The 72089-nt window shown below is 46.7% G+C and overlaps 2 protein-coding genes across 4 annotated transcripts in view; one reads left to right on the top strand and one right to left on the bottom strand.

The window, feature by feature from the left end:
• Positions 1 to 20703: 20703 nt before the first annotated feature.
• LOC142218821 (uncharacterized) lies at positions 20704 to 38389 on the top strand. 2 transcript variants are annotated; one of them, XM_075287760.1, is made up of 4 exons: positions 20704 to 20784; positions 34581 to 34665; positions 36895 to 38138; positions 38226 to 38389. In XM_075287760.1, exons 2-4 carry the CDS (start codon positions 34659 to 34661, stop codon positions 38232 to 38234), a joined length of 1260 nt encoding a protein of 419 aa, XP_075143861.1. In that variant the 5' UTR covers positions 20704 to 20784; positions 34581 to 34658; the 3' UTR covers positions 38235 to 38389. The 2 variants fall into 2 exon arrangements, with proteins under 2 accessions (XP_075143861.1, XP_075143860.1); XM_075287759.1 differs by lacking the exon at positions 38226 to 38389 and having other exon boundaries at positions 36895 to 38201.
• A 22798-nt stretch (positions 38390 to 61187) lies between these two features.
• The window catches only part of BEST4 (bestrophin 4), a 28897-nt gene continuing 17995 nt past the window's right edge, over positions 61188 to 72089 (bottom strand). The window contains exons 4-9 of one of the 2 annotated variants that reach the window (XM_075287469.1): positions 71721 to 71798; positions 71385 to 71537; positions 69396 to 69476; positions 69163 to 69317; positions 61325 to 61619; positions 61188 to 61276 (exon numbers count right to left, since the gene is read on the bottom strand). In XM_075287469.1, coding sequence (XP_075143570.1) covers positions 61190 to 61276; positions 61325 to 61619; positions 69163 to 69317; positions 69396 to 69476; positions 71385 to 71537; positions 71721 to 71798 — 849 coding nt within the window. In that variant the 3' untranslated portion in view covers positions 61188 to 61189. Of the gene's footprint in view, positions 61620 to 69162; positions 69318 to 69395; positions 69477 to 71384; positions 71538 to 71720; positions 71799 to 72089 lie in introns of both variants that reach the window. The other variant, XM_075287468.1, reaches the window with a different exon arrangement.

Here is a 72089-nt window from a genome sequence, read left to right as displayed (position 1 = left end):
AAGTAATGTAATGTATGTACACAGTGACTGCACCAGCAGAATAGTGAGCGCAGCTCTGGAGTATAATACAGGATAAGTAATGTAATGTATGTACACAGTGACTGTACCAGCAGAATAGTGAGTGCAGCTCTGGAGTATAATACAGGATAAGTAATGTAATGTATGTACACAGTGACTGCACCAGCAGAATAGTGAGCGCAGCTCTGGAGTATAATACAGGATAAGTAATGTAATGTATATACACAGTGACTGCACCAGCAGAATAGTGAGTGCAGCTCTGGAGTATAATACAGGATAAGTAATGTAATGTATGTACTCAGTGACTGTACCAGCAGAATAGTGAGCGCAGCTCTGGAGTATAATACAGGATAAGTAATGTAATGTATGTACACAGTGACTGTACCAGCAGAATAGTGAGCGCAGCTCTGGAGTATAATACAGGATAAGTAATGTAATGTATGTACACAGTGACTGTACCAGCAGAATAGTGAGCGCAGCTCTGGAGTATAATACAAGAAAAGTAATGTAATGTATGTACACAGTGACTGTACCAGCAGAATAGTGTGTGCAGCTCTGGAGTATAATACAGGATAAGTAATGTAATGTATGTACACAGTGACTGTACCAGCAGAATAGTGAGCACAGCTCTGGAGTATAATACAGGGTAAGTAATGTAATGTATGTACACAGTGACTGCACCAGCAGAATAGTGAGCACAGCTCTGGAGTATAATACAGGATAAGTAATGTATGTACACAGTGACTGTACCAGCAGAATAGTGAGCGCAGCTCTGGAGTATAATACAGGATAAGTAATGTAATGTATGTACACAGTGACTGTACCAGCAGAATAGTGAGCGCAGCTCTGGAGTATAATACAGGATAAGTAATGTAATGTATGTACACAGTGACTGCACCAGCAGAATAGTGAGCGCAGCTCTGGAATATAATACAGGATAAGTAATGTAATGTATGTACACAGTGACTGCACCAGCAGAATAGTGAGCACAGCTCTGGAGTATAATACAGGATAAGTAATGTAATGTATGTACACAGTGACTGTGCCAGCAGAATAGTGAGTGCAGCTCTGGAGTATAATACAGGATAAGTAATGTAATGTATGTACACAGTGACTGTACCAGCAGAATAGTGAGCGCAGCTCTGGGGTATAATACAGGATAAGTAATGTAATGTATGTACACAGTGACTGCACCAGCAGAATAGTGAGCGCAGCTCTGGAGTATAATACAGGATAAGTAATGTAATGTATGTACACAATGACTGTACCAGCAGAATAGTGAGCGCAGCTCTGGAGTATAATACAGGATAAGTAATGTATGTATGTACACAGTGACTGCACCAGCAGAATAGTGAGCGCAGCTCTGGAGTATAATACAGGATAAGTAATGTCATGTATGTGCACAGTGACTGTACCAGCAGAATAGTGAGCGCAGCTCTGGAGTATAATACAGGATAAGTAATGTAATGTATGTGCACAGTGACTGCACCAGCAGAATAGTGAGTGCAGCTCTGGAGTATAATACAGGATAAGTAATGTAATGTATGTACACAGTGACTGTACCAGCAGAATAGTGAGCACAGCTCTGGAGTATAATACAGGATAAGTAATGTATGTATGTACACAGTGACTGCACCAGCAGAATAGTGAGCGCAGCTCTGGAGTATAATACAGGATAAGTAATGTCATGTATGTACACAGTGACTGTACCAGCAGAATAGTGAGCGCAGCTCTGGAGTATAATACAGGATAAGTAATGTAATGTATGTGCACAGTGACTGCACCAGCAGAATAGTGAGTGCAGCTCTGGAGTATAATACAGGATAAGTAATGTAATGTATGTACACAGTGACTGTACCAGCAGAATAGTGAGCACAGCTCTGGAGTATAATACAGGATAAGTAATGTATGTATGTACACAGTGACTGCACCAGCAGAATAGTGAGCGCAGCTCTGGAGTATAATACAGGATAAGTAATGTCATGTATGTACACAGTGACTGTACCAGCAGAATAGTGAGCGCAGCTCTGGAGTATAATACAGGATAAGTAATGTAATGTATGTACACAGTGACTGTACCAGCAGAATAGTGAGCGCAGCTCTGGAGTATAATACAGGATAAGTAATGTATTGTATGTACACAGTGACTGCACCAGCAGAATAGTGAGCGCAGCTCTGGGGTATAATACAGGATAAATAATGTAATGTATGTACACAGTGACTGTACCAGCAGAATAGTGAGCGCAGCTCTGGGGTATAATACAGGATAAATAATGTAATGTATGTACACAGTGACTGTACCAGCAGAATAGTGAGCGCAGCTCTGGAGTATAATACAGGATAAGTAATGTAATGTATGTACACAGTGACTGTACCAGCAGAATAGTGAGTGCAGCTCTGGGGTATAATACAGGTGTCACGGGATGGTTAGAGTCTATACTATAGGCAATGTGTAATATATATTTCATGTGGAATGTATTCTCTAACCTGTTGTATACATCAATGTGTAGTTGGCTGATTGGGGTCTAGTGTGTTAGCACATTGTATGCAAATACCTCTAACTAGTGAGGACCAGTGAGGACAATGGGTGGAGATAATCTGATCAGTGTCTCCAAGAAGATGTTGGACGGTGCATTGTCCACAGTAGACAGGGAGTCTGCTCTCCTTGGTATAGGTGAGGGGGGAAGGATCTGTGACTCAGCCCTTCCCACCCACAGATATAGGTGTAACAGTCTTAGTATATAGTTGTAGCTGGAGTTAGTATGTGTTAGCCGGCCTGTGCACAGCTCTGCAGAGAGCCAGGATATAGTTACAGGACCAAGGAACCAAAGTTATCATTGGATTGTGACTTCTGTGGACTTATTGTTATTACGGTTGATGTGACCGCTGCCGGCTACTAACTTTGTGGATTACAATAAATTGCTGTTGTCTCCCGACCTCTTGCGTCCCTGTTGATTCAAGATATTTTCCGGAGGAAGGACGTATACTTTTGCTCCGTTACAACTGGTTGGCAGCGGTGGGATCAACAGCGGACAGCGAGATGGACTACAGCAGCCCAGCGATTAATGGAGCCACAACCTCAGAATACAGGAACTGGACTATGGCAAGTCTACAAGTAAGGGCCCGGGAACTAAACCTGAGTTATCAGGGAAGAACGAAAGAGCAACTGATCGAGGCACTGGAGGAGATGACCCTGCAAAGCGACCATGAGGAGGGCTGCCCCCAGGAGACTGGAGAGATACGGGAGTGGCAGGTACAGACCCAAAAGAGCAGATGGGTTGTTTTGTATGAGGAGGAATTGGCAGTGCTGGGGCTAGAAGCAACTGCAGAGCAAAGGAGTAGAGCGTTACAGAGGGCTCAGGAAACGGAGAAGGAGGAACAGAGAATGGCGCATGAAAAGGAAAGAATGGCGCATGAAATGCGAATGGCTGAGATAACTACGAGGAATTATAATCAAACGTCGACCCCCAGCCCAACAGTGAGAGAACCACCATATGTCTCCCATAAACACTTCAAGACCTTTGATGAAGCGGCTGGGGATGTTGATGGATATTTTCAGGACTTCGAACACCAGTGCCGCCTGATGGAAGTCCCAGAGAAGGATTGGGTCCGGTATCTGGTGGGGCACCTACGAGATGGGGCTGCGGAAGCTCTCAGAGCCATGGACCCTAGTGATCAGCGGGACTATGAGGCCATTAAAAGAGCGGTGCAGAAGTATTATGCAGTCACTCCAGAGACCTACCGAGTTCAGTTCCGCTCTTTGTCTTACAATGGGGGAAGCTCCTTCCACATGTTCGCCCACAAGTTGAAGCAAGCATGCAAGCGCTGGCTAGAAGGAGAGGAGGCTGTCACAGTCGATAAGATCCTCCAAGTCATACTTAAGGAACAGTTCTTTTCCCAGTGCCCCGCTGAGATCCGTGAGTGGGTGCTGGAACGGAACCCAGCCACAGTGGAGCAAGCTGCTTCTCTTGCAGATGAGGGCCTGACCATCAAGCCGCAGTGGAAGAGGTTGTTTGCAGAGGAGCGGAAAACTACCACAGTCCGCCAGACACCCTTCATCCAGCCACCCACCTTTTGTGCCCGGCCTCAGGATTACAATTCCCCCTCTACCCCTGCCCCAGCCCATCGGCCTCCAGCTATGAACAACCCTGTCCCTAGACAACGACCTACTGGAAGAATGCTAGAGCGCAGATGTTTTGGGTGCGGGAGGCCTGGACATTTGCAAGCTAGTTGCCCTGTTAACATGGGGGCACGGGCCACCGTGGCATCCCGGCCTATTCACTACCTGGGAACCACCCCTAGGACTGAAAGTTTGGCCCCATTTCCAGATGACTCCATGAATGACCCATCTGTTCCACCTCCAGGGGTCTATGGGATTCAGCCTTCCGCCACACATCCCGCAAACCTTCAGCGGAAGCACTTGCAGGAGGTCCTACTGGATGGCCGAACAGTTGTTGGATTCCGGGACTCGGGAGCTTTCCTAACGGTAGCGGACCCCCGAGTGGTTCGACCCGAGGCCCTAGAGGAGGGCCCTGGCCTTTCTATCGAGTTGGCAGGAGGTACTCGGAAACGTATTTCTAAAGCTACCGTGGAACTCGACTATGGTTATGGACCAAAACGATGCACAATTGGTGTGATGAGCGGGCTGCCGGCCGATGTTCTGTTAGGCAACGATGTTGGAAATCTACAGTGCCACTTTGTGGGAGCAGTGACCCGAAGCCAAGCTCAGAGAGACGCCAACATGGATTGACCGGATTTTCTGCCAGATGCCAGCCCTTCAACCCTACAACTTTACCATTCAGTACCGCCGAGGGAACCAACACCAGAACACAGATGGGTTATCCCGGCAGGAGGACATATGACCTATAGAGACTGATGTGCATTCCCCAATTTACCTGTGTAGGCCAATTGTGTCATGCACATGTTTTGAGAGGGGGAGGGGTTGTCACGGGATGGTTAGAGTCTATACTATAGGCAATGTGTAATATATATTTCATGTGGAATGTATTCTCTAACCTGTTATATACATCAGTGTGTAGTTGGCTGATTCGGGTCTAGTGTGTTAGCACATTGTATGCAAATCCCTCTAACTAGTGAGGACCAGTGAGGACAATGGGTGGAGATAATCTGATCAGTGTCTCCAAGAAGATGTTGGACGGTGCATTGTCCACAGTAGACAGGGAGTCTGCTCTCCTTGGTATAGGTGAGGGGGGAAGGATCTGTGACTCAGCCCTTCCCACCCACAGATAGAGGAAGTAACAGTCTTAGTATATAGTTGTAGCTGGAGTTAGTATGTGTTAGCCGGCCTGTGCACAGCTCTGCAGAGAGCCAGGACTTAGTTACAGGACCAAGGAACCAAAGCTATCATTGGATTGTGACTTCTGTGGACTTATTGTTATTACGGTTGATGTGACCGCCGCCGGCTACTAACTTTGTGGATTACAATAAATTGCTGTTGTCTCCCGACCTCTTGCGTCCCTGTTGATTCAAGATATTTTCCGGAGGAAGGACGTATACTTTTGCTCCGTTACAACAGGATAAGTAATGTATGTACACAGTGACTGCACCAGCAGAATAGTGAGCGCAGCTCTGGAGTATAATACAGGATAAGTAATGTAATGTATGTACACAGTGACTGCACCAGCAGAATAGTGAGCGCAGCTCTGGAGTATAATACAGGATAAGTAATGTAATGTATGTACACAGTGACTGTACCAGCAGAATAGTGAGCGCAGCTCTGGAGTATAATACAGGATAAGTAATGTAATGTATGTACACAGTGACTGCACCAGCAGAATAGTGAGCGCAGCTCTGGGGTATAATACAGGATAAATAATGTAATGTATGTACACAGTGACTGCACCAGCAGAATAGTGAGCGCAGCTCTGGAGTATAATACAGGATAAGTAATGTAATGTATGTACACAGTGACTGTACCAGCAGAATAGTGAGCGCAGCTCTGGAGTATAATACAGGATAAGTAATGTAATGTATGTACACAGTGACTGCACCAGCAGAATAGTGAGCGCAGCTCTGGAGTATAATACAGGATAAGTAATGTAATGTATGTACACAGTGACTGCACCAGCAGAATAGTGAGCGCAGCTCTGGAGTATAATACAGGATAAGTAATGTAATGTATGTACACAGTGACTGCACCAGCAGAATAGTGAGTGCAGCTCTGGAGTATAATACAGGATAAGTAATGTAATGTATGTACACAGTGACTGTACCAGCAGAATAGTGAGCGCAGCTCTGGAGTATAATACAGGATAAGTAATGTAATGTATGTACACAGTGACTGCACCAGCAGAATAGTGAGCGCAGCTCTGGAGTATAATACAGGATAAGTAATGTAATGTATGTACACAGTGACTGTACCAGCAGAATAGTGAGCGCAGCTCTGGAGTATAATACAGGATAAGTAATGTAATGTATGTACACAGTGACTGTACCAGCAGAATAGTGAGCTCAGCTCTGGGGTATAATACAGGATAAGTAATGTAATGTATGTACACAGTGACTGTACCAGCAGAATAGTGAGCGCAGCTCTGGAGTATAATACAGGATAAGTAATGTAATGTATGTACACAGTGACTGTACCAGCAGAATAGTGAGCTCAGCTCTGGGGTATAATACAGGATAAGTAATGTAATGTATGTACACAGTGACTGTACCAGCAGAATAGTGAGCGCAGCTCTGGAGTATAATACAGGATAAGTAATGTAATGTATGTACACAGTGACTGTACCAGCAGAATAGTGAGCTCAGCTCTGGGGTATAATACAGGATAAGTAATGTAATGTATGTACACAGTGACTGTACCAGCAGAATAGTGAGCTCAGCTCTGGGGTATAATACAGGATAAGTAATGTAATGTATGTACACAGTGACTGTACCAGCAGAATAGTGAGCGCAGCTCTGGAGTATAATACAGGATAAGTAATGTAATGTATGTACACAGTGACTGCACCAGCAGAATAGTGAGCGCAGCTCTGGAGTATAATACAGGATAAGTAATGTATGTACACAGTGACTGCACCAGCAGAATAGTGAGCGCAGCTCTGGAGTATAATACAGGATAAGTAATGTAATGTATGTACACAGTGACTGTACCAGCAGAATAGTGAGCGCAGCTCTGGAGTATAATACAGGATAAGTAATGTAATGTATGTACACAGTGACTGTACCAGCAGAATAGTGAGCGCAGCTCTGGAGTATATTACAGGATAAGTAATGTAATGTATGTATACAGTGACTGTACCAGCAGAATAGTGAGCGCAGCTCTGGAGTATAATACAGGATAAGTAATGTAATGTATGTACACAGTGACTGCAGAATAGTGAGCGCAGCTCTGGAGTATAATACAGGATAAGTAATGTATGTACACAGTGACTGTACCAGCAGAATAGTGAGCGCAGCTCTGGAGTATAATACAGGATAAGTAATGTAATGTATGTACACAGTGACTGTACCAGCAGAATAGTGAGCTCAGCTCTGGGGTATAATACAGGATAAGTAATGTAATGTATGTACACAGTGACTGTACCAGCAGAATAGTGAGCGCAGCTCTGGAGTATAATACAGGATAAGTAATGTAATGTATGTACACAGTGACTGTACCAACAGAATAGTGAGTGCAGCTCTGGAGTATAATACAGGATAAGTAATGTAATGTATGTACACAGTGACTGCACCAGCAGAATAGTGAGCGCAGCTCTGGGGTATAATACAGGATAAGTAATGTAATGTATGTACACAGTGACTGTACCAGCAGAATAGTGAGCGCAGCTCTGGAGTATAATACAGGATAAGTAATGTAATGTATGTACACAGTGACTGTACCAGCAGAATAGTGAGCGCAGCTCTGGAGTATAATACAGGATAAGTAATGTAATGTATGTACACAGTGACTGCACCAGCAGAATAGTGAGCGCAGCTCTGGGGTATAATACAGGATAAGTAATGTAATGTATGTACACAGTGACTGTACCAGCAGAATAGTGAGCGCAGCTCTGGAGTATAATACAGGATAAGTAATGTAATGTATGTACACAGTGACTGCACCAGCAGAATAGTGAGCGCAGCTCTGGAGTATAATACAGGATAAGTAATGTAATGTATGTACACAGTGACTGTACCAGCAGAATAGTGAGCGCAGCTCTGGAGTATAATACAGGATAAGTAATGTAATGTATGTACACAGTGACTGCACCAGCAGAATAGTGAGCGCAGCTCTGGAGTATAATACAGGATAAGTAATGTAATGTATGTACACAGTGACTGTACCAGCAGAATAGTGAGCGCAGCTCTGGAGTATAATACAGGATAAGTAATGTAATGTATGTACACAGTGACTGCACCAGCAGAATAGTGAGCGCAGCTCTGGAGTATAATACAGGATAAGTAATGTAATGTATGTACACAGTGACTGTACCAGCAGAATAGTGAGCGCAGCTCTGGAGTATAATACAGGATAAGTAATGTAATGTATGTACACAGTGACTGTACCAGCAGAATAGTGAGCGCAGCTCTGGAGTATAATACAGAATAAGTAATGTAATGTATGTACACAGTGACTGTACCAGCAGCATAGTGAGCGCAGCTCTGGAGTATAATACAGGGTAAGTAATGTAATGTATGTACACAGTGACTGCACCAGCAGAATAGTGAGCGCAGCTCTGGAGTATAATACAGGATAAGTAATGTAATGTATGTACACAGTGACTGCACCAGCAGAATAGTGAGCGCAGCTCTGGAGTATAATACAGGATAAGTAATGTATGTACACAGTGACTGCACCAGCAGAATAGTGAGCTCAGCTCTGGGGTATAATACAGGATAAGTAATGTAATGTATGTACACAGTGACTGCACCAGCAGAATAGTGAGCGGTGCTCTGGAGTATAATACAGGATAAGTAATGTAATGTATGTACACAGTGACTGCACCAGCAGAATAGTGAGCGCAGCTCTGGGGTATAATACAGGATAAGTAATGTAATGTATGTACACAGTGACTGCACCAGCAGAATAGTGAGCGCAGCTCTGGAGTATAATAAAGGATAAGTAATGTATGTACACAGTGACTGCACCAGCAGAATAGTGAGCGCAGCTCTGGGGTATAATACAGGATAAGTAATGTAATGTATGTACACAGTGACTGCACCAGCAGAATAGTGAGCGCAGCTCTGGAGTATAATACAGGATAAGTAATGTAATGTATGTACACAGTGACTGCACCAGCAGAATAGTGAGCGCAGCTCTGGAGTATAATACAGGATAAGTAATGTAATGTATGTACACAGTGACTGTACCAGCAGAATAGTGAGCGCAGCTCTGGGGTATAATACAGGATAAGTAATGTAATGTATGTACACAGTGACTGTACCAGCAGAATAGTGAGCACAGCTCTGGAGTATAATACAGGATAAGTAATGTAATGTATATACAGTGACTGTACCAGCAGAATAGTGAGTGCAGCTCTGGAGTATAATACAGGATAAGTAATGTAATGTATGTACACAGTGACTGCACCAGCAGAATAGTGAGCGCAGCTCTGGAGTATAATACAGGATAAGTAATGTAATGTATATACAGTGACTGTACCAGCAGAATAGTGAGTGCAGCTCTGGAGTATAATACAGGATAAGTAATGTAATGTATGTACACAGTGACTGCACCAGCAGAATAGTGAGCGCAGCTCTGGAGTATAATACAGGATAATTAATGTAATGTATGTACACAGTGACTGTACCAGCAGAATAGTGAGCGCAGCTCTGGAGTATAATACAGGATAAGTAATGTAATGTATGTACACAGTGACTGCACCAGCAGAATAGTGAGCGCAGCTCTGGGGTATAATACAGGATAAGTAATGTAATGTATGTACACAGTGACTGCACCAGCAGAATAGTGAGCACAGCTCTGGAGTATAATACAGGATAAGTAATGTAATGTATATACAGTGACTGTACCAGCAGAATAGTGAGTGCAGCTCTGGAGTATAATACAGGATAAGTAATGTAATGTATGTACACAGTGACTGCACCAGCAGAATAGTGAGCGCAGCTCTGGAGTATAATACAGGATAATTAATGTAATGTATGTACACAGTGACTGTACCAGCAGAATAGTGAGCGCAGCTCTGGAGTATAATACAGGATAAGTAATGTAATGTATGTACACAGTGACTGCACCAGCAGAATAGTGAGCGCAGCTCTGGAGTATAATACAGGATAATTAATGTAATGTATGTACACAGTGACTGTACCAGCAGAATAGTGAGCGCAGCTCTGGAGTATAATACAGGATAAGTAATGTAATGTATGTACACAGTGACTGCACCAGCAGAATAGTGAGCGCAGCTCTGGAGTATAATACAGGATAAGTAATGTAATGTATGTACACAGTGACTGCACCAGCAGAATAGTGAGCGCTGCTCTGGTGTATAATACAGGATAAGTAATGTAATGTATGTACACAGTGACTGCACCAGCAGAATAGTGAGCGCAGCTCTGGAGTATAATACAGGATAAGTAATGTAATGTATGTACACAGTGACTGTACCAGCAGAATAGTGAGCGCAGCTCTGGAGTATAATACAGGATAAGTAATGTAATGTATGTACACAGTGACTGCTCTGGAGTATTAGTGCGGGGATCTCGGTGACATATATACTCGGTTGTGATATCTGTTCTTCTCCCTGGTTCTGGTGTTCCTGGTATCAGTATAATTTGCAGGGCTCAGACTGGTATCACAGCCCGGACGTCTCTCGCCCCCTCTCTGGTGGTCACAGGGGCCGCTCCTTCTTTGTGCTGGTGCTGTCTGGACAGTCATGCGGATGACACTATGACCTCAGTCACGCTGCGATCACAGTAGATTCTGTCCTGGAACGTTTTAGTGTTTTTCGGTTTCTCCTCAGGCGTTTCGGCCTCTTTCACTGCTTTGAAGTTCCTGAAAATTTCTTTTGTGCCTTCGGAGGGGAAGTAAAAACTCACCAAGTGTTTGAGGATTTTCCTATAAAGCCACAAGAGTCATAAATACAATGTTATAGCGACATGTCAGAGGTTTGTGTAGATAGCGCAGCAGGGTGTGAGCGCTTTATGGCAGCTGAAATCAGTAGGCGTGAGTGGAGAGGAGAGAAGTGTCTGCTGTGGCCCCAGAGCTCAGGGAAGATGGGGAGCGGCATAGTGAAGTATAAATAGATGTAATGTTACTATCCCGCCATATCTAGGCTCATGGCAGTAGCGTACAGTAACCCCATACCCCACCTCTAATGCTGAGATGACTCTGCTGATGGATCTCAGGCTACACAGCAAAGTCAGAAAGTAAGCTGCAGAAAACAGGAGGTGTCGGCCTCTAGTGGTCAGGGTGAGAACTGCAGTAATTCAAGATACTCTGGATAATCAGATCAATGGCAAATGAAAAGCTGCAAACCCCCCCCCCCTACCCCCCCCCCCCCAAAAAAAAAAAAAAAGAAAAAAAAAAAGGTATTAACCCATAAAACCCCGGTGAATAAAAAAACAAAACAAGACAGTATTAACCCATTCATCACCCTGGAATATTCCAGATATTATCCATTAAGTCATTCTAGACCATTGCAAAAATAAATAGTCACTAGTTTTAATGATATTAATGTCCAGAGTCCCCTGCAGAGCGGCCCCGGTGCCCGGTATTACACGCGTGTCCCTCATGTGTCACACTGGATGTTGTTTTGTGTTATGGAGCATCATTTCATGCCCAATGATGATGAGACGACTCTGCTGCTTCTCTCCGGTGTGCAGAGCTAGGAATGTCCGCCCTTGGTCTGTAAATGTCTTCTTATTGTGAACAATCTGCACCCCGAATATTCCGGCATCATCCTGTACTGGGGTAACATGTGAGGTGGAACATGTGAACTCAGGTGTCTGTCACTGCAGTCTACTATATCACCACCAGAGGGAGACAGAGCACAAGGACTGTGTCCTGAGAGCAGCACAACACCATCATATCACTATGTGCATGTCAGGGGGAGAGGAGCGATGTTCTGCAGAGAGGTCACTGGTGTAATAATCTGCAGGATATATCACTATGTGCATGTCAGGGGGAGAGGAGTGATGTTCTGCAGAGAGGTCACTGGTGTAATAATCTGCAGGATATATCACTATGTGCATGTCAGGGGGAGAGGAGCGATGTTCTGCAGAGAGGTCACTGGTGTAATAATCTGCAGGATATATCACTATGTGCATGTCAGGGGGAGAGGAGTGATGTTCTGCAGAGAGGTCACTGGTGTAATAATCTGCAGGATATATCACTATGTGCATGTCAGGGGGAGAGGAGCGATGTTCTGCAGAGAGGTCACTGGTGTAATAATCTGCAGGATATATCACTATGTGCATGTCAGGGGGAGAGGAGCGATGTTCTGCAGAGAGGTCACTGGTGTAATAATCTGCAGGATATATCACTATGTGCATGTCAGGGGGAGAGGAGCGATGTTCTGCAGAGAGGTCACTGGTGTAATAATCTGCAGGATATATCACTATGTGCATGTCAGGGGGAGAGGAGCGATGTTCTGCAGAGAGGTCACTGGTGTAATAATCTGCAGGATATATCACTATGTGCATGTCAGGGGGAGAGGAGCGATGTTCTGCAGAGAGGTCACTGGTGTAATAATCTGCAGGATATATCACTATGTGCATGTCAGGGGGAGAGGAGCGATGTTCTGCAGAGAGGTCACTGGTGTAATAATCTGCAGAATATATCACTATGTGCATGTCAGGGGGGTAGAGGAGCGATGTTCTGCAGAGAGGTCACTGGTGTAATAATCTGCAGAATATATCACTATGTGCATGTCAGGGGGAGAGGAGCGATGTTCTGCAGAGAGGTCACTGGTGTAATAATCTGCAGGATATATCACTATGTGCATGTCAGGGGGGAGAGGAGCGATGTTCTGCAGAGAGGTCACTGGTGTAATAATCTGCAGGATATATCACTATGTGCATGTCAGGGGGAGAGGAGCGATGTTCTGCAGAGAGGTCACTGGTGTAATAATCTGCAGGATATATCACTATGTGCATGTCAGGGGGAGAGGAGTGATGTTCTGCAGAGAGGTCACTGGTGTAATAATCTGCAGGATATATCACTATGTGCATGTCAGGGGGAGAGGAGCGATGTTCTGCAGAGAGGTCACTGGTGTAATAATCTGCAGGATATATCACTATGTGCATGTCAGGGGGAGAGGAGCGATGTTCTGCAGAGAGGTCACTGGTGTAATAATCTGCAGAATAATCACTATGTGCATGTCAGGGGGAGAGGAGCGATGTTCTGCAGAGAGGTCACTGGTGTAATAATCTGCAGGATATATCACTATGTGCATGTCAGGGGGGAGAGGAGCGATGTTCTGCAGAGAGGTCACTGGTGTAATAATCTGCAGAATATATCACTATGTGCATGTCAGGGGGAGAGGAGCGATGTTCTGCAGAGAGGTCACTGGTGTAATAATCTGCAGAATATATCACTATGTGCATGTCAGGGGGAGAGGAGCGATGTTCTGCAGAGAGGTCACTGGTGTAATAATCTGCAGAATATATCACTATGTGCATGTCAGGGGGAGAGGAGCGATGTTCTGCAGAGAGGTCACTGGTGTAATAATCTGCAGAATATATCACTATGTGCATGTCAGGGGGAGAGGAGCGATGTTCTGCAGAGAGGTCACTGGTGTAATAATCTGCAGGAATATATCACTATGTGCATGTCAGGGGGAGAGGAGCGATGTTCTGCAGAGAGGTCACTGGTGTAATAATCTGCAGGATATATCACTATGTGCATGTCAGGGGGAGAGGAGCGATGTTCTGCAGAGAGGTCACTGGTGTAATAATCTGCAGGATATATCACTATGTGCATGTCAGGGGGAGAGGAGCGATGTTCTGCAGAGAGGTCACTGGTGTAATAATCTGCAGGATATATCACTATGTGCATGTCAGGGGGAGAGGAGCGATGTTCTGCAGAGAGGTCACTGGTGTAATAATCTGCAGGAAATATCACTATGTGCATGTCAGGTGGAGAGGAGCATCTGCAGAGAGGTCACTGGTGTAATAATCTGCAGAATAATCACTATGTGCATGTCAGGGGGAGAGGAGCGATGTTCTGCAGAGAGGTCACTGGTGTAATAATCTGCAGAATAATCACTATGTGCATGTCAGGGGGAGAGGAGCGATGTTCTGCAGAGAGGTCACTGGTGTAATAATCTGCAGAATATATCACTATGTGCATGTCAGGGGGAGAGGAGCGATGTTCTGCAGAGAGGTCACTGGTGTAATAATCTGCAGGATATATCACTATGTGCATGTCAGGGGGAGAGGAGCGATGTTCTGCAGAGAGGTCACTGGTGTAATAATCTGCAGGATATATCACTATGTGCATGTCAGGGGGAGAGGAGCGATGTTCTGCAGAGAGGTCACTGGTGTAATAATCTGCAGGAAATATCACTATGTGCATGTCAGGTGGAGAGGAGCGATGTTCTGCAGAGAGGTCACTGGTGTAATAATCTGCAGAATAATCACTATGGATATGTTAGGGGGAGAGGAGCGATGTTCTGCAGAGAGGTCACTGGTGTAATAATCTGCAGGATATATCACTATGTGCATGTCAGGGGGAGAGGAGCGATGTTCTGCAGAGAGGTCACTGGTGTAATAATCTGCAGGATATATCACTATGTGCATGTCAGGGGGAGAGGAGCGATGTTCTGCAGAGAGGTCACTGGTGTAATAATCTGCAGGATATATCACTATGTGCATGTCAGGGGGAGAGGAGCGATGTTCTGCAGAGAGGTCACTGGTGTAATAATCTGCAGAATATATCACTATGTGCATGTCAGGGGGAGAGGAGCAATGTTCTGCAGAGAGGTCACTGGTGTAATAATCTGCAGGATATATCACTATGTGCATGTCAGGGGGAGAGGAGCGATGTTCTGCAGAGAGGTCACTAGTGTAATAATCTGCAGGATATATCACTATGTGCATGTCAGGGGGAGAGGAGCAATGTTCTGCAGAGAGGTCACTGGTGTAATAATCTGCAGAATGTGCATGTCAGGGGGAGAGGAGCAATGTTCTGCAGAGAGGTCACTGGTGTAATAATCTGCAGAATAATCACTATGGATTTGTTAGGGGGAGAGGAGCAATGTTCTGCAGAGAGGTCACTGGTGTAATAATCTGCAGGATATATCACTATGTGCATGTCAGGGGGAGAGGAGCAATGTTCTGCAGAGAGGTCACTGGTGTAATAATCTGCAGGATATATCACTATGTGCATGTCAGGGGGAGAGGAGCAATGTTCTGCAGATAGGTCACTGGTGTAATAATCTGCAGGATATATCACTATGTGCATGTCAGGGGGAGAGGAGCGATGTTCTGCAGAGAGGTCACTGGTGTAATAATCTGCAGGATATATCACTATGTGCATGTCAGGGGGGAGAGGAGCGATGTTCTGCAGAGAGGTCACTGGTGTAATAATCTGCAGGATATATCACTATGTGCATGTCAGGGGGGAGAGGAGCGATGTTCTGCAGAGAGGTCACTGGTGTAATAATCTGCAGGATATATCACTATGTGCATGTCAGGGGGAGAGGAGCGATGTTCTGCAGAGAGGTCACTGGTGTAATAATCTGCAGGATATATCACTATGTGCATGTCAGGGGGGAGAGGAGCGATGTTCTGCAGAGAGGTCACTGGTGTAATAATCTGCAGGATATATCACTATATGTATGTCAGGGGGAGAGGAGCGATGTTCTGGAGAGAGGTCACTGGTGTAATAATCTGCAGAATATATCACTATGTGCATGTCAGGGGGAGAGGAGCGATGTTCTGCAGAGAGGTCACTGGTGTAATAATCTGCAGGATATATCACTATATGTATGTCAGGGGGAGAGGAGCGATGTTCTGCAGAGAGGTCACTGGTGTAATAATCTGCAGGATATATCACTATGTGCATGTCAGGGGGAGAGGAGCGATGTTCTGCAGAGAGGTCACTGGTGTAATAATCTGCAGGATATATCACTATATGTATGTCAGGGGGAGAGGAGCGATGTTCTGCAGAGAGGTCACTGGTGTAATAATCTGCAGGATATATCACTATGTGCATGTCAGGGGGAGAGGAGCGATGTTCTGCAGAGAGGTCACTGGTGTAATAATCTGCAGGATATATCACTATATGTATGTCAGGGGGAGAGGAGCGATGTTCTGCAGAGAGGTCACTGGTGTAATAATCTGCAGGATATATCACTATGTGCATGTCAGGGGGAGAGGAGCGATGTTCTGCAGAGAGGTCACTGGTGTAATAATCTGCAGGATATATCACTATGTGCATGTCAGGGGGAGAGGAGCGATGTTCTGCACAGTCTATGCACTAATACTATATGCGATAGTCTGCAGATTTCTCATGGCTGTGCTTGTATTTGCTTCTGACTGTTCAGATATCACTGGAGTGTGCGGCTGGTAGAGAGTGTAGTCTCCACTGATTGGTTGTCAGAAGGTCACATGTCCGCTCCACAACGTGGTCTGAACAGAGTCTAATAACTTTCTTCTCCTATCTTAAAGAACAACTCCCCCTAAACTGACAGAAAGTCTTCTCCACCGTCCACAGACATTACAATCTACCCTGACAGATGCTGCAGTGTAAAGCATGGAGGCAAGACAAGGCCAGCCCTGAGGAGCAGTAGCGGCATCTGGAGACAGTGACAGGCAATGACAGCAACAAGACTCCAGGGAGACAGGAGAGGAGGCAGAGAACTGCCGGGAGGAGATTACTGCACAACCAGGTGACAGGTGAATGAGCGGAGAGGAGCTGGTGGTGCTCAATACTACTGCTTGTAAGAGGAAACAGTCAGCAAGCAGATACCACCTGATAGAGCGCAGCTCTGGAGTATAATACAGGATAAGTAATGTAATGTATGTACACAGTGACTGCACCAGCAGAATAGTGAGCGCAGCTCTGGAGTATAATACAGGATAAGTAATGTAATGTATGTACACAGTGACTGCACCAGCAGAATAGTGAGCGCAGCTCTGGGGTATAATACAGGATAAGTAATGTAATGTATGTACACAGTGACTGTACCAGCAGAATAGTGAGCGCAGCTCTGGAGTATAATACAGGATAAGTAATGTAATGTATGTACACAGTGACTGCACCAGCAGAATAGTGAGCGCAGCTCTGGAGTATAATACAGGATAAGTAATGTAATGTATGTACACAGTGACTGCAGCAGCAGAATAGTGAGCGCAGCTCTGGAGTATAATACAGGATAAGTAATGTAATGTATGTACACAGTGACTGTACCAGCAGAATAGTGAGCGCAGCTCTGGGGTATAATACAGGATAAGTAATGTAATGTATGTACACAGTGACTGCACCAGCAGAATAGTGAGCGCAGCTCTGGGGTATAATACAGGATAAGTAATGTAATGTATGTACACAGTGACTGCACCAGCAGAATAGTGAGCGCAGCTCTGGGGTATAATACAGGATAAGTAATGTAATGTATGTACACAGTGACTGCACCAGCAGAATAGTGAGCGCAGCTCTGGAGTATAATGCAGGATAAGTAATGTAATGTATGTACACAGTGACTGCACCAGCAGAATAGTGAGCGCAGCTCTGGAGTATAATACAGGATAAGTAATGTAATGTATGTACACAGTGACTGCACCAGCAGAATAGTGAGCGCAGCTCTGGAGTATAATACAGGATAAGTAATGTCTGTACACAGTGACTGTACCAGGAGAATAGTGAGCGCAGCTCTGGGGTATAATACAGGATAAGTAATGTAATATATGTACACAGTGACTGCACCAGCAGGATAGTGAGCGCAGCTCTGGGGTATAATACAGGATAAGTAATGTAATGTATGTACACAGTGACTGTACCAGCAGAATAGTGAGCGCAGCTCTGGGGTATAATGCAGGATAAGTAATGTAATGTATGTACACAGTGACTGCACCAGCAGAATAGTGAGCGCAGCTCTGGAGTATAATACAGGATAAGTAATGTCTGTACACAGTGACTGTACCAGGAGAATAGTGAGCGCAGCTCTGGGGTATAATACAGGATAAGTAATGTAATATATGTACACAGTGACTGTACTAGCAGAATAGTGAGCGCAGCTCTGGAGTATAATACAGGATAAGTAATGTAATGTATGTACACAGTGACTGCACCAGCAGGATAGTGAGCGCAGCTCTGGGGTATAATACAGGATAAGTAATGTAATGTATGTACACAGTGACTGCACCAGCAGAATAGTGAGCGCAGCTCTGGAGTATAATACAGGATAAGTAATGTAATGTATGTACACAGTGACTGTACCAGCAGAATAGTGAGCGCAGCTCTGGAGTATAATACAGGATAAGTAATGTAATGTATGTACACAGTGACTGCACCAGCAGGATAGTGAGCGCAGCTCTGGGGTATAATACAGGATAAGTAATGTAATGTATGTACACAGTGACTGCACCAGCAGAATAGTGAGCGCAGCTCTGGTGTATAATACAGGATAAGTAATGTAAGTACACAGTGACTGCACCAGCAGAATAGTGAGCGCAGCTCTGGAGTATAATACAGGATAAGTAATGTAATGTATGTACACAGTGACTGTACCAGCAGAATAGTGAGCGCAGCTCTGGAGTATAATACAGGATAAGTAATGTAATGTATGTACACAGTGACTGCACCAGCAGAATAGTGAGCGCAGCTCTGGAGTATAATACAGGATAAGTAATGTAATGTATGTACACAGTGACTGTACCAGCAGAATAGTGAGCGCAGCTCTGGAGTATAATACAGGATAAGTAATGTAATGTATGTACACAGTGACTGTACCAGCAGAATAGTGAGCGCAGCTCTGGAGTATAATACAGGATAAGTAATGTAATGTATGTACACAGTGACTGTACCAGCAGAATAGTGAGCGCAGCTCTGGAGTATAATACAGGATAAGTAATGTAATGTATGTACACAGTGACTGTACCAGCAGAATAGTGAGTGCAGCTCTGGAGTATAATACAGGATAAGTAATGTAATGTATGTACACAGTGACTGTACCAGCAGAATAGTGAGCGCAGCTCTGGGGTATAATACAGGATAAGTAATGTAATGTATGTACACAGTGACTGTACCAGCAGAATAGTGAGCGCAGCTCTGGAGTATAATACAGGATAAGTAATGTAATGTATGTACACAGTGACTGCACCAGCAGAATAGTGAGTGCAGCTCTGGAGTATAATACAGGATAAGTAATGTAATGTATGTACAGAGTGACTGTACCAGCAGAATAGTGAGCGCAGCTCTGGAGTATAATACAGGATAAGTAATGTAATGTATGTACACAGTGACTGTACCAGCAGAATAGTGAGCGCAGCTCTGGAGTATAATACAGGATAAGTAATGTAATGTATGTACATAGTGACTGTACCAGCAGAATAGTGAGCGCAGCTCTGGAGTATAATACAGGATAAGTAATGTAATGTATGTACACAGTGACTGTACCAGCAGAATAGTGAGCGCAGCTCTGGGGTATAATACAGGATAAGTAATGTAATGTATGTACAGAGTGACTGTACCAGCAGAATAGTGAGCGCAGCTCTGGGGTATAATACAGGATAAGTAATGTAATGTATGTACACAGTGACTGCACCAGCAGAATAGTGAGCGCAGCTCTGGAGTATAATACAGGATATAACTCAGGATGAATGTATCAGACATCCCTTTAAGGGTGTGGTCACATGGAGTAACGTGCTTCGTTACCTGGCACGTATACGCTGTGTAAGATTTTGAGCACTGTATACGCTCCCATTCATATCAATGGGAGCCTGGATTGTATACGCCGCGTTATTTTGCGGCCGCAAAATCATGCCCACAAAATAACGCGGCATATACGAGACTATCTCCCATTGAAATCAATGGGAGTGTTTACGGCACACAAAGTCTCGCACACCGTATACATACCACATCACGCGGCGCGTTACTCCATGTTCACTCCCCCTAGACAGCAGTGAGTGCGGTTTTCTCTTCCTCTTGGGGCAGGGACGGGTGAGCTGGTTTCTCTTGTCAGTTTATTGACACATAACCCGCATATCTACATTCCTCTGCCATCCACTGCTGATACCACAACACACCCCAGGGCGAGGAGCCGAATACGAAGATAATGTGGAATAATATGTTTCTTCTGCATTAGCTCCGCCTTCTTTTCCTGTCAGTTCCGCCCAGTTGACATTGACTTTCTCCAGATAGATGACCTGAGTATTACATATGTTCCCTAACTGCTACTTATACACCTGGACATCTCCATATTACATGTGTATTCATATATACCCTGTGTGTTATACATATAGATCACATATATACCCTGTATATTACACGTATGACCTATATACCACCTGCCGCTCATACCTGGGCAGCGCCTCATTAGGTTAATAATGAACTTGTTGCGGGGTAACCGGGCGCTCCCTGCCCAAACTGTCACCAGCCTGTCACAGGGAGCTGTCTTCTTTAACCCTCTCCTCCCTGCACAATACACAACTTAACCTGTTCACTGCCGGGGAGGGGGTGACTGATCAGTACAGGAGGTGTCAGAGAGGAATGAGAGGGTTTGGCTGAGGGAGGTGGAAAGAGGAAGAGGCAGCAGAGGGAGGAGGCCAATACCAGACAGAAAGTGTCGGAGCCAGGGCAGGAATTGGGCAACTCCGTCAGCCGGTGCAGAGATCTCCAGGCCACCCCTGGATCTATCACACAAGGTAGGAGAAAGTGACTTTACCCCATTACCACCTCTGCCCAGAGCATGTAACCACTGAGCCAGCCCGACTACACCCCGAGTGCCCAAATACTCCAGGAATGTGACCGGGCATCACACCCACCTACTGCCAAAACCGCAAACCCAGTGTGACCTGCTCCCGACTAACATAGCACCAGCATATCCTGCAGTGCAGTACAACCCGTGTATCACACCCATCATGCCTGATCCCCGGAAATCACTAATCCCCATATAACACCCTGAGATTTACTGACCCTATAGTGAAGGCAAACACTGCACACATGTGGCCCAAGTGTTATAGTGTGGCCCCACACAATGTACTCAGGAGCGGACACTCTGCATGTGCATATAGGGGGCGGTATTATAGTAGTTATATTCCTGTACATAGGAGCAGTATTATAGTAGTTATATTCTTGTACATAGGAGTAGTATTATAGTAGTTATATTCTTGTACATAGGAGTAGTATTATAGTAGTTATATTCTTGTACATAGGAGGTAGTATTATAGTAGTTATATTCTTGTATATAGGAGTAGTATTATAGTAGTTATATTCTTGTACATAGGAGCAGTATTATAGTAGTTATATTCCTGTACATAGGAGTAGTATTATAGTAGTTATATTCTTGTACATAGGAGTAGTATTATAGTAGTTATATTCTTGTACATAGGAGCAGTATTATAGTAGTTATATTCCTGTACATAGGAGTAGTATTATAGTAGTTATATTCTTGTACATAGGAGTAGTATTATAGTAGTTATATTCTTGTACATAGGAGTAGTATTATAGTAGTTATATTCTTGTATATAGGAGTAGTATTATAGTAGTTATATTCTTGTACATAGGAGTAGTATTATAGTAGTTATATTCTTGTACATAGGAGCAGTATTATAGTAGTTATATTCTTGTACATAGGAGTAGTATTATAGTAGTTATATTATTGTACATAGGAGTAGTATTATAGTAGTTATATTCTTGTACATAGGAGTAGTATTATAGTAGTTATATTCTTGTACATAGGAGTAGTATTATAGTAGTTATATTCTTGTACATAGGAGTGGTATTATAATAGTTATATTCTTGTACATAGGAGCGGTATTATAGTAGTTATATTCTTGTACATAGGAGTAGTATTATAGTAGTTATATTCTTGTACATAGGAGTAGTATTATAGTAGTTATATTCTTGTACATAGGAGTAGTATTATAGTAGTTATATTCTTGTACATAGGAGTAGTATTATAGTAGTTATATTCTTGTACATAGGAGTAGTATTATAGTAGTTATATTCTTGTACATAGGAGTAGTATTATAGTAGTTATATTCTTGTACATAGGAGTAGTATTATAGTAGATATATTCTTGTACATAGGAGCAGTATTATAGTAGTTATATTCTTGTACATAGGAGTAGTATTATAGTAGTTATATTCTTGTACATAGGAGCAGTATTATAGTAGTTATATTCTTGTACATAGGAGTAGTATTATAGTAGTTATATTCTTGTACATAGGAGGTAGTATTATAGTAGTTATATCCTTGTACATAGGAGTAGTATTATAGTAGTTATATTCTTGTACATAGGGGGCAGTATTATAGTAGTTATATTCTTGTACATAGGAATGGTAGTATTATAGTAGTTATATTCTTGTACATAGGAGTAGTATTATAGTAGTTATATTCTTGTACATAGGAGCAGTATTATAGTAGTTATATTCTTGTATATAGGAGCAGTATTATAGTAGTTATATTCTTGTACATAGGAGTAGTATTATAGTAGTTATATTCTTGTACATAGGAGTAGTATTATAGTAGTTATATTCTTGTATATAGGAGGTAGTATTATAGTAGTTATATTCTTGTATATAGGAGTAGTATTATAGTAGTTATATTCTTGTACATAGGAGGTAGTATTATAGTAGTTATATTCTTGTACATAGTAGTATTATAGTAGTTATATTCTTGTACATAGGAGCAGTATTATAGTAGTTATATTCTTGTACATAGGAGCAGTATTATAGTAGTTATATTCTTGTATATAGGAGCAGTATTATAGTAGTTATATTCTTGTACATAGGAGTAGTATTATAGTAGTTATATTCTTGTACATAGGAGCAGTATTATAGTAGTTATATTCTTGTATATAGGAGCAGTATTATAGTAGTTATATTCTTGTACATAGGAGTAGTATTATAGTAGTTATATTCTTGTACATAGGAGTAGTATTATAGTAGTTATATTCTTGTATATAGGAGGTAGTATTATAGTAGTTATATTCTTGTATATAGGAGTAGTATTATAGTAGTTATATTCTTGTACATAGGAGGTAGTATTATAGTAGTTATATTCTTGTACATAGTAGTATTATAGTAGTTATATTCTTGTACATAGGAGCAGTATTATAGTAGTTATATTCTTGTACATAGGAGCAGTATTATAGTAGTTATATTCTTGTACATAGGAGTAGTATTATAGTAGTTATATTCTTGTACATAGGAGGTAGTATTATAGTAGTTATATTCTTGTACATAGGAGCAGTATTATAGTAGTTATATTCTTGTACATAGGAGCAGTATTATAGTAGTTATATTCTTGTACATAGGAGTAGTATTATAGTAGTTATATTCTTGTACGTAGGAGTAGTATTATAGTAGTTATATTCTTGTACATAGGGGCAGTATTATAGTAGTTATATTCTTGTACGTAGGAGTAGTATTATAGTAGTTATATTCTTGTACATAGGGGCAGTATTATAGTAGTTATATTCTTGTACGTAGGAGTAGTATTATAGTAGTTATATTCTTGTACATAGGAGTAGTATTATAGTAGTTATATTCTTGTACATAGGGGCAGTATTATAGTAGTTATATTCTTGTACGTAGGAGTAGTATTATAGTAGTTATATTCTTGTATATAGGAGTAGTATTATAGTAGTTATATTCTTGTACATATGAGTGGTATTATAGTAATTATATTCTTGTACATAGGAGGTAGTATTATAGTAGTTATATTCTTGTACATAGGAGTAGTATTATAGTAGTTATATTCTTGTATATAGGAGTAGTATTATAGTAGTTATATTCTTGTACATAGGAGCAGTATTATAGTAGTTATATTCTTGTACATAGGAGTAGTATTATAGTAGTTATATTCTTGTACGTAGGAGTAGTATTATAGTAGTTATATTCTTGTACATAGGGGCAGTATTATAGTAGTTATATTCTTGTACGTAGGAGTAGTATTATAGTAGTTATATTCTTGTACATAGGGGCAGTATTATAGTAGTTATATTCTTGTACGTAGGAGTAGTATTATAGTAGTTATATTCTTGTACATAGGAGTAGTATTATAGTAGTTATATTCTTGTACATAGGGGCAGTATTATAGTAGTTATATTCTTGTACGTAGGAGTAGTATTATAGTAGTTATATTCTTGTACATAGTAGTATTATAGTAGTTATATTCTTGTACATAGGAGCAGTATTATAGTAGTTATATTCTTGTACATAGGAGTAGTATTATAGTAGTTATATTCTTGTACATAGGAGGTAGTATTATAGTAGTTATATTCTAGTACATAGGAGTAGTATTATAGTAGTTATATTCTTGTACATAGGAGGTAGTATTATAGTAGTTATATTATTGTACATAGGAGTAGTATTATAGTAGTTATATTCTTGTACATAGGAGGTAGTATTATAGTAGTTATATTCTAGTACATAGGAGTAGTATTATAGTAGTTATATTCTTGTACATAGGAGCGGTATTATAGTAGTTATATTCTTGTACATAGTAGTAGTATTATAGTAGTTATATTCTTGTACATAGGAGTAGTATTATAGTAGTTATATTCTTGTACATAGGAGTAGTATTATAGTAGTTATATTCTTGTATATAGGAGGTAGTATTATAGTAGTTATATTCTTGTACATAGGAGTAGTATTATAGTAGTTATATTCTTGTACATAGGAGTAGTATTATAGTAGTTATATTCTTGTACATAGGAGGTAGTATTATAGTAGTTATATTCTTGTACGTAGGAGGTAGTATTATAGTAGTTATATTCTTGTACATAGGAGTAGTATTATAGTAGTTATATTCTTGTACATAGGAGCAGTATTATAGTAGTTATATTCTTGTACATAGGAGCAGTATTATAGTAGTTATATTCTTGTACATAGGAGTAGTATTATAGTAGGTATATTCTTGTACATAGGAGCAGTATTATAGTAGTTATATTCTTGTACATAGGAGTAGTATTATAGTAGTTATACTCTTGTACATAGGAGTAGTATTATAGTAGTTATATTCTTGTACATAGGAGTAGTATTATAGTAGTTATATTCTTGTACATAGGAGGTAGTATTATAGTAGTTATATTCTTGTACATAGGAGTAGTATTATAGTAGTTATATTCTTGTACATAGGAGTAGTATTATAGTAGTTATATTCTTGTACATAGGAGCAGTATTATAGTAGTTATATTCTTGTACATAGGAGTAGTATTATAGTAGTTATATTCTTGTACATAGGAGTAGTATTATAGTAGGTATATTCTTGTACATAGGAGTAGTATTATAGTAGGTATATTCTTGTACATAGGAGCAGTATTATAGTAGTTATATTCTTGTACATAGGAGTAGTATTATAGTAGGTATATTCTTGTACATAGGAGTAGTATTATAGTAGTTATATTCTTGTACATAGGAGTAGTATTATAGTAGGTATATTCTTGTACATAGGAGCAGTATTATAGTAGTTATATTCTTGTACATAGGAGTAGTATTATAGTAGGTATATTCTTGTACATAGTATAAATACATGTATTTGTCAGATCCCTTCCCCCGCTTTTCTTAGCTGTGTGTGGATTGCGGTATATATTATATCGGTGCTGGTGATTATAACATTTACTTGCACTTAATATAGACGGATTCTTTGCTTCACGTCTAAACATTTCTAAAAAATTTTCTGCCCCTAAAATAGTCACAAGGAGCTGATTCTGTGGGATTGTTGGATCTGATGTCTCCCCGGCCCTTTTATGGGATGAATAGTTACTGATATGACCTGTGACCCCGGGATGGGGCGACGCTTATAATGTTTATATTAGAAATGATGGAATTGATGCGCAGACCCCGAGCTGTGTCCTGTAATCTGCTGTAAATCTGTTCCACATATAGCATTTCTGCCCATGTCCCTATGACAACACTTCCTGTCAGTGATATAATGGTGAGCTTGCGGGAATCTTCTGTTATTTCACTCATTCGGATTCTTTTCTCTGCTTTGATCAGTTTATAACTGGATTTTCTAAATCTGGGATCACCCCATCACCCTCCGAGCCCCGTAATCGCCATCCATGGCAGCGTTTCACCCTGAGAATACCGCGCTATATTCTACAATTTTCCACTTGTGATGAGAACATTTATCAAGGGACTTTTGCTGGTTTCCCGCCATAAACACGTAGTAAAGTTTGGTTCAAAAATAATTTCTCGGTTCGCATGTGCGTTTGTCTTTCTGTTTCTTTGCGCCTGATAATAATGACTTGTGTCGGCGTCTGGTGCGCGGCCGCCGGGCTTGTAGGAGTTTTGCGTCCAGTGATTTCCATGGGACACTGCAAGCGAGTCTGCGGCACAGATGTGGAGCCGGCAGTGTCTGGCGGTTTTATAGCGTACGCCTCTTGTATATTTCTCAGTCACATCTCACTCCAGCGCAGATAGTTTCACGGTCATATTTGGAAAACCCAATAACTATAATAATGGCGTCTGCGGATTTCACCTGAATCTCATGACCTGCTGCGATCTGACTATTGGCGGGTCGCGCTGCTGCAGAAGCCTCAGAGGTAACCCAACCCCAATGGTGACTACTCCAGAGGCCGCACGTGTGTATCTCATCTCTATGGAGATCGTCTCTCAGCATCCAGCACTTAACCCCCAATGCACCAGCTCCGGTGAAGATCCCTGCAATGCAGGTCAGTGCTGCAGCTTCTCATAGACACCAATATAATGTCACCTCGTACTGCAGCCCCCCAGTCACATAGAGGGGGGTCCTCCGGGTACATAATCCTAGTGTCAGGAGAGGGCTGCAAATGGTTAATGACATTGTCTCCTAGCAACCCGGATTGTTTACTAACATGTAACCCCTGAGTGTGACGGGTGTAAAGCGGGGGGCGACGTCACTGTAAGAGGTATAACACTCTGTCTATAAAGGGTTAATACTTATCACCAGGGAAACAGGTGGGATAGAAAACTGGAACTATGAAGACCCCTAAAGAGACACTAAACCTGCAGTCAGACTGTTCTCTATCTGCTGACTGTCCTGACACGGCTGATAACAGATAGTAATAGATTGTATTCCCCTGTCCTACAGTCGGCCTCTCCTCTCCTGACATGGCTGATAACAGATAGTAATAGATTGTATTCCCCTGTCCTACAGTCGGCCTCTCCTCTCCTGACATGGCTGATAACAGATAGTAATAGATTGTATTCTCCTGTCCTACAGTCGGCCTCTCCTGACATGGCTGATAACAGATAGTAAGAGATTGTATTCTCCTGTCCTACAGTCGGCCTCTCCTCTCCTGACATGGCTGATAACAGATAGTAATAGATTGTATTCCCCTGTCCTACAGTCGGCCTCTCCTCTCCTGACATGGCTGATAACAGATAGTAATAGATTGTATTCCCCTGTCCTACAGTCGGCCTCTCCTCTCCTGACATGGCTGATAACAGATAGTAATAGATTGTATTCCCCTGTCCTACAGTCGGCCTCTCCTCTCCTGACATGGCTGATAACAGATAGTAATAGATTGTATTCTCCTGTCCTACAGTCGGCCTCTCCTCTCCTGACATGGCTGATAACAGATAGTAATAGATTGTATTCTCCTGTCCTACAGTCGGCCTCTCCTCTCCTGACATGGCTGATAACAGATAGTAATAGATTGTATTCTCCTGTCCTACAGTCGGCCTCTCCTGACATGGCTGATAACAGATAGTAATAGATTGTATTCCCCTGTCCTACAGTCGGCCTCTCCTCTCCTGACATGGCTGATAACAGATAGTAATAGATTGTATTCCCCTGTCCTACAGTCGGCCTCTCCTCTCCTGACATGGCTGATAACAGATAGTAATAGATTGTATTCCCCTGTCCTACAGTCGGCCTCTCCTCTCCTGACATGGCTGATAACAGATAGTAATAGATTGTATTCCCCTGTCCTACAGTCGGCCTCTCCTGACATGGCTCATAACAGATAGTAATAGATTGTATTCCCCTGTCCTACAGTCGGCCTCTCCTCTCCTGACATGGCTGATAACAGATAGTAATAGATTGTATTCCCCTGTCCTACAGTCGGCCTCTCCTCTCCTGACATGGCTGATAACAGATAGTAATAGATTGTATTCTCCTGTCCTACAGTCGGCCTCTCCTGACATGGCTGATAACAGATAGTAAGAGATTGTATTCTCCTGTCCTACAGTCGGCCTCTCCTCTCCTGACATGGCTGATAACAGATAGTAATAGATTGTATTCCCCTGTCCTACAGTCGGCCTCTCCCCACCTGACATGGCTGATAACAGATAGTAATAGATTGTATTCCCCTGTCCTACAGTCGGCCTCTCCTCTCCTGACATGGCTGATAACAGATAGTAATAGATTGTATTCCCCTGTCCTACAGTCGGCCTCTCCTCTCCTGACATGGCTGATAACAGATAGTAATAGATTGTATTCCCCTGTCCTACAGTCGGCCTCTCCTCTCCTGACATGGCTGATAACAGATAGTAATAGATTGTATTCCCCTGTCCTACAGTCGGCCTCTCCTCTCCTGACATGGCTGATAACAGATAGTAATAGATTGTATTCTCCTGTCCTACAGTCGGCCTCTCCTCTCCTGACATGGCTGATAACAGATAGTAATAGATTGTATTCTCCTGTCCTACAGTCGGCCTCTCCTCTCCTGACATGGCTGATAACAGATAGTAATAGATTGTATTCTCCTGTCCTACAGTCGGCCTCTCCTGACATGGCTGATAACAGATAGTAATAGATTGTATTCCCCTGTCCTACAGTCGGCCTCTCCTCTCCTGACATGGCTGATAACAGATAGTAATAGATTGTATTCCCCTGTCCTACAGTCGGCCTCTCCTCTCCTGACATGGCTGATAACAGATAGTAATAGATTGTATTCCCCTGTCCTACAGTCGGCCTCTCCTCTCCTGACATGGCTGATAACAGATAGTAATAGATTGTATTCCCCTGTCCTACAGTCGGCCTCTCCTGACATGGCTCATAACAGATAGTAATAGATTGTATTCCCCTGTCCTACAGTCGGCCTCTCCTCTCCTGACATGGCTGATAACAGATAGTAATAGATTGTATTCCCCTGTCCTGCAGTCGGCCTCTCCTCTCCTGACATGGCTGATAACAGATAGTAATAGATTGTATTCCCCTGTCCTACAGTCGGCCTCTTCTCCCCTGACATGGCTGATAACAGATAGTAATAGATTGTATTCTCCTATCCTACAGTCGGCCTCTCCTCTCCTGACATGGCTGATAACAGATAGTAATAGATTGTATTCCCCTGTCCTACAGTCGGCCTCTCCTGACATGGCTGATAACAGATAGTAATAGATTGTATTCTCCTGTCCTACAGTCGGCCTCTCCTCTCCTGACATGGCTGATAACAGATAGTAATAGATTGTATTCTCCTGTCCTACAGTCGGCCTCTCCTGTCTTGACATGGCTGATAACAGATAGTAATAGATTGTATTCTCCTGTCCTACAGTCGGCCTCTCCTGTCCTGACATGGCTGATAACAGATAGTAATAGATTGTATTCCCCTGTCCTACAGTCGGCCTCTCCTCTCCTGACATGGCTGATAACAGATAGTAATAGATTGTATTCTCCTGTCCTACAGTCGGCCTCTCCTCTCCTGACATGGCTGATAACAGATAGTAATAGATTGTATTCTCCTGTGCTACAGTCGGCCTCTCCTGACATGGCTGATAACAGATAGTAATAGATTGTATTCTCCTGTCCTACAGTCGGCCTCTCCTCCCCTGACATGGCTGATAACAGATAGTAATAGATTGTATTCCCCTGTCCTACAGTCGGCCTCTCCTGACATGGCTGATAACAGATAGTAATAGATTGTATTCCCCTGTCCTACAGTCGGCCTATCCTGACATGGCTGATAACAGATAGTAATAGATTGTATTCCCCTGTCCTACAGTCGGCCTCTCCTGACATGGCTGATAGCAGATAGTAATAGATTGTATTCCCCTGTCCTACAGTCGGCCTCTCCTCTCCTGACATGGCTGATAACAAATAGTAATAGATTGTGTCACGGGATGGTTAGAGTCTATACTATAGGCAATGTGTAATAGATATTTCATGTGGAATGTATTCTCTAACCTGTTGTAAACATCAGTGTGTAGTTGGCTGATTGGGGTCTAGTGTGTTAGCACATTGTATGCAAATACCTCTAACTAGTGAGGACAATGGGTGGAGATAATCTGATCAGTGTCTCCAAGAAGATGTTGGACGGTGCATTGTCCATAGTAGACAGGGAGTCTGCTCTCCTTGGTATAGGTGAGGGGGGAAGGATCTGTGACTCAGCCCTTCCCACCCACAGATATAGGTGTAACAGTCTTAGTATATAGTATGTAGCTAGCAGTTAGTATGTGTTAGCCGGCCTGTGCACAGCTCTGTAGAGAGCCAGGATTTAGTTACAGGACCAAGGAGCCAAAGCTATCATTGGATTGTGACTTCTGTGGACTTATTGTTATTACGGTTGATGTGACCGCCACCGGCTACTAACTTTGTGGATTACAATAAATTGCTGTTGCCTCCTGACCTCTTGCGTCCGTGTTGATTCAAGATATCCTCCGGAGGAAGACGTATACCTTTGCTCCGTGACAACTGGTGGCAGCGGTGGGATCAACAGCGGACAGCGAGATGGACTACAGCAGCCCAGCGATTAATGGAGCCACAACCTCAGAATACAGGAACTGGACTATGGCAAGTCTACAAGTAAGGGCCCGGGAACTAAACCTGAGTTACCAGGGAAGAACGAAAGAGCAACTGATCGAGGCACTGGAGGAGATGACCCTGCAAAGCGACCATGAGGAGGGCTGCCCCCAGGAGACAGTAGAGATACGGGAGTGGCAGGTACAGACCCAAAAGAGCAGATGGGTTGTTTTGTATGAGGAGGAATTGGCAGTGCTGGGGCTAGGAGCAACTGCAGAGCAAAGGAGTAGAGCGTTACAGAGGGCTCAGGAAACGGAGAAGGAGGAACAGAGAATGGCGCATGAAAAGGAAAGAATGGCGCATGAAATGCGAATGGCTGAGATAACAGCGCGGAATTATAATCAAACGTCGACCCCCAGCCCAACAGTGAGAGAACCACCATATGTCTCCCATAAACACTTCAAGACCTTTGAGGAAGCGGCTGGGGATGTTGATGGATATTTTCAGGACTTCGAACACCAGTGCCACCTGATGGAAGTCCCAGAGAAGGATTGGGTCCGGTATCTGGTGGGACACCTACGAGATGGGGCTGCGGAAGCTCTCAGAGCCATGGACCCTAGTGATCAGCGGGACTATGAGGCCATTAAAAGAGCGGTGCAGAAGTATTATGCAGTCACTCCAGAGACCTACCGAGTTCAGTTCCGCTCTTTGTCTTACAATGGGGGAAGCTCCTTCCACATGTTCGCCCACAAGTTGAAGCAAGCATGCAAGCGCTGGCTAGAAGGAGAGGAGGCTGTCACAGTCGATAAGATCCTCCAAGTCATACTTAAGGAACAGTTCTTTTCCCAGTGCCCCGCTGAGATCCGTGAGTGGGTGCTGGAACGGAACCCAGCCACAGTTGAGTAAGCTGCTTCTCTTGCAGATGAGGGCCTGACCATCAAGCCGCAGTGGAAGAGGTTGTTTGCAGAGGAGCGGAAAACTACCACAGTCCGCCAGACACCCTTCAGCCAGCCACCCACCTTTCGTGCCCGGCCTCAGGATTACAATTCCCCCTCTACCCCTGCCCCAGCCCATCGGCCTCCAGCTATGAACAACCCTGTCCCTAGACAACGACCCACTGGAAGAATGCTAGAGCGCAGATGTTTTGGGTGCGGGCGGCCTGGACATTTGCAAGCTAGTTGCCCTGCTAACATGGGGGCACGGGCCACCGTGGCATCCCGGCCTATTCACTACCTGGGAACCACCCCTAGGACAGAAAGTTTGGCCCCATTTCCAGATGACTCCATGAATGACCCATCTGTTCCACCTCCAGGGGTCTATGGGATTCAGCCTTCCGCCACACATCCCGCAAACCTTCAGCGGAAGCACTTGCAGGAGGTCCTACTGGATGGCCGAACAGTTGTTGGATTCCGGGACTCGGGAGCTTTCCTAACGGTAGCGGACCCCCGAGTAGTTCGACCCGAGGCCCTAGAGGAGGGCCCTGGCCTTTCTATCGAGTTGGCAGGAGGTACTCGGAAACGTATTCCTAAAGCTACCGTGGAACTCGACTATGGTTATGGACCAAAACGATGCACAATTGGTGTGATGAGCGGGCTGCCGGCCGATGTTCTGTTAGGCAACGATGTTGGAAATCTACAGTGCCACTTTGTGGGAGCAGTGACCCGAAGCCAAGCTCAGAGAGACGCCAACATGGATCCACCGGATTTTCTGACAGATGCCAGCCCTTCAACCCTACAACTTTACCATTCAGCACCGCCGAGGGAACCAACACCAGAACACAGATGGGTTATCCCGGCAGGAGGACATATGAGCTATAGAGACTGATGTGCATTCCCCAATTTACCTGTGTAGGCCAATTGTGTCATGCACATGTTTTGAGAGGGGGAGGGGTTGTCACGGGATGGTTAGAGTCTATACTATAGGCAATGTGTAATATATATTTCATGTGGAATGTATTCTCTAACCTGTTATATACATCAGTGTGTAGTTGGCTGATTCGGGTCTAGTGTGTTAGCACATTGTATGCAAATACCTCTAACTAGTGAGGACAATGGGTGGAGATAATCTGATCAGTGTCTCCAAGAAGATGTTGGATGGTGCATTGTCCATAGTAGACAGGGAGTCTGCTCTCCTTGGTATAGGTGAGGGGGGAAGGATCTGTGACTCAGCCCTTCCCACCCACAGATATAGGTGTAACAGTCTTAGTATATAGTATATAGCTAGCAGTTAGTATGTGTTAGCCGGCCTGTGCACAGCTCTGCAGAGAGCCAGGATATAGTTACAGGACCAAGGAGCCAAAGCTATCATTGGATTGTGACTTCTGTGGACTTATTGTTGTTACGGTTGATGTGACCGCCGCCGGCTACTAACTTTGTGGATTACAATAAATTGCTGTTGTCTCCCGACCTCTTGCGTCCCTGTTGATTCAAAAGACCTTCCGGAGGAAGACGTATACCTTTGCTCCGTGACAGATTGTATTCCCCTGTCCTACAGTCGGCCTCTCCTCTCCTGACATGGCTGATAACAGATAGTAATAGATTGTATTCCCCTGTCCTACAGTCGGCCTCTCCTCTCCTGACATGGCTGATAACAGATAGTAATACATTGTATTCTCCTGTCCTACAGTCGGCCTCTCCTCTCCTGACATGGCTGATAACAGATAGTAATAGATTGTATTCCCCTGTCCTACAGTCGGCCTCTCCTGTCCTGACATGGCTGATAACAGATAGTAATAGATTGTATTCTCCTGTCCTACAGTCGGCCTCTCCTCTCCTGACATGGCTGATAACAGATAGTAATAGATTGTATTCTCCTGTCCTACAGTCGGCCTCTCCTCTCTTGACATGGCTGATAACAGATAGTAATAGATTGTATTCCCCTGTCCTACAGTCGGCCTCTTCTGTCCTGACATGGCTGATAACAGATAGTAATAGATTGTATTCTGCTGTCCTACAGTCGGCCTCTCCTGACATGGCTGATAACAGATAGTAATAGATTGTATTCTCCTGTCCTACAGTCGGCCTCTCCTCTCCTGACATGGCTGATAACAGATAGTAATAGATTGTATTCCCCTGTCCTACAGTCGGCCTCTCCTCTCCTGACATGGCTGATAACAGATAGTAATAGATTGTATTCCCCTGTCCTACAGTCGGCCTCTCCTCTCCTGACATGGCTGATAACAGATAGTAATAGATTGTATTCTCCTGTCCTACAGTCGGCCTCTCCTCTCCTGACATGGCAGATAACAGATAGTAATAGATTGTATTCTCCTGTCCTACAGTCGGCCTCTCCTCTCCTGACATGGCTGATAACAGATAGTAATAGATTGTATTCTCCTGTCCTACAGTCGGCCTCTCCTCTCCTGACATGGCTGATAACAGATAGTAATAGATTGTATTCCCCTGTCCTACAGTCGGCCTCTCCTCTCCTGACATGGCTGATAACAGATAGTAATAGATTGTATTCTCCTGTCCTACAGTCGGCCTCTCCTCTCCTGACATGGCTGATAACAGATAGTAATAGATTGTATTCCCCTGTCCTACAGTCGGCCTCTCCTGACATGGCTGATAACAGATAGTAATAGATTGTATTCTCCTGTCCTACAGTCGGCCTCTCCTCTCCTGACATGGCTGATAACAGATAGTAATAGATTGTATTCCCCTGTCCTACAGTCGGCCTCTCCTCTCCTGACATGGCTGATAACAGATAGTAATAGATTGTAGTCACCTGTAGGAGAGTGATCAGCTCTCTCTGTTATCAGCCATGTTTGTGCCCTGTATTCTGTATATTGGGATTATTTTCATGATTAACTCTTTGTTGTCTTCTACAGCTGGCGATGCGGATACGGTTGGTGTTTCGGCGGCGGCTCCTCCATGTGACGTTGTAGCTTCTCTTCTCTCCTCCCATCATGTCTGGTGAGTGTGTAATCCCTTCACTATCACTCCCATCATTTCCTGTAGTTTGTGCCAGTTGTTATCCAGTCACTATACACAGCCTCGGTGACCTCGCGCCTTGTATCTTACCTTGTACATCACACTCACTAGGCTCTTAATTGGGGCACATTCACACTGGGCAGATTTTTACATGCACCAGAAATCTTGCAAAATTTGTGCACCAGATATTTATGCTTTTTAGACACTACTTTCATGTTTTTGGGGTGGACCACAACAAGACGGACTTGACGGGAAAGGGGTGGAGCTTAGTGCAGACCGTGTGATCCAGCAGTGTCCCTAAGATTCCGCGGTATAAGACTGTGGCCTAAGTTCACACTGTCCGAAAATGACGCAGGATTAGGGGCACGGTGCACAGAGGGGCCCAGCACACAGAGGGGCCCAGCACACAGAGGGGCCCAATACACAGAGGGGCCCAGTACACAGAGGGGCCCAGTACACAGAGGGGCCCAGCACACAGAGGGGTTCAGCACACAGAGGGGCCCAGTACACAGAGGGGCCCGGTACACAGAGGGGCCCGGTACACAGAGGGGCCCAGTACACAGAGGGGCCCAGTACACAGAGGGGCCCAGTACACAGAGGGGCCCAGCACACAGAGGGGCCCAGCACACAGAGGGGTTCAGCACACAGAGGGGCCCAGTACACAGAGGGGCCCAGTACACAGAGGGGTGCAGCACACAGAGGGGCCCTGTACACAGAGGGGCCCAGTACACAGAGGGGCCCAGCACACAGAGGGGCCCGGTACACAGAGGGGCCCAGTACACAGAGGGGCCCAGTACACAGAGGGGCCCAGCACACAGAGGGGCCCAGTACACAGAGGGGTGCAGCACACAGAGGGGCCCTGTACACAGAGGGGCCCAGTACACAGAGGGGCCCAGTACACAGAGGGGCCCAGCACACAGAGGGGCCCGGTACACAGAGGAGCCCAGTACACAGAGGGACCCAGTACACTGAGGGGCCTGATACACTGAGGGGCCTGATACACTGAGGGGTTCAGCACACAGAGGGGCCCAGTACACAGAGGGGCCCAGTACACAGAGGGGCCCAGTACACAGAGGGGCCCAGTACACAGAGGGGCCCGGTACACAGAGGGGCCCAGTACACAGAGGGGCCCAGTACACAGAGGGGCCCTGTACACAGAGGGGCCCAGTACACAGAGGGGCCCAGTACACAGAGGGGCCCAGCACACAGAGGGGCCCGGTACACAGAGGAGCCCAGTACACAGAGGGACCCAGTACACTGAGGGGCCTGATACACTGAGGGGCCTGATACACTGAGGGGTTCAGCACACAGAGGGGCCCAGTACACAGAGGGGCCCAGTACACAGAGGGGCCCAGTACACAGAGGGGCCCAGTACACAGAGGGGTCCAGCACACAGAGGGGCCCAGTACACAGAGGGGCCCAGCACACAGAGGGGTGCAGCACACAGAGGGGCCCGGTACACAGAGGGGCCCTGTACACAGAGGGGCCCAGTACACAGAGGGGTGCAGCACACAGAGGGGCCCAGTACACAGAGGGGTGCAGCACACAGAGGGGCCCAGTACACAGAGGGGTGCAGCACACAGAGGGGCCCGGTACACAGAGGGGCCCTGTACACAGAGGGGCCCAGTACACAGAGGGGCCCAGTACACAGAGGGGTGCAGCACACAGAGGGGCCCGGTACACAGAGGGGCCCTGTACACAGAGGGGCCCAGTACACAGAGGGGTGCAGCACACAGAGGGGTTCAGCACACAGAGGGGCCCAGTACACAGAGGGGCCCAGCACACAGAGGGGCCCAGTACACAGAGGGGCCCAGTACACAGAGGGGCCCAGTACACAGAGGGGCCCAGTACACAGAGGGGCGCAGCACACAGAGGGGTTCAGCACACAGAGGGGCCCAGTACACAGAGGGGTGCAGCACACAGAGGGGCCCGGTACACAGAGGGGCCCAGTACACAGAGGGGCCCAGTACACAGAGGGGCCCAGTACACAGAGGGGCCCAGTACACAGAGGGGCCCAGTACACAGAGGGGCCCGGTACACAGAGGAGCCCAGTACACAGAGGGACCCAGTACACTGAGGGGCCTGATACACTGAGGGGCCCAGGACATAGAGGGACCCAGTACACTGAAGGGCCCGGAACATGGAGGGGCCCGCATCTCTCTAACTACTTTCTGCTCATTACAGCTCTTTCCCCCCCTTGTGTCTTTGCAGGTCTTCACCACCAGGAGCTCCGGTTATTCTGGCTCATTGTATTGGGGGTCCTGGCAGGGATTTTGGCGGAGGACCCCTGTACATGCATTGTCCTGAAGGAGAAGGTGGACTGGTCGCTGCTGACGTCTGATTGCTGCTGTGTCAACCTCACCTTTATTGTAGACACATTTGAGTGGAACCTTTTCACCCCCCTCCGCAGCCTCAGGGTCCTGGATCTTTCTGACGCTGGAATTGAGGAGATCACGGACTCTGAGGGGGGGAGGAACGAAACGCTCATCGAGATTTTGTACATGAACCACAATCACCTGACAGAGCTTCCCGAGGGCTTCTTGAGTAATGCGCCCAGCTTGAGAGTCCTTCACCTTGAGTTCAACAAGCTGCGTCACCTTCCTGCAAATTTCTTACAAGTGTCCGACCTCATCCAGGAGCTTCATCTGAGCTACAACAACCTGAACTCCTTCCCCGTCAGTCTCCTGAGACCTTCTCTCACCACATTTGGCTTCCTCAACAACTCTCTGGACTGCACTTGTACCCTCTATGACCAACTGGAGCCTAAATTTCATGCCAACGACACCAGGCTGCTGCTGGACGAGGTCATCTGTGCTTCTCCAAAAGATGCCAATGGCCAGAGAATCTTGGACATCTCAAGATCCTCCGTCTGTCGGTCCCACAGCTTGACTGTAGCTCTGATCTGCATCCCATTGGTGGTGGTGGTTCTGCTCACATGTTGGTACGTCTGCTGCCGACGACAGAAAGGAGCTTACACCAACACCAGGCGCGAGTGTAGCCTGGTCACTGTAGACCGCAATGGAGCCAGGAATATGGGAGAATATCATCATTACGAACCCCGGCAGAATTTCCAAAAAGACCAGAGGGAACAAGACGCCCACCAGTTCAAGGATCCCATTCTTCTGAGACCATCCGCTGCCCTTCTGGGGAGCAATCGAGACCTCTACGAGGAGGTGGAGATCAAACTGGGGACTTCTGCAGATTCCCTGGTGGAAGGTGATGGACAAGGAGGTCGGGAGGGTGGAGGACTAATGCTGGCCGTACAGGAAGAGGAAGAGGAGGAAGAGGAGGAAGAGCTGAAGACAGATGAAGTGGAAACTGTCAGTGTGACCGAGGTCATGAAGGACTCAAGTGACCGAGAGAAGCTTTACCTGAACCAGACCACGGACTACTACAGTCTGGTGCCAGAGATTGAGCTGGAGGACTCTGACCACTGCGAGTATGAGAGCGTCGACCTCTCCTGAGACAGTATGAGAGCGCCGACCTCTCCGGAGACAGTATGAGAGCGTCAACCTCTCCTGAGACACTATGAGAGCGCCGACCTCTCCTGAGACAGTATGAGAGCGTCGACCTCTCCGGAGTGACCTCCAAAGCCAAAAACCAATGGACTAAATATGGTGATGAAAGGACTAATGATTGTAACGTCCAAGAAAATCGCCAAGAAGAGGCGAATCAGAACCGTGTCTATAATACACTGACCACAGTAATACACATAGTCCATACACTGTATGGCGGTCACTGACTATCCTGTGTAGTCTGTACACTGTATGGCGGTCACTGACTATCCTGTGTAGTCTGTACACTGTATGGCGGTCACTGACTATCCCGTGTAGTCTGTACACTGTATGGCGGTCACTGACTATCCTGTGTAGTCTGTACACTGTATGGCGGTCACTGACTATCCCGTGTAGTCTGTGCACTGTATGGCGGTCACTGACTATCCCGTGTAGTCTGTGCACTGTATGGCTGTCACTGACTATCCTGTGTAGTCTGTGCACTGTATGGCGGTCACTGACTATCCTGTGTAGTCTGTGCACTATATGGCGGTCACTGACTGTCCTGTGTAGTCTGTGCACTGTATGGCGGTCACTGACTATCCTGTGTAGTCTGTGCACTGTATGGCGGTCACTGACTGTCCTGTGTAGTCTGTGCACTGTATGGCGGTCACTGACTATCCCGTGTAGTCTGTACACTGTATGGCGGTCACTGACTATCCTGTGTAGTCTGTACACTGTATGGCGGTCACTGACTATCCTGTGTAGTCTGTGCACTGTATGGCGGTCACTGACTATCCTGTGTAGTCTGTGCACTGTATGGCGGTCACTGACTATCCTGTGTAGTCTGTGCACTGTATGGCGGTCACTGACTATCCTGTGTAGTCTGTGCACTGTATGGCGGTCACTGACTGTCCTGTGTAGTCTGTGCACTGTATGGCGGTCACTGACTATCCTGTGTAGTCTGTGCACTGTATGGCGGTCACTGACTGTCCTGTGTAGTCTGTGCACTGTATGGCGGTCACTGACTATCCTGTGTAGTCTGTACACTGTATGGCGGTCACTGACTATCCTGTGTAGTCTGTGCACTGTATGGCGGTCACTGACTATCCTGTGTAGTCTGTGCACTGTATGGCGGTCACTGACTATCCTGTGTAGTCTGTGCACTGTATGGCGGTCACTGACTATCCTGTGTAGTCTGTGCACTGTATGGCGGTCACTGACTGTCCTGTGTAGTCTGTGCACTGTATGGCGGTCACTGACTATCCCGTGTAGTCTGTACACTGTATGGCGGTCACTGACTGTCCTGTGTAGTCTGTGCACTGTATGGCGGTCACTGACTATCCCGTGTAGTCTGTACACTGTATGGCGGTCACTGACTATCCTGTGTAGTCTGTGCACTGTATGGCGGTCACTGACTATCCTGTGTAGTCTGTACACTGTATGGCGGTCACTGACTATCCTGTGTAGTCTGTGCACTGTATGGCGGTCACTGACTATCCTGTGTAGTCTGTGCACTGTATGGCGGTCACTGACTGTCCTGTGTAGTCTGTGCACTGTATGGCGGTCACTGACTATCCCGTGTAGTCTGTACACTGTATGGCGGTCACTGACTGTCCTGTGTAGTCTGTGCACTGTATGGCGGTCACTGACTGTCCTGTGTAGTCTGTGCACTGTATGGCGGTCACTGACTATCCTGTGTAGTCTGTGCACTGTATGGCGGTCACTGACTGTCCTGTGTAGTCTGTGCACTGTATGGCGGTCACTGACTATCCTGTGACTGATACACTGTAACGCACCCTCAGCTGTGAGAGGTGTTCTGTCACCCTCCGGATATATCTGTGAGTTATTGGGGGTCTCACATGTCATAATGCGCTGTATGAAGGATGCGGCTGCCCGGCATTGTGGGGGATGGGGCTGCTTCCTCCGGGGCGGGGTCTTTCCTGAGTAGAATGTCATTTCCTTACACAATCTCCTGGATGAAGACGGCGAAATGAGCGCGCCCGGCAGATACAGCGCTAATATCCGCAATGACTCCAGTCACCTCCAGAGCTGCACCCGACACAGCAATCCATAGCTCACAGCAGCACAGGAGATACTCCAGTCACCCCCAAAGCTTCTCACCACAGACATACAGTATATATGCAGCTCTGGGTGTGACTGGAGTCTGCAGGAGGAGCAAAGCAAAGGATCTCTGGGGTCCCGGCCCCCCAATGGAGGAACCCTGGCGCGGATTTATCTAAGAGTAAAGGTGTCTCAGTTACCATAGCAACCAATCAAAGCCCATAGCAACCAATCCAAGTGCGGCTCTCATTGCTCGGGGACAGAATAAAAAGTGAAAGCTGCGCTATGATTGGTTGCTATGTGGTGTGAGTGGTTGCTATGTAATATGATTGGTTGCTATGTGGTGTGATTGGTTGCTATGTAATATGATTGGTTGCTATGTGGTGTGATTGGTTGCTATGTGGTGTGATTGGTTGCTATGTGATATGATTGGTTGCTATGTGATATGATTGGTTGCTATGTGATGTGATTGGTTGCTATGTGATATGATTGGTTGCTATGTGGTGTGATTGGTTGCTATGTAATATGATTGGTTGCTATGTGGTGTGATTGGTTGCTATGTGATGTGATTGGTTGCTATGTGATTGGTTGCTATGTGGTGTGATTGGTTGCTATGTGGTGTGATTGGTTGCTATGTGATTGGTTGCTATGTGGTGTGATTGGTTGCTATGTGATATGATTGGTTGCTATGTGATATGATTGGTTGCTATGTGATATGATTGGTTGCTATGTGGTGTGATTGGTTGCTATGTGATATGATTGGTTGCTATGTGATGTGATTGGTTGTTATGTGATGTGATTGGTTGCTATGTGGTGTGATTGGTTGCTATGTGATATGATTGGTTGCTATGTGGTGTGATTGGTTGCTATGTAATATGATTGGTTGCTATGTGGTGTGATTGGTTGCTATGTAATATGATTGGTTGCTATGTGGTGTGATTGGTTGCTATGTGATGTGATTGGTTGCTATGTGATTGGTTGCTATGTGGTGTGATTGGTTGCTATGTGATTGGTTGCTATGTGGTGTGATTGGTTGTTATGTGATATGATTGGTTGCTATGTGATGTGATTGGTTGTTATGTGATGCGATTGGTTGCTATGTGATGTGATTGGTTGTTATGTGATGTGATTGGTTGCTATGTGGTGTGATTGGTTGTTATGTGATATGATTGGTTGCTATGTGATGTGATTGGTTGTTATGTGATGCGATTGGTTGCTATGTGGTGTGATTGGTTGCTATGTGATGTGATTGGTTGCTATGTGATGTGATTGGTTGCTATGTGGTGTGATTGGTTGCTATGTGGTGTGATTGGTTGCTATGTGATATGATTGGTTGCTATGTGGTGTGATTGGTTGCTATGTGGTGTGATTGGTTGCTATGTGGTGTGATTGGTTGCTATGTGATGTGATTGGTTGCTATGTGATATGATTGGTTGCTATGTGGTGTGATTGGTTGCTATGTGATATGATTGGTTGCTATGTGGTGTGATTGGTTGCTATGTGGTGTGATTGGTTGCTATGTGATATGATTGGTTGCTATGTGATATGATTGGTTGCTATGTGGTGTGATTGGTTGCTATGTGGTGTGATTGGTTGCTATGTGATGTGATTGGTTGCTATGTGATATGATTGGTTGCTATGTGGTGTGATTGGTTGCTATGTGATTGGTTGCTATGTGGTGTGATTGGTTGCTATGTGGTGTGATTGGTTGCTATGTGATATGATTGGTTGCTATGTGGTGTGATTGGTTGCTATGTGGTGTGATTGGTTGCTATGTGATGTGATTGGTTGCTATGTGATATGATTGGTTGCTATGTGGTGTGATTGGTTGCTATGTGATATGATTGGTTGCTATGTGGTGTGATTGGTTGCTATGTGATATGATTGGTTGCTATGTGGTGTGATTGGTTGCTATGTGGTGTGATTGGTTGCTATGTGATGTGATTGGTTGCTATGTGATATGATTGGTTGCTATGTGATATGATTGGTTGCTATGTGATATGATTGGTTGCTATGTGGTGTGATTGGTTGCTATGTGATTGGTTGCTATGTGATATGATTGGTTGCTATGTGGTGTGATTGGTTGCTATGTGATTGGTTGCTATGTGATGTGATTGGTTGCTATGTGATATGATTGGTTGCTATGTGGTGTGATTGGTTGCTATGTGATGTGATTGGTTGCTATGTGATATGATTGGTTGCTATGTGGTGTGATTGGTTGCTATGTGGTGTGATTGGTTGCTATGTAGTGTGATTGGTTGCTATGTGATGTGATTGGTTGCTATGTGATGTGATTGGTTGCTATGTGATATGATTGGTTGCTATGTGGTGTGATTGGTTGCTATGTGGTGTGATTGGTTGTTATGTGATTGGTTGCTATGTGATTGGTTGCTATGTGATATGATTGGTTGCTATGTGGTGTGATTGGTTGCTATGTGGTGTGATTGGTTGCTATGTGATTGGTTGCTATGTGATGTGATTGGTTGCTATGTGATATGATTGGTTGCTATGTGGTGTGATTGGTTGCTATGTGATTGGTTGCTATGTGATTGGTTGCTATGTGATTGGTTGCTATGTGATGTGATTGGTTGCTATGTGATATGATTGGTTGCTATGTGGTGTGATTGGTTGCTATGTGATTGGTTGCTATGTGATGTGATTGGTTGCTATGTGATGTGATTGGTTGCTATGTGATGTGATTGGTTGCTATGTGATGTGATTGGTTGCTATGTGATTGGTTGCTATGTGATTGGTTGCTATGTGATGTGATTGGTTGCTATGCAGTGTGATTGGTTGCTATGTGATGTGATTGGTTGCTATGTGATTGGTTGCTATGCAGTGTGATTGGTTGCTATGTGATGTGATTGGTTGCTATGTGATATGATTGGTTGCTATGTGATTGGTTGCTATGTGATTGGTTGCTATGTGATATGATTGGTTGCTATGTGGTGTGATTGGTTGCTATGTGATGTGATTGGTTGCTATGTGATATGATTGGTTGCTATGTGGTGTGATTGGTTGCTATGTGGTGTGATTGGTTGCTATGTGGTGTGATTGGTTGCTATGTGGTGTGATTGGTTGCTATGTGATATGATTGGTTGCTATGTGGTGTGATTGGTTGCTATGTGGTGTGATTGGTTGCTATGTGATGTGATTGGTTGCTATGTGATATGATTGGTTGCTATGTGGTGTGATTGGTTGCTATGTGATGTGATTGGTTGCTATGTGGTGTGATTGGTTGCTATGTGATGTGATTGGTTGCTATGTGGTGTGATTGGTTGCTATGTGGTGTGATTGGTTGCTATGTGATGTGATTGGTTGCTATGTGATGTGATTGGTTGCTATGTGATGTGATTGGTTGCTATGTGATATGATTGGTTGCTATGTGGTGTGATTGGTTGCTATGTGATGTGATTGGTTGCTATGTGATATGATTGGTTGCTATGTGGTGTGATTGGTTGCTATGTGGTGTGATTGGTTGCTATGTGATGTGATTGGTTGCTATGTGGTGTGATTGGTTGCTATGTGATGTGATTGGTTGCTATGTGATATGATTGGTTGCTATGTGGTGTGATTGGTTGCTATGTGGTGTGATTGGTTGCTATGTGGTGTGATTGGTTGCTATGTGGTGTGATTGGTTGCTATGTGATATGATTGGTTGCTATGTGGTGTGATTGGTTGCTATGTGGTGTGATTGGTTGCTATGTGATGTGATTGGTTGCTATGTGATATGATTGGTTGCTATGTGGTGTGATTGGTTGCTATGTGGTGTGATTGGTTGCTATGTGGTGTGATTGGTTGCTATGTGGTGTGATTGGTTGCTATGTGATATGATTGGTTGCTATGTGGTGTGATTGGTTGCTATGTGGTGTGATTGGTTGCTATGTGATGTGATTGGTTGCTATGTGATATGATTGGTTGCTATGTGGTGTGATTGGTTGCTATGTGATGTGATTGGTTGCTATGTGGTGTGATTGGTTGCTATGTGATGTGATTGGTTGCTATGTGGTGTGATTGGTTGCTATGTGGTGTGATTGGTTGCTATGTGATGTGATTGGTTGCTATGTGATGTGATTGGTTGCTATGTGGTGTGATTGGTTGCTATGTGATGTGATTGGTTGCTATGTGGTGTGATTGGTTGCTATGTGATTGGTTGCTATGTGATTGGTTGCTATGTGATATGATTGGTTGCTATGTGGTGTGATTGGTTGCTATGTGATTGGTTGCTATGTGATATGATTGGTTGCTATGTGATTGGTTGCTATGTGATGTGATTGGTTGCTATGTGATGTGATTGGTTGCTATGTGATGTGATTGGTTGCTATGTGATTGGTTGCTATGTGATGTGATTGGTTGCTATGCAGTGTGATTGGTTGCTATGTGATGTGATTGGTTGCTATGTGATTGGTTGCTATGCAGTGTGATTGGTTGCTATGTGATGTGATTGGTTGCTATGTGATTGGTTGCTATGCAGTGTGATTGGTTGCTATGCAGTGTGATTGGTTGCTATGCAGTGTGATTGGTTGCTATGCAGTGTGATTGGTTGCTATGCGGTGTGATTGGTTGCTATGTGATTGGTTGCTATGCAGTGTGATTGGTTGCTATGCAGTGTGATTGGTTGCTATGCAGTGTGATTGGTTGCTATGCAGTGTGATTGGTTGCTATGCAGTGTGATAGTGATGGCTCCGCCCTGTCATGGCCGCTCCTCTCACATATCCTTGCACTCTCTCTCTCTCTCTCTCTCTCTCGCCTGTTCGCACCGTAATATGTCTGTAATCTATCTGTATGGAGGGGAATAAAGAGACAACCACATGAAAGGGTTAAAACTGCTGATTATAACGGACAGACCCCCCATAACTACTGATTATAACGGACAGACCCCCCATAACTGCTGATTATAACGGACAGACCCCCATAACTGCTGATTATAACGGACAGACCCCCCATAACTGCTGATTATAACAGACAGACCCCCCATAACTGCTGATTATAACGGACAGACCCCCCATAACTACTGATTATAACAGACAGACCCCCCATAACTACTGATTATAACGGACAGACCCCCCATAACTGCTGATTATAACGGACAGACCCCCATAACTGCTGATTATAACGGACAGACCCCCATAACTACTGATTATAACGGACAGACCCCCCATAACTGCTGATTATAACGGACAGACCCCCCATAACTACTGATTATAACGGACAGACCCCCATAACTGCTGATTATAACGGACAGACCCCCCATAACTGCTGATTATAACAGACAGACCCCCCATAACTGCTGATTATAACGGACAGACCCCCCATAACTACTGATTATAACAGACAGACCCCCCATAACTACTGATTATAACGGACAGACCCCCCATAACTGCTGATTATAACGGACAGACCCCCATAACTGCTGATTATAACGGACAGACCCCCATAACTGCTGATTATAACGGACAGACCCCCCATAACTACTGATTATAACGGACAGACCCCCATAACTGCTGATTATAACGGACAGACCCCCCATAACTGCTGATTATAACAGACAGACCCCCCATAACTGCTGATTATAACGGACAGACCCCCCATAACTACTGATTATAACAGACAGACCCCCCATAACTACTGATTATAACGGACAGACCCCCCATAACTGCTGATTATAACGGACAGACCCCCATAACTGCTGATTATAACGGACAGACCCCCATAACTGCTGATTATAACGGACAGACCCCCCATAACTACTGATTATAACGGACAGACCCCCCATAACTACTGATTATAACGGACAGACCCCCATAACTGCTGATTATAACGGACAGACCCCCATAACTGCTGATTATAACGGACAGACCCCCCATAACTACTGATTATAACGGACAGACCCCCCATAACTACTGATTATAACAGACAGACCCCCCATAACTGCTGATTATAACGGACAGACCCCCATAACTGCTGATTATAACGGACAGACCCCCCATAACTACTGATTATAACGGACAGACCCCCATAACTACTGATTATAACGGACAGACCCCCCATAACTACTGATTATAACTGACAGACCCCCCATAACTACTGATTATAACGGACAGACCCCCCATAACTACTGATTATAACTGACAGACCCCCATAACTACTGATTATAACGGACAGACCCCCCATAACTACTGATTATAACGGACAGACCCCCCATAACTACTGATTATAACGGACAGACCCCCCATAACTGCTGATTATAACGGACAGACCCCCCATAACTGCTGATTATAACGGACAGACCCCCCCATAACTACTGATTATAACGGACAGACCCCCATAACTACTGATTATAACGGACAGACCCCCCCATAACTACTGATTATAACGGACAGACCCCCATAACTACTGATTATAACGGACAGACCCCCCATAACTACTGATTATAACGGACAGACCCCCCCATAACTACTGATTATAACGGACAGACCCCCCATAACTACTGATTATAACGGACAGACCCCCATAACTACTGATTATAACGGACAGACCCCCCCATAACTACTGATTATAACGGACAGACCCCCCATAACTACTGATTATAACGGACAGACCCCCCATAACTACTGATTATAACGGACAGACCCCCCATAACTGCTGATTATAACGGACAGACCCCCCATAACTGCTGATTATAACGGACAGACCCCCCCATAACTGCTGATTACCTTACGTCCCACTTGCAGCACAATATGGGGTATTTCTGCCACAGAATTTCTAATTACCATAATTAATTGCAGGACGACACCCCTATAAGAGGGCACAGGAGACCCCTCCCCTCCCCCGTTGTGTTTTTTGCTTTCCCCTATTCCAGTTTCTCGGGCACTCGGAAGTTCCAGGATCTGAGGAGATTCAGCCTGAAGGTTGGTCGGTCCCTATGGGACTCTCGAGGACTGTCAGGAGCCTGAAGAGCCTTCCCTGCACCAATAAGAGCGACCTAAGGATAGGGGAAGTCTTCAAGGCGCTGCAGACAGGACATGAATAGTCTGAATCTTCCATGGGAGTAATTCTAAGTCTCTTCAGGACGGTTTGGGTCAGGACCTTTCCCCGGTCCAGGTTTCAGCCCTACAGACGATGGTCGCAGAAGCCCTTCCAGATGTCTTAAGGCTTCTATGAGACTTCGGCCAGTGGTTGGAGCTCCTTTCCAGGATCTGTCCTCAGTCCCCGTATGAACCATTGGAGGAGATGGATCTTCAGTCTCCGGCTTTCAGACCCTCCTCTCTTCTCTGAGTTGGTCACTCGCAGGCTTTTCTTCTGAAGATCCAGATAGTTTTTCCGATAGGGTCCAGCTCAGATTCCTTCCTTGGTTTAACCCTCAGGTGCCCTCTCGGGCTAATACCCACCAGGTGATCTCCATCTCCATCCACTGGATGTAATAAGGAGTCTCCACATTTACCTTGTGTGCGCGGCCCTTCAGAAGATCGGAGAACCTCCTAATTAATCTCCAGCGCCTCCTCCATCTTCTTTAGGAACGGGCTCTCCTTGCGTCTTCTTCCAGCAGTGGCTTCAAGCTTCTAGGCCTTGGGTAGCCGACTGCGCATGCCCGCCGGCCACAAGAATATGGCCGCTTACAATACTGTTTAAGCGGCCATTTTCATGTGGCCGGCAGGCATGCGCAGGCGGCTTTGCCATAGGCCTAGAGGTTTGAAGCCGCTGCTGGAAGAAGACGTGAGGAGAGCCTATTCCTGAAGAAGATGGAGGCGGCACTGGAGAGTTCTCTCGCAGTATTGGGACCGCCCCCAGTGCTGCGAGAGAACTCATTTGCATAGCAATAAAAACCGGATTATATAGCAAACGGCGGCGCGGAGAAGACGTCTAAAGGTCGGAGAAGAAGAGGCTTTCTTAAGGATGTGTTAGGGACAAAAAAATAGCGTTTTAATGATAGGATCCCTTTAAGCACTGGAGTAGCATTCCCTCATCCCCAGATTGTGCTGCTGTTAGGACTCAGGAAACACAGAGTCACATCATCATTAACAATTAGAATACACAGCCCCCCCCCATAACTACTGAATATAATACACAGCCCCCCCCCTAACTACTGAATATAATACACAGCCCCCCCCCATAACTACTGAATATAATACACAGCCCCCCCCATAACTACTGAATATAATACACAGCCCCCCCCCCATAACTACTGAATATAATACACAGCCCCCCCCCCATAACTACTGAATATAATACACAGCCCCCCCCTAACTACTGAATATAATACACAGCCCCCCCCATAACTACTGAATATAATACACAGCCCCCCCATAACTACTGAATATAATACACAGCCCCCCCCTAACTACTGAATATAATACACAGCCCCCCCATAACTACTGAATATAATACACAGCCCCCCCATAACTACTGAATATAATACACAGCCCCCCCCCTAACTACTGAATATAATACACAGCCCCCCCCCATAACTACTGAATATAATACACAGCCCCCCCCCCATAACTACTGAATATAATACACAGCCCCCCCCCCAACTACTGAATATAATACACAGCCCCCCCCCTAACTACTGAATATAATACACAGCCCCCCCCATAACTACTGAATATAATACACAGCCCCCCCCATAACTACTGAATATAATACACAGCCCCCCCCCATAACTACTGAATATAATACACAGCCCCCCCCCCATAACTACTGAATATAATACACAGCCCCCCCCCTAACTACTGAATATAATACACAGCCCCCCCCATAACTACTGAATATAATACACAGCCCCCCATAACTACTGAATATAATACACAGCCCCCCCCTAACTACTGAATATAATACACAGCCCCCCCATAACTACTGAATATAATACACAGCCCCCCCATAACTACTGAATATAATACACAGCCCCCCCCCTAACTACTGAATATAATACACAGCCCCCCCCCATAACTACTGAATATAATACACAGCCCCCCCCCATAACTACTGAATATAATACACAGCCCCCCCCCAACTACTGAATATAATACACAGCCCCCCCCATAACTACTGAATATAATACACAGCCCCCCCCTAACTACTGAATATAATACACAGCCCCCCCATAACTACTGAATATAATACACAGCCCCCCCCCATAACTACTGAATATAATACACAGCCCCCCCCCATAACTACTGAATATAATACACAGCCCCCCCCATAACTACTGAATATAATACACAGCCCCCCCCATAACTACTGAATATAATACACAGCCCCCCCCATAACTACTGAATATAATACACAGCCCCCCCCATAACTACTGTATATAATACACAGCCCCCCCCCCCCACCCATAACTACTGAATATAATACACAGCCCCCCCCCCCCATAACTACTGAATATAATACACAGCCCCCCCCCCACCCATAACTACTGACTATAAGGTCCTAGTCAGCAGACCCCCCCCACATATTACTGAGGCGTTATGGGCGGGGGCGATGCTGAGAACATTTCTTCCAGGCGGAGGAATTAGTTTCATCTTTAGACACAAACTAGAAGAGGAAATAGTTTTTTGGGGCGTCTCCCCCTGCGGACAATAACTGGGGCGAGCGCTTCCCTTTCCTGGATTTGCATTCAGTCCATGTCCTGGGAATGTTCGGGGTTAATATCCGGAGAGACTCTCATTACTGCAGCAGGATTGTTACTCAGGAGTCTGGGAAATCTGGGTGACCTCTCCTATCACTGCACCCAACTGTCACTGACTCCTAAATGGCAAACCTGCAGGTTACAAGGTGAGACCCCACCCACTCCTTCCTCTCAGGAGCCTCGGCGAGCTGGATGGCAGCCCCTGATATGTCCATATTGGTTTTCACTCAACTTTCCCAGGAACAGATAATGACTGAAGAGCCTTTACTCGTGGTTTTGCTCCAGATTTAGTGAATGTTGGTGTGAGTGCGGACCCCCCCCCCCCCCAGTATCACAGGAGCCTCTGTCCTGGGGGTCCGCGGGGGCTGCAGGTGTTTGGGCATCTGTGGCTGCAGCAGCAAATAGATCACATTGCAGCCGAGCCTGGATCAATGGGCGACATTCATGTCGCGCGGCCCGGGGGGCAGCGGACAAAACGGCCATTGTAGCCTGCCACATGAAGTCTAACAAAAAGTGCCAAGAAAAGAAGAAGAGGAAGAGGAGGAAGGTACAGGTGGCCCAAAAACACCCCGAGCCCCGGACACTGCGATGGAACACACCGATGTCTGCTGAGCTGTATCTAATCCTATCCTGTGTGATACTGTATACTGAGCTGTATCTAATCCTATCCTGTGTGATACTGTATACTGAGCTGTGTATCTAATCCTATCCTGTGTGATACTGTATACTGAGCTGTATCTAATCCTATCCTGTGTGATACTGTATACTGAGCTGTATCTAATCCTATCCTGTGTGATGCTGTATACTGAGCTGTGTATCTAATCCTATCCTGTGTGATACTGTATACTGAGCTGTGTATCTAATCCTATCCTGTGTGATACTGTATACTGAGCTGTGTATCTAATCCTATCCTGTGTGATACTGTATACTGAGCTGTATCTAATCCTATCCTGTGTGATACTGTATACTGAGCTGTATCTAATCCTATCCTGTGTGATACTGTATACTGAGCTGTGTATCTAATCCTATCCTGTGTGATACTGTATACTGAGCTGTGTATCTAATCCTATCCTGTGTGATACTGTATACTGAGCCGTGTATCTAATCCTATCCTGTGTGATACTGTATACTGAGCTGTATCTAATCCTATCCTGTGTGATACTGTATACTGAGCTGTATCTAATCCTATCCTGTGTGATGCTGTATACTGAGCTGTGTATCTAATCCTATCCTGTGTGATACTGTATACTGAGCTGTATCTAATACTATCCTGTGTGATACTGTATACTGAGCTGTGTATCTAATCCTATCCTGTGTGATACTGTATACTGAGCTGTGTATCTAATCCTATCCTGTGTGATACTGAGCTGTGTATCTAATCCTATCCTGTGTGATACTGTATACTGAGCTGTATCTAATCCTATCCTGTGTGATACTGTATACTGAGCTGTATCTAATCCTATCCTGTGTGATGCTGTATACTGAGCTGTGTATCTAATCCTATCCTGTGTGATACTGTATACTGAGCTGTGTATCTAATCCTATCCTGTGTGATACTGTATACTGAGCTGTGTATCTAATCCTATCCTGTGTGATACTGTATACTGAGCTGTATCTAATCCTATCCTGTGTGATACTGTATACTGAGCTGTATCTAATCCTATCCTGTGTGATACTGTATACTGAGCTGTGTATCTAATCCTATCCTGTGTGATACTGTATACTGAGCTGTGTATCTAATCCTATCCTGTGTGATACTGTATACTGAGCCGTGTATCTAATCCTATCCTGTGTGATACTGTATACTGAGCTGTATCTAATCCTATCCTGTGTGATACTGTATACTGAGCTGTATCTAATCCTATCCTGTGTGATGCTGTATACTGAGCTGTGTATCTAATCCTATCCTGTGTGATACTGTATACTGAGCTGTATCTAATACTATCCTGTGTGATACTGTATACTGAGCTGTGTATCTAATCCTCTCCTGTGTGATACTGTATACTGAGCTGTATCTAATCCTATCCTGTGTGATACTGAGCTGTGTATCTAATCCTATCCTGTGTGATACTGTATACTGAGCTGTATCTAATCCCATCCTGTGTGATACTGTATACTGAGCTGTGTATCTAATCCTATCCTGTGTGATACTGTATACTGAGCTGTGTATCTAATCCTATCCTGTGTGATACTGTATACTGAGCTGTGTATCTAATCCTATCCTGTGTGATACTGTATACTGAGCTGTATCTAATCCTATCCTGTGTGATACTGTATACTGAGCTGTGTATCTAATCCTATCCTGTGTGATACTGTATACTGAGCTGTGTATCTAATCCTATCCTGTTATACTGTATACTGAGCTGTATCTAATCCTATCCTGTGTGATACTGTATGCTGAGCTGTGTATCTAATCCTATCCTGTGTGATACTGTATACTGAGCTGTGTATCTAATCCTCTCCTGTGTGATACTGTATACTGAGCTGTATCTAATCCTATCCTGTGTGATACTGAGCTGTGTATCTAATCCTATCCTGTGTGATACTGTATGCTGAGCTGTGTATCTAATCCTATCCTGTGTGATACTGTATACTGAGCTGTATCTAATCCTATCCTGTGTGATACTGTATACTGAGCTGTGTATCTAATTCTATCCTGTGTGATACTGTATACTGAGCTGTATCTAATCCTATCCTGTGTGATACTGTATACTGAGCTGTATCTAATCCTATCCTGTGCGATACTGTATACTGAGCTGTGTATCTAATCCTATCCTGTGTGATACAGTATACTGAGCTGTGTATCTAATCCTATCCTGTGTGATACTGTATACTGAGCTGTATCTAATCCTATCCTGTGTGATACTGTATACTGAGCCGTGTACCTAATCCTATCCTGTGTGATACTGTATACTGAGCTGTGTATCTAATCCTCTCCTGTGTGATACTGTATACTGAGCTGTATCTAATCCTATCCTGTGTGATACTGAGCTGTGTATCTAATCCTGTCCTGTGTGATACTGTATACTGAGCTGTATCTAATCCTATCCTGTGTGATTACTGTATACTGAGCTGTATCTAATCCTATCCTGTGTGATACTGTATACTGAGCTGTGTATCTAATCCTATCCTGTGTGACACTGTATACTGAGCCGTGTATCTAATCCTATCCTGTGTGATACTGTATACTGAGCTGTGTATCTAATCCTATCCTGTGTGATACTGTATACTGAGCTGTGTATCTAATCCTATCCTGTGTGATACTGTATACTGAGCTGTATCTAATCCTATCCTGTGTGATACTGTATACTGAGCTGTATCTAATCCTATCCTGTGTGATACTGTATACTGAGCTGTATCTAATCCTATCCTGTGTGATACTGTATACTGAGCTGTATCTAATCCTATCCTGTGTGATACTGTATACTGAGCTGTATCTAATCCTATCCTGTGTGATACTGTATACTGAGCTGTGTATCTAATCCTCTCCTGTGTGATACTGTATACTGAGCTGTATCTAATCCTATCCTGTGTGATACTGAGCTGTGTATCTAATCCTGTCCTGTGTGATACTGTATACTGAGCTGTATCTAATCCTATCCTGTGTGATACTGTATGCTGAGCTGTGTATCTAATCCTATCCTGTGTGATACTGTATACTGAGCTGTGTATCTAATCCTCTCCTGTGTGATACTGTATACTGAGCTGTATCTAATCCTATCCTGTGTGATACTGAGCTGTGTATCTAATCCTATCCTGTGTGATACTGTATGCTGAGCTGTGTATCTAATCCTATCCTGTGTGATACTGTATACTGAGCTGTATCTAATCCTATCCTGTGTGATACTGTATACTGAGCTGTATCTAATCCTATCCTGTGCGATACTGTATACTGAGCTGTGTATCTAATCCTATCCTGTGTGATACAGTATACTGAGCTGTGTATCTAATCCTATCCTGTGTGATACTGTATACTGAGCTGTATCTAATCCTATCCTGTGTGATACTGTATACTGAGCCGTGTATCTAATCCTATCCTGTGTGATACTGTATACTGAGCTGTGTATCTAATCCTCTCCTGTGTGATACTGTATACTGAGCTGTATCTAATCCTATCCTGTGTGATACTGAGCTGTGTATCTAATCCTGTCCTGTGTGATACTGTATACTGAGCTGTATCTAATCCTATCCTGTGTGATACTGTATACTGAGCTGTATCTAATCCTATCCTGTGTGATACTGTATACTGAGCTGTGTATCTAATCCTATCCTGTGTGATACTGTATACTGAGCTGTGTATCTAATCCTCTCCTGTGTGATACTGTATACTGAGCTGTGTATCTAATCCTATCCTGTGTGATACTGTATACTGAGCTGTGTATCTAATCCTATCCTGTGTGATACTGTATACTGAGCTGTATCTAATCCTATCCTGTGTGATACTGTATACTGAGCCGTGTATCTAATCCTACCCTGTGTGATACTGTATACTGAGCTGTGTATCTAATCCTATCCTGTGTGATACTGTATACTGAGCTGTATCTAATCCTATCCTGTGTGATACTGTATACTGAGCTGTATCTAATCCTATCCTGTGTGACACTGTATACTGAGCTGTGTATCTAATCCTATCTTGTGTGATACTGTATACTGAGCTGTATCTAATCCTATCCTGTGTGATACTGTATACTGAGCTGTGTATCTAATCCTATCTTGTGTGATACTGTATACTGAGCTGTATCTAATCCTATCCTGTGTGATACTGTATACTGAGCTGTATCTAATCCTATCCTGTGTGATACTGTATACTGAGCTGTATCTAATCCTATCCTGTGTGATACTGTATACTGAGCTGTGTATCTAATCCTATCTTGTGTGATACTGTATACTGAGCTGTATCTAATCCTATCCTGTGTGACACTGTATACTGAGCTGTGTATCTAATCCTATCTTGTGTGATACTGTATACTGAGCTGTATCTAATCCTATCCTGTGTGATACTGTATACTGAGCTGTAATCTAATCCTATCCTGTGTGATACTGTATACTGAGCTGTATCTAATCCTATCCTGTGTGATACTGTATACTGAGCCGTGTATCTAATCCTATCCTGTGTGATACTGTATACTGAGCTGTGAATCTAATCTTATCCTTTGTGATACTGTATACTGAGCTGTGTATCTAATCCTATCCTGTGTGATACTGTATACTGAGCTGTATCTAATCCTATCCTGTGTGATACTGTATACTGAGCTGTGTATCTAATCCTATCCTGTGTGATACTGTATACTGATCTGTGTATCTAATCCTATCCTGTGTGATACTGTATACTGAGCTGTATCTAATCCTATCCTGTGTGATACTGTATACTGAGCTGTGTATCTAATCCTATCCTGTGTGATACTGTATACTGAGCTGTGTATCTAATCCTATCCTGTGTGATACTGTATACTGAGCTGTGTATCTAATCCTATCCTGTGTGATACTGTATACTGAGCTGTATCTAATCCTATCCTGTGTGATACTGTATACTGAGCCGTGTATCTAATCCTATCTCTGTGTGACACTGTATACTGAGCCGTGTATCTCATCCTATCCTGTGTGATACTGTATACTGAGCTGTATCTAATCCTATCCTGTGTGATACTGTATACTGAGCTGTGTATCTAATCCTATCCTGTGTGATACTGTATACTGAGCTGTATCTAATCCTATCCTGTGTGATACTGTATACTGAGCTGTGTATCTAATCCTATCCTGTGTGATACTGTATACTGAGCTGTATCTAATCCTATCCTGTGTGATACTGTATACTGAGCTGTATCTAATCCTATCCTGTGTGATACAGTATACTGAGCTGTGTATCTAATCCTATCCTGTGTGATACTGTATACTGAGCTGTGTATCTAATCCTATCCTGTGTGATACTGTATACTGAGCTGTATCTAATCCTATCCTGTGTGATACTGTATACTGAGCTGTGTATCTAATCCTATCCTGTGTGATACTGTATACTGAGCCGTGTATCTAATCCTATCCTGTGTGATACTGTATACTGAGCCGTGTATCTAATCCTATCCTGTGTGATACTGTATACTGAGCTGTATCTAATCCTATCCTGTGTGATACTGTATACTGAGCTGTGTATCTAATCCTATCTTGTGTGATACTGTATACTGAGCTGTATCTAATCCTATCCTGTGTGACACTGTATACTGAGCTGTGTATCTAATCCTATCTTGTGTGATACTGTATACTGAGCTGTATCTAATCCTATCCTGTGTGATACTGTATACTGAGCTGTATCTAATCCTATCCTGTGTGATACTGTATACTGAGCTGTATCTAATCCTATCCTGTGTGATACTGTATACTGAGCTGTGTATCTAATCCTCTCCTGTGTGATACTGTATACTGAGCCGTGTATCTAATCCTATCCTGTGTGATTACTGTATACTGAGCCGTGTATCTAATCCTATCTTGTGTGATACTGTATACTGAGCCGTGTATCTAATCCTATACCCTGTGATACTGTATACTGAGCTGTGAATCTAATCTTATCCTTTGTGATACTGTATACTGAGCCGTGTATCTAATCCTATCCTGTGTGATACTGTATACTGAGCTGTATCTAATCCTATCCTGTGTGATACTGTATACTGAGCTGTGTATCTAATCCTATCCTGTGTGATACTGTATACTGAGCTGTATCTAATCCTATCCTGTGTGATACTGTATACTGAGCTGTATCTAATCCTATCCTGTGTGATACTGTATACTGAGCTGTATCTAATCCTATCCTGTGTGATACTGTATACTGAGCTGTATCTAATCCTATCCTGTGTGATACTGTATACTGAGCTGTATCTAATCCTATCCTGTGTGATACTGTATACTGAGCCGTGTATCTAATCCTATCCTGTGTGACACTGTATACTGAGCCGTGTATCTAATCCTATCCTGTGTGATACTGTATACTGAGCTGTGTATCTAATCCTATCCTGTGTGATACTGTATACTGAGCTGTATCTAATCCTATCCTGTGTGATACTGTATACTGAGCCGTGTATCTAATCCTATCCTGTGTGACACTGTATACTGAGCCGTGTATCTAATCCTATCCTGTGTGATACTGTATACTGAGCTGTATCTAATCCTATCCTGTGTGATACTGTATACTGAGCCGTGTATCTAATCCTATCCTGTGTGATACTGTATACTGAGCCGTGTATCTAATCCTATCCTGTGTGATACAGTATACTGAGCTGTGTATCTAATCCTATCCTGTGTGATACTGTATACTGAGCTGTATCTAATCCTATCCTGTGTGATACTGTATACTGAGCTGTGTATCTAATCCTATCCTGTGTGATACTGTATACTGAGCTGTGTATCTAATCCTATCCTGTGTGATACTGTATACTGAGCCGTGTATCTAATCCTCTCCTGTGTGATACTGTATACTGAGCCGTGTATCTAATCCTATCCTGTGTGATACTGTATACTGAGCTGTGTATCTAATCCTATCCCGTGTGATACTGTATACTGAGCTGTGTATCTAATCCTATCCTGTGTGATACTGTATACTGAGCTGTGTATCTAATCCTATCCTGTGTGATACTGTATACTGAGCTGTGTATCTAATCCTATCCTGTGTGATACTGTATACTGAGCTGTATCTAATCCTATCCTGTGTGATACTGTATACTGAGCTGTATCTAATCCTATCCTGTGTGATACTGTATACTGAGCTGTATCTAATCCTATCCTGTGTGATACTGTATACTGAGCTGTATCTAATCCTATCCTGTGTGATACTGTATACTGAGCTGTATCTAATCCTATCCTGTGTGATACTGTATACTGAGCTGTATCTAATCCTATCCTGTGTGATACTGTATACTGAGCTGTGTATCTAATCCTATCCTGTGTGATACTGTATACTGAGCTGTGTATCTAATCCTATCCTGTGTGATACTGTATACTGAGCTGTATCTAATCCTATCCTGTGTGATACTGTATACTGAGCCGTGTATCTAATCCTATCCTGTGTGATACTGTATACTGAGCTGTGTATCTAATCCTATCCCGTGTGATACTGTATACTGAGCTGTGTATCTAATCCTATCCTGTGTGATACTGTATACTGAGCTGTATCTAATCCTATCCTGTGTGATACTGTATACTGAGCTGTGTATCTAATCCTATCCTGTGTGATACTGTATACTGAGCTGTGTATCTAATCCTATCCTGTGTGATACTGTATACTGAGCCGTGTATCTAATCCTCTCCTGTGTGATACTGTATACTGAGCCGTGTATCTAATCCTATCCTGTGTGATACTGTATACTGAGCTGTGTATCTAATCCTATCCCGTGTGATACTGTATACTGAGCTGTGTATCTAATCCTATCCTGTGTGATACTGTATACTGAGCTGTGTATCTAATCCTATCCTGTGTGATACTGTATACTGAGCTGTGTATCTAATCCTATCCTGTGTGATACTGTATACTGAGCTGTATCTAATCCTATCCTGTGTGATACTGTATACTGAGCTGTATCTAATCCTATCCTGTGTGATACTGTATACTGAGCTGTGTATCTAATCCTATCCTGTGTGATACTGTATACTGAGCTGTGTATCTAATCCTATCCTGTGTGATACTGTATACTGAGCTGTGTATCTAATCCTATCCTGTGTGATACTGTATACTGAGCTGTATCTAATCCTATCCTGTGTGATACTGTATACTGAGCCGTGTATCTAATCCTATCCTGTGTGATACTGTATACTGAGCTGTGTATCTAATCCTATCCCGTGTGATACTGTATACTGAGCTGTATCTAATCCTATCCTGTGTGATACTGTATACTGAGCTGTGTATCTAATCCTATCCTGTGTGATACTGTATACTGAGCTGTGTATCTAATCCTATCCTGTGTGATACTGTATACTGAGCTGTGTATCTAATCCTATCCTGTGTGATACTGTATACTGAGCTGTATCTAATCCTATCCTGTGTGATACTGTATACTGAGCTGTATCTAATCCTATCCTGTGTGATACTGTATACTGAGCTGTATCTAATCCTATCCTGTGTGATACTGTATACTGAGCTGTGTATCTAATCCTATCCTGTGTGATACTGTATACTGAGCTGTGTATCTAATCCTATCCTGTGTGATACTGTATACTGAGCTGTATCTAATCCTATCCTGTGTGATACTGTATACTGAGCCGTGTATCTAATCCTATCCTGTGTGATACTGTATACTGAGCTGTGTATCTAATCCTATCCCGTGTGATACTGTATACTGAGCTGTGTATCTAATCCTATCCTGTGTGATACTGTATACTGAGCTGTATCTAATCCTATCCTGTGTGATACTGTATACTGAGCTGTATCTAATCCTATCCTGTGTGATACTGTATACTGAGCTGTGTATCTAATCCTATCCTGTGTGATACTGTATACTGAGCTGTGTATCTAATCCTATCCTGTGTGATACTGTATACTGAGCTGTATCTAATCCTATCCTGTGTGATACTGTATACTGAGCCGTGTATCTAATCCTATCCTGTGTGATACTGTATACTGAGCTGTGTATCTAATCCTATCCCGTGTGATACTGTATACTGAGCTGTGTATCTAATCCTATCCTGTGTGATACTGTATACTGAGCTGTATCTAATCCTATCCTGTGTGATACTGTATACTGAGCTGTGTAGCTAATCCTATCCTGTGTGATACTGTATACTGAGCTGTGTATCTAATCCTATCCTGTGTGATACTGCTGCTGAGTTGAGTAGGTGGGTGATGCTGCCTCCTTGTGGTTGATGTCAGAGCTGCAGTGACATATACTGTATACACAGCCCTTCTATCTCAGTGTGTGACACATATAGACAGGTGGAGGAGACTTTATTGCCTTCTTTATTCCTTCTTTGCTGTACAGGAGCGGTGTGTCTGGCACAGTTATTGGGCACCGCAGTGCGCTCTACCTGCACAGATACTCTGCGTCCTCACTGGCTTTACTGTCACTTATTCCAATGAAGAGCAATACAGTCATCATCCTGGACTGAGATGGCTGATAACAGGGAGCAACAGATGCAGAATCCGGGGTCACCTCTGTGGTTGGGGGTCTTCTCTGAGGTGCAGTATCCGGGGTCACCTCTGTGGTTGGGGGTCTTCTCTGAGGTACAGTATCCGGGGTCACCTCTATGGTTGGGGGTCTTCTCTGAGGTACAGTATTCGGGGTCACCTCTATGGTTGGGGGTCTTCTCTGAGGTACAGTATCCGGGATCACCTCTATGGTTGGGGGTCTTCTCTGAGGTACAGTATCCGGGGGTCACCGCTATGGTTGGGGGTCTTCTCTGAGGTACAGTATTCGGGGTCACCTCTGTGGTTGGGGGTCTTCTCTGAGGTACAGTATTCGGGGTCACCTCTGTGGTTGGGGGTCTTCTCTGAGGTGCAGTATCCGGGGGTCACCTCTATGGTTGGGGGTCTTCTCTGAGGTGCAGTATCCGGGGGTCACCGCTATGGTTGGGGGTCTTCTCTGAGGTACAGTATTCGGGGTCACCTCTGTGGTTGGGGGTCTTCTCTGAGGTGCAGTATCCGGGGTCACCGCTATGGTTGGGGGTCTTCTCTGAGGTGCAGTATCCGGGGTCACCTCTATGGTTGGGGGTCTTCTCTGAGGTACAGTATTCGGGGTCACCTCTGTGGTTGGGGGTCTTCTCTGAGGTACAGTATTCGGGGTCACCTCTATGGTTGGGGGTCTTCTCTGAGGTGCAGTATCCGGGGTCACCTCTGTGGTTGGGGGTCTTCTCTGAGGTGCAGTATCCGGGGTTACCTCTATGGTTGGGGGTCTTCTCTGAGGTACAGTATTCGGGGTCACCTCTGTGGTTGGGGGTCTTCTCTGAGGTGCAGTATTCGGGGTCACCTCTGTGGTTGGGGGTCTTCTCTGAGGTACAGTATCCGGGGTCACCTCTGTGGTTGGGGGTCTTCTCTGAGGTACAGTATCCGGGGTCACCTCTATGGTTGGGGGTCTTCTCTGAGGTACAGTATCCGGGGTCACCTCTATGGTTGGGGGTCTTCTCTGAGGTACAGTATCCGGGGTCACCTCTGTGGTTGGGGGTCTTCTCTGAGGTGCAGTATCCGGGGTCACCTCTATGGTTGGGGGTCTTCTCTGAGGTACAGTATTCGGGGTCACCTCTGTGGTTGGGGGTCTTCTCTGAGGTGCAGAATCCGGGGTCACCTCTGTGGTTGGGGGTCTTCTCTGAGGTACAGTATCCGGGGTCACCTCTGTGGCCGGGGTCCTCAGCACTCAGCCTCGTCGGCCTCCTTGTTTTCCTCGGAGGGTTCGTCCACAGTGATGAGGATGTTGGGGATCCTCGGCTGCTCCATCTTCTTCTGTTTCTCGGAGGCTTCCAGACGTCGGGGGACTCTAGACACGACTTTGGGGGTTGGGGGCTCGCTGGCTCGGCTTTCCCGCTCGTCCTCGGTGGTCTCCTCCTCATCTATGCGCCCGTCAGGGTCCAGATCCGTGTACCTGGTGTTAGCATTGGGGGAAGGATAGCCGTCTCCTCTGAAGCGGACAAGATGGCTTCTTACTCCGAGACCCTTGAGGTTTCTCATGCCAATCGCAGGGGAAGCGGAAGAAAGAAAGCGGCTGAGCATCGGGGTGCGGGCCCGGGGGAGGTTGGGGGTGGCCGCCACCTGCTGAGTCTGCTCCGAGTCCACATCAAAGCTGAAATATAAGCGAGACCAGTCACACCCAGGTATCATCTGTGACCTCCAGCTATGGGGGCACTACAACTCCCAGCATGTCCGGAGCCCCTTCCAAATGATTCCACATGGATACCCTGTTATTACAATGGTCTAAACTAAAACTGTTTTAGTTGCCCATAGCAACCAATCACTATCGGCCTGTAGTGTCTGTCCCTTGTACTGGAGGAGCCGCCTGTAGTGTCTGTCCCTTGTACTGGAGGAGCCGCCTGTAGTGTCTGTCCCTTGTACTGGAGGAGCGGCCTGTAGTGTCTGTCCCTTGTACTGGCGGAGCCGCCTGTAGTGTCTGTCCCTTGTACTGGGGGAGCCGCCTCTAGTGTCTGTCCCTTGTACTGGCGGAGCCGCCTGTAGTGTCTGTCCCTTGTACTGGCGGAGCCGCCTGTAGTGTCTGTCCCTTGTACTGGGGGAGCCGCCTGTAGTGTCTGTCCCTTGTACTGGGGGAGCGGCCTGTAGTGTCTGTCCCTTGTACTGGAGGAGCGGCCTGTAGTGTCTGTCCCTAGTACTGGCGGAGCCGCCTGTAGTGTCTGTCCCTTGTACTGGCGGAGCGGCCTGTAGTGTCTGTCCCTTGTACTGGTGGAGCCGCCTGTAGTGTCTGTCCCTTGTACTGGCGGAGCCGCCTGTAGTATCTGTCCCTTGTACTGGTGGAGCCGCCTGTAGTGTCTGTCCCTTGTACTGGAGGAGCCGCCTGTAGTGTCTGTCCCTTGTACTGGAGGAGCCGCCTGTAGTATCTGTCCCTTGTACTGGAGGAGCGGCCTGTAGTGTCTGTCCCTTGTACTGGCGGAGCGGCCTGTAGTGTCTGTCCCTTGTACTGGCGGAGCCGCCTGTAGTGTCTGTCCCTTGTACTGGAGGAGCCGCCTGTAGTGTCTGTCCCTTGTACTGGAGGAGCCGCCTGTAGTGTCTGTCCCTTGTACTGGGGGAGCCGCCTGTAGTGTCTGTCCCTTGTACTGGCGGAGCCGCCTGCAGTGTCTGTCCCTTGTACTGGAGGAGCCGCCTGTAGTGTCTGTCCCTTGTACTGGAGGAGCCGCCTGTAGTGTCTGTCCCTTGTACTGGAGGAGCCGCCTGTAGTGTCTGTCCCTTGTACTGGAGGAGCCGCCTGTAGTGTCTGTCCCTTGTACTGGCGGAGCGGCCTGTAGTGTCTGTCCCTTGTACTGGCGGAGCCGCCTGTAGTGTCTGTCCCTTGTACTGGAGGAGCCGCCTGTAGTGTCTGTCCCTTGTACTGGAGGAGCCGCCTGTAGTATCTATCCCTTGTACTGGCGGAGCGGCCTGTAGTGTCTGTCCCTAGTACTGGCGGAGCCGCCTGTAGTGTCTGTCCCTTGTACTGGCGGAGCCGCCTGTAGTGTCTGTCCCTTGTACTGGAGGAGCCGCCTGTAGTATCTGTCCGTTGTACTGGCGGAGCGGCCTGTAGTGTCTGTCCCTAGTACTGGCGGAGCGGCCTGTAGTGTCTGTCCCTTGTACTGGAGGAGCCGCCTGTAGTGTCTGTCCCTTGTACTGGAGGAACCGCCTGTAGTGTCTGTCCCTGGTACTGGCGGAGCCGCCTGTAGTGTCTGTCCCTTGTACTGGAGGAGCCGCCTGTAGTGTCTGTCCCTTGTACTGGAGGAGCCGCCTGTAGTATCTGTTCCTTGTACTGGCGGAACGGCCTGTAGTGTCTGTCCCTAGTACTGGCGGAGCCGCCTGTAGTGTCTGTCCCTTGTACTGGCGGAGCCGCCTGTAGTGTCTGTCCCTTGTACTGGTGGAGCGGCCTGTAGTGTCTGTCCCTTGTACTGGAGGAGCCGCCTGTAGTGTCTGTCCCTTGTACTGGCGGAGCGGCCTGTAGTGTCTGTCCCTTGTACTGGCGGAGCCGCCTGTAGTGTCTGTCCCTTGTACTGGAGGAGCCGCCTGTAGTGTCTGTCCCTTGTACTGGAGGAGCCGCCTGTAGTATCTGTCCGTTGTACTGGCGGAGCGGCCTGTAGTGTCTGTCCCTAGTACTGGCGGAGCGGCCTGTAGTGTCTGTCCCTTGTACTGGAGGAGCCGCCTGTAGTGTCTGTCCCTTGTACTGGAGGAACCGCCTGTAGTGTCTGTCCCTTGTACTGGCGGAGCCGCCTGTAGTGTCTGTCCCTTGTACTGGAGGAGCCGCCTGTAGTGTCTGTCCCTTGTACTGGAGGAGCCGCCTGTAGTATCTGTTCCTTGTACTGGCGGAACGGCCTGTAGTGTCTGTCCCTAGTACTGGCGGAGCCGCCTGTAGTGTCTGTCCCTAGTACTGGCGGAGCCGCCTGTAGTGTCTGTCCCTTGTACTGGTGGAGCGGCCTGTAGTGTCTGTCCCTTGTACTGGAGGAGCCGCCTGTAGTGTCTGTCCCTTGTACTGGCGGAGCGGCCTGTAGTGTCTGTCCCTTGTACTGGCGGAGCCGCCTGTAGTGTCTGTCCCTTGTACTGGAGGAGCCGCCTGTAGTGTCTGTCCCTTGTACTGGAGGAGCCGCCTGTAGTGTCTGTCCCTTGTACTGGAGGAGCGGCCTGTAGTGTCTGTCCCTTGTACTGGCGGAGCGGCCTGTAGTGTCTGTCCCTTGTACTGGCGGAGCCGCCTGTAGTGTCTGTCCCTTGTACTGGAGGAGCCGCCTGTAGTGTCTGTCCCTTGTACTAGAGGAGCCGCCTGTAGTGTCTGTCCCTTGTACTGGGGGAGCCGCCTGTAGTGTCTGTCCCTTGTACTGGCGGAGCCGCCTGTAGTGTCTGTCCCTTGTACTGGAGGAGCCGCCTGTAGTGTCTGTCCCTTGTACTGGAGGAGCCGCCTGTAGTGTCTGTCCCTTGTACTGGAGGAGCCGCCTGTAGAGTCTGTCCCTTGTACTGGCGGAGCGGCCTGTAGTGTCTGTCCCTTGTACTGGAGGAGCGGCCTGGAGTGTCTGTCCCTTGTACTGGAGGAGCCGCCTGTAGTGTCTGTCCCTTGTACTGGCGGAGCGGCCTGTAGTATCTGTCCCTTGTACTGGAGGAGCCGCCTGTAGTGTCTGTCCCTTGTACTGGGGAAGCGGCCTGTAGTGTCTGTCCCTTGTACTGGAGGAGCCGCCTTTAGTGTCTGTCCCTTGTACTGGCGGAGCGGCCTGTAGTGTCTGTCCCTTGTACTGGAGGAGCCGCCTGTAGTGTCTGTCCCTTGTACTGGCGGAGACGCCTGTAGTGTCTGTCCCTTGTACTGGTGGAGCCGCCTGTAGTGTCTGTCCCTTGTACTGGAGGAGCCGCCTGTAGTGTCTGTCCCTTGTACTGGAGGAGCCGCCTGTAGTGTTTGTCCCTTGTACTGGCGGAGCCGCCTGTAGTGTCTGTCCCTTGTACTGGAGGAGCCGCCTGTAGTGTCTGTCCCTTGTACTGGAGGAGCCGCCTGTAGTGTCTGTCCCTTGTACTGGCGGAGCGGCCTGTAGTGTCTGTCCCTTGTACTGGAGGAGCCGCCTGTAGTGTCTGTCCCTTGTACTGGCGGAGCGGCCTGTAGTGTCTGTCCCTTGTACTGGCGGAGCCGCCTGTAGTGTCTGTCCCTTGTACTGGAGGAGCCGCCTGTAGTGTCTGTCCCTTGTACTGGAGGAGCCGCCTGTAGTGTCTGTCCCTTGTACTAGGGGAGCTGCCTGTAGTGTCTGTCCCTTGTACTGGCGGAGCCGCCTGTAGTGTCTGTCCCTTGTACTGGCGGAGCGGCCTGTAGTGTCTGTCCCTTGTACTGGCGGAGCCGCCTGTAGTGTCTGTCCCTTGTACTGGCGGAGCCGCCTGTAGTGTCTGTCCCTTGTACTGGCGGAGCGGCCTGTAGTGTCTGTCCCTTGTACTGGCGGAGCGGCCTGTAGTGTCTGTCCCTTGTACTGGAGGAGCCGCCTGTAGTGTCTGTCCCTTGTACTGGCGGAGCGGCCTGTAGTGTCTGTCCCTTGTACTGGAGGAGCCGCCTGTAGTGTCTGTCCCTTGTACTGGTGGAGCCGCCTGTAGTGTCTGTCCCTTGTACTGGCGGAGCCGCCTGTAGTGTCTGTCCCTTGTACTGGAGGAGCCGCCTGTAGTGTCTGTCCCTTGTACTGGAGGAGCCGCCTGTAGTGTCTGTCCCTTGTACTGGCGGAGCGGCCTGTAGTGTCTGTCCCTTGTACTGGTGGAGCGGCCTGTAGTGTCTGTCCCTTGTACTGGCGGAGCCGCCTGTAGTGTCTGTCCCTTGTACTGGTGGAGCGGCCTGTAGTGTCTGTCCCTTGTACTGGCGGAGCCGCCTGTAGTGTCTGTCCCTTGTACTGGCGGAGCGGCCTGTAGTGTCTGTCCCTTGTACTGGAGGAGCCGCCTGTAGTGTCTGTCCCTTGTACTGGTGGAGCGGCCTGTAGTGTCTGTCCCTTGTACTGGAGGAGCCGCCTGTAGTGTCTGTCCCTTGTACTGGTGGAGCGGCCTGTAGTGTCTGTCCCTTGTACTGGCGGAGCCGCCTGTAGTGTCTGTCCCTTGTACTGGAGGAGCCGCCTGTAGTGTCTGTCCCTTGTACTGGAGGAGCCGCCTGTAGTGTCTGTCCCTTGTACTAGGGGAGCCGCCTGTAGTGTCTGTCCCTTGTACTGGCGGAGCCGCCTGTAGTGTCTGTCCCTTGTACTGGCAGAGCGGCCTGTAGTGTCTGTCCCTTGTACTGGCGGAGCCGCCTGTAGTGTCTGTCCCTTGTACTGGCGGAGCCGCCTGTAGTGTCTGTCCCTTGTACTGGCGGAGCGGCCTGTAGTGTCTGTCCCTTGTACTGGAGGAGCCGCCTGTAGTGTCTGTCCCTTGTACTGGCGGAGCCGCCTGTAGTGTCTGTCCCTTGTACTGGCGGAGCCGCCTGTAGTGTCTGTCCCTTGTACTGGCGGAGCGGCCTGTAGTGTCTGTCCCTTGTACTGGCGGAGCGGCCTGTAGTGTCTGTCCCTTGTACTGGAGGAGCCGCCTGTAGTGTCTGTCCCTTGTACTGGCGGAGCGGCCTGTAGTGTCTGTCCCTTGTACTGGAGGAGCCGCCTGTAGTGTCTGTCCCTTGTACTGGCGGAGCCGCCTGTAGTGTCTGTCCCTTGTACTGGCGGAGCCGCCTGTAGTGTCTGTCCCTTGTACTGGAGGAGCCGCCTGTAGTGTCTGTCCCTTGTACTGGAGGAGCCGCCTGTAGTGTCTGTCCCTTGTACTGGTGGAGCGGCCTGTAGTGTCTGTCCCTTGTACTGGTGGAGCGGCCTGTAGTGTCTGTCCCTTGTACTGGCGGAGCCGCCTGTAGTGTCTGTCCCTTGTACTGGTGGAGCGGCCTGTAGTGTCTGTCCCTTGTACTGGCGGAGCCGCCTGTAGTGTCTGTCCCTTGTACTGGCGGAGCCGCCTGTAGTGTCTGTCCCTTGTACTGGAGGAGCCGCCTGTAGTGTCTGTCCCTTGTACTGGCGGAGCGGCCTGTAGTGTCTGTCCCTTGTACTGGCGGAGCGGCCTGTAGTGTCTGTCCCTTGTACTGGAGGAGCCGCCTGTAGTGTCTGTCCCTTGTACTGGCGGAGCGGCCTGTAGTGTCTGTCCCTTGTACTGGAGGAGCCGCCTGTAGTGTCTGTCCCTTGTACTGGCGGAGCCGCCTGTAGTGTCTGTCCCTTGTACTGGCGGAGCCGCCTGTAGTGTCTGTCCCTTGTACTGGAGGAGCCGCCTGTAGTGTCTGTCCCTTGTACTGGAGGAGCCGCCTGTAGTGTCTGTCCCTTGTACTGGTGGAGCGGCCTGTAGTGTCTGTCCCTTGTACTGGTGGAGCGGCCTGTAGTGTCTGTCCCTTGTACTGGTGGAGCGGCCTGTAGTGTCTGTCCCTTGTACTGGTGGAGCGGCCTGTAGTGTCTGTCCCTTGTACTGGCGGAGCCGCCTGTAGTGTCTGTCCCTTGTACTGGCGGAGCGGCCTGTAGTGTCTGTCCCTTGTACTGGAGGAGCCGCCTGTAGTGTCTGTCCCTTGTACTGGTGGAGCGGCCTGTAGTGTCTGTCCCTTGTACTGGTGGAGCGGCCTGTAGTGTCTGTCCCTTGTACTGGTGGAGCGGCCTGTAGTGTCTGTCCCTTGTACTGGCGGAGCCGCCTGTAGTGTCTGTCCCTTGTACTGGCGGAGCCGCCTGTAGTGTCTGTCCCTTGTACTGGAGGAGCCGCCTGTAGAGTCTGTCCCTTGTACTGGCGGAGCGGCCTGTAGTGTCTGTCCCTTGTACTGGCGGAGCGGCCTGTAGTGTCTGTCCCTTGTACTGGCGGAGCGGCCTGTAGTGTCTGTCCCTTGTACTGGAGGAGCCGCCTGTAGTGTCTGTCCCTTGTACTGGTGGAGCGGCCTGTAGTGTCTGTCCCTTGTACTGGGGGAGCCGCCTGTAGTGTCTGTCCCTTGTACTGGCGGAGCCGCCTGTAGTGTCTGTCCCTTGTACTGGCGGAGCGGCCTGTAGTGTCTGTCCCTTGTACTGGCGGAGCCGCCTGTAGTGTCTGTCCCTTGTACTGGCGGAGCCGCCTGTAGTGTCTGTCCCTTGTACTGGCGGAGCGGCCTGTAGTGTCTGTCCCTTGTACTGGAGGAGCCGCCTGTAGTGTCTGTCCCTTGTACTGGCGGAGCGGCCTGTAGTGTCTGTCCCTTGTACTGGCGGAGCCGCCTGTAGTGTCTGTCCCTTGTACTGGAGGAGCCGCCTGTAGAGTCTGTCCCTTGTACTGGCGGAGCGGCCTGTAGTGTCTGTCCCTTGTACTGGAGGAGCCGCCTGTAGTGTCTGTCCCTTGTACTGGCGGAGCCGCCTGTAGTGTCTGTCCCTTGTACTGGAGGAGCCGCCTGTAGTGTCTGTCCCTTGTACTGGCGGAGCGGCCTGTAGTGTCTGTCCCTTGTACTGGCGGAGCGGCCTGTAGTGTCTGTCCCTTGTACTGGAGGAGCCGCCTGTAGAGTCTGTCCCTTGTACTGGAGGAGCGGCCTGTAGTGTCTGTCCCTTGTACTGGCGGAGCCGCCTGTAGTGTTTGTCCCTTGTACTGGCGGAGCCGCCTGTAGTGTCTGTCCCTTGTACTGGAGGAGCCGCCTGTAGTGTCTGTCCCTTGTACTGGAGGAGCCGCCTGTAGAGTCTGTCCCTTGTACTGGCGGAGCGGCCTGTAGTGTCTGTCCCTTGTACTGGAGGAGCCGCCTGTAGTGTCTGTCCCTTGTACTGGCGGAGCCGCCTGTAGTGTCTGTCCCTTGTACTGGAGGAGCCGCCTGTAGTGTCTGTCCCTTGTACTGGCGGAGCGGCCTGTAGTGTCTGTCCCTTGTACTGGCGGAGCGGCCTGTAGTGTCTGTCCCTTGTACTGGCGGAGCGGCCTGTAGTGTCTGTCCCTTGTACTGGAGGAGCCGCCTGTAGTGTCTGTCCCTTGTACTGGCGGAGCGGCCTGTAGTGTCTGTCCCTTGTACTGGCGGAGCGGCCTGTAGTGTCTGTCCCTTGTACTGGCGGAGCCGCCTGTAGTGTCTGTCCCTTGTACTGGCGGAGCGGCCTGTAGTGTCTGTCCCTTGTACTGGTGGAGCGGCCTGTAGTGTCTGTCCCTTGTACTGGTGGAGCGGCCTGTAGTGTCTGTCCCTTGTACTGGTGGAGCGGCCTGTAGTGTCTTTTCCTCACCGCATGTCAAAGGTGGAGCCCATGAAGGAGGGCTTCAAGTTGTCGGCGGCGGTAGCGATGGTGTATGGCGGCAGCGCGCTCTGCTCGTTCCAGTACTTGTCTTTCTCTATGGGCGGCAGGTTCTGGTACATGTCATCTACAGACAGGAGGGAGACCTATGGGGCGAGAACAAAGGGCGTGAATGGGGTGAGCTATAGGGGCGCAGAGCCGCACCCCCCACCTTTCTGTCTCACCTGCAGATTACGGTCGATCAATCTGTTGGTTTCGAAATCGTCATCGTCTTCTCCGAAGGGATTAATGATCTGCTCGGCCACCTGGAATACAGACAGCGGGTAAGCGGCTCACCATGGCGGCGGCACCGCTCATATGTCACCAGGTACACGGCTCACCATGGCGGCGGCACCGCTCATATGTCACCAGGTACACGGCTCACCATGGCGGCGGCACCGCTCATATGTCACCAGGTACACGGCTCACCATGGCGACTGCACAGCTCATATGTCACCAGGTACACGGCTCACCATGGCGACTGCACAGCTCATATGTCACCAGGTACACGGCTCACCATGGCGACTGCACCGCTCATATGTCACCAGGTACACGGCTCACCATGGCTACAGCACAGCTCATATGTCACCAGGTACACGGCTCACCATGGCGGCGGCACAGCTCATATGTCACCAGGTACACGGCTCACCATGGCGGCGGCACCGCTCATATGTCACCAGGTACACGGCTCACCATGGCTACAGCACAGCTCATATGTCACCAGGTACACGGCTCACCATGGCTACAGCACAGCTCATATGTCACCAGGTACACGGCTCACCATGGCTACAGCACAGCTCATATGTCACCAGGTACACGGCTCACCATGGCGGCGGCACAGCTCATATGTCACCAGGTACACGGCTCACCATGGCTACAGCACAGCTCATATGTCACCAGGTACACGGCTCACCATGGCGGCGGCACCGCTCATATGTCACCAGGTACACGGCTCACCATGGCGGCGGCACAGCTCATATGTCACCAGGTACACGGCTCACCATGGCGACTGCACAGCTCATATGTCACCAGGTACACGGCTCACCATGGCGACAGCACAGCTCATATGTCACCAGGTACACGGCTCACCATGGCGACTGCACAGCTCATATGTCACCAGGTACACGGCTCACCATGGCGGCGGCACAGCTCATATGTCACCAGGTACACGGCTCACCATGGCGACTGCACCGCTCATATGTCACCAGGTACACGGCTCACCATGGCGGCGGCACAGCTCATATGTCACCAGGTACACGGCTTACCATGGCTACAGCACAGCTCATATGTCACCAGGTACACGGCTCACCATGGCGGCGGCACCGCTCATATGTCACCAGGTACACGGCTCACCATGGCGGCGGCACAGCTCATATGTCACCAGGTACACGGCTCACCATGGCGACAGCACAGCTCATATGTCACCAGGTACACGGCTCACCATGGCGGCGGCACAGCTCATATGTCACCAGGTACACGGCTCACCATGGCGGCGGCACCGCTCATATGTCACCAGGTACATGGCTCACCATGGCGGCGGCACAACTCATATGTCACCAGGTACACGGCTCACCATGGCTACAGCACAGCTCATATGTCACCAGGTACACGGCTCACCATGGCGGCGGCACAGCTCATATGTCACCAGGTACACGGCTCACCATGGTGGCGGCACAGCTCATATGTCACCAGGTACACGGCTCACCATGGCGGCGGCACAGCTCATATGTCACCAGGTACACGGCTCACCATGGTGGCGGCACAGCTCATATGTCACCAGGTACACGGCTCACCATGGTGGCGGCACAGCTCATATGTCACCAGGTACACGGCTCACCATGGTGGCGGCACCGCTCATATGTCACCAGGTACACGTCTCACCATGGCGGCGGCACAGCTCATATGTCACCAGGTACACGGCTCACCATGGCTACAGCACAGCTCATATGTCACCAGGTACACGGCTCACCATGGCGACTGCACAGCTCATATGTCACCAGGTACACGGCTCACCATGGCTATAGCACAGCTCATATGTCACCAGGTACACGGCTCACCATGGCGGCGGCACAGCTCATATGTCCCTTATATGTCCCATTATAGCCCCCGGGACCATCCAGCATTTCCATAGGTCAGTCACATATATGGGGCACACAATGGTCAATGTTACAAACCTTCAGCCACCCGAAATAGAAGAAGAACTCCAGTAGGGTGGAGATGGGGACATACATGTCCGGGTCCGGGTCCTTCTGGTCTTTGAGTGGCGGCAGGAACTGACGCCCGATGAGGCAGGAGGCGAAGAAGGAATACACAGCAATGGTGACCACCTGAGGGGAAGACGCGGCTCTTATCAGGCTGCAATACACCAGGAACACATACTAGCACTGTGGCTGCAGCTCTGGATGTGACTGGAGTATAGGACTGGCGATAACACCACAAGCAGAATTATCCATGCAGCTTTAGATGTGACTAAAGTAGAAGATTCTTCATGATGATAAAGTGTAACTGACCTGCGTGTAGACGAGAGGAAAACTGATCCAGTCGTAGTGAAAGAGGAGGCTGCACTTGGCGCGGTATCTATTCAGCTCCTGAGGGGAGAGCGGGGACATCATGTAGTTACCACGGGGCCCCACCGACTGCGACCGTCACATCGGGATCCTGGGCTCCAATACAGAATCTGTAACTGGGCCCCCAAATATTCTGGACCACAGTCCCAATGATGTCAGCCCCCCCACCGTGTCAGCCCTCCCACAATGCCAACCGCAGCCCCCCCAATGTCAGCCACAACCCCCCCACCGTGTCAGCCCTCCCACAATGCCAACCGCAGCCCCCCCAATGTCAGCCACAGCTCCACACAATGTCAGCCACAACCTCCCCCC

This window comes from Leptodactylus fuscus, chromosome 9, assembly GCF_031893055.1.
Source record: "Leptodactylus fuscus isolate aLepFus1 chromosome 9, aLepFus1.hap2, whole genome shotgun sequence".
Classification (NCBI taxonomy): domain Eukaryota; kingdom Metazoa; phylum Chordata; class Amphibia; order Anura; family Leptodactylidae; genus Leptodactylus; species Leptodactylus fuscus.
The sequence above is the reverse complement of the archived record's forward strand: the minus strand, read 5'-3'. Positions and strand labels throughout refer to the sequence as shown.